Source organism: Sesamum indicum, linkage group LG2 (assembly GCF_026168435.1).
Source record: "Sesamum indicum cultivar Baizhima isolate 11 linkage group LG2, ASM2616843v1, whole genome shotgun sequence".
Lineage (NCBI taxonomy): Eukaryota > Viridiplantae > Streptophyta > Magnoliopsida > Lamiales > Pedaliaceae > Sesamum > Sesamum indicum.
Window position 1 is genome coordinate 16,569,771 of NC_142658.1, and position 60,948 is coordinate 16,630,718.

Sequence of the window (60,948 nt, forward strand, 5' to 3'; positions counted from 1 at the left end):
AAAAAAACAATAATGCAAAAAAAAAAAATAAAGTTTTATAAAAGTAAGGTGAGTCCTATGTTAATAATAAAAACAATAATTGAAATTAACTTTTAATAGTTGATAAACACATTGTGAAGGTTGAGATAAGTAGAATTAAAAGTGGGCTAATATTTATTAAAAAAAAATAGATAAAAGCTAATTTGGTAGTATTTCGAAAAAATCAGTACAAAAAGTATAATATTATAGACAAGATGTCAAATAATAGTCTTATAATTATCATAAAAAATATAATATTATCAACAAGATATCAAATAATAATTTTATAATTATCATAAAAATATATATTAAGTGCCAATAATTATTATCAGTGAACAAGGATTGTATATAAAACTGCCACCACAGATCATTAACGACTCATCTATACTAATAATAAGTGATTATTGCCATTAAGTCATCAATACACATGTGTCACTAATTCCGATGAAACTTTATGCACAATATTTTGTGACAAAGTATTGAATTAAGTAGCAATAATCAGTGACAGAATATTGTGCCTTAAATTCATCAGAAATAAGTAGTAACGCATGTATCGTAACAATTTTAGTGACAATAATCACTTAATTGTTAATAAGTTGCCATTTTAGTGACAATAATCACTTAATTGTTAATAAGTTGCCACTAATTATCGACAGCGACAACTTATAAGCTTTTCTTGTTACCAATGATTAATTGTAACAAGATCAAAATTATTGTCACTTAATATATATTTTTTGTATAAATTGTAACTTAATATCCCGTCATTTATATTATATTCTTTTGTAGCGTTTTTTTTCCTCCAAACACTACATAATTAGTTTTTATCTATTTTAATTTTTCGTAAATACTATCCACTTTTGAATTTGCGTAGCAACATTCACAATACTTGTGTATAATATATTTTAAAATGAATAAAGAATTCTTAAAAGAACTTTTATCAAATATCGAATTAAAATTTTAGTTCGATATTCAGTATGAATTAAAATTTTAATTTTAATTTAGATTCGATTCGATTTGATTCGGTTAGAGACAAATAAAATTATACACAGTCCAATGTTCAAAGCATTATCTAGGTAGAGAAAAATGTGATTGGTCCTCCAGATATTCCTGTCATCAACACAAGTCCCATTTCCTTAAGTACATGTTGACTTTGATGTGGCGCCACACGAAACTACAAAGTATAGTGCTATAAAGAGAACCAACGGACCTCATCTGTCAATCAATCCCAAAAATCTTCATTCCACCACAGCCATTGCCATGCTCGATCTCAATCTTCACCATACTGCAGTACTGCTGTCTCCAAGCTGATTTCGATATTCGGAGTGTCGGTCTTAGCACGATGGAGCTGTCGTTAGTCTCGGTGGCGCCGAAACCGCTCTCGGCGCCGTGGTTTTGGAGTCGTCTGGGTGGTTTAAGTGGTCAACTTGTTGTGCCGGTGAAGACGAGAACGAAGAAGAGCTACGGGTTGGTGAGGGCGGAGAGGAGTGGTGGAGGTGGAGAAGTGGTGGAGAGTGGGGAGAGAGATAGTGGTGGAGGAGGGTACAGGGCTTCAGCTATGGAGGTCACCACATTCAATCAGAGCTTCAATGATACTGCTGATTTTCCTGTATGGGAAAAGATTGGAGCTATTGTCAGACTCGGTTATGGAATTGGTTAGTCTCCATTTTTTGAACTTTATTGGTCTTTTTGACTTGGCCTCTTTTGGATTTGTGTATACTTTTAGATGGATCGCTTAAGAATTAGTTGAAGACTTTAAATTCTTCTTCTTCTTCTTCTTTTCTCTAGTTGCTGTATAATTATGAGCGGTGAACATGACAACTCTTTCCATCTAAGCAGATCAAATATTACCTGAGTATTGAGGCAGTTAACTACTTGAAGAGTTGATGATAAACGTGGGAGAACCTTTAGATGTGTTTTCAGTTTGTTGATCTCTTGTTATAGATATAGGATGGGGAGTTCAATAGGAGCATAAAATGAGTTGATTGGACCACAGTTCCTGAAGTAATGGGAATCCCCGAATTTGCAACTGGTAGTATTCTTGAAGTGTTGGGGTGCTCCTTGTTGAAGGGAAGTTAAAGGCAATGGTTGTTTGAAGAAAGAGCACATGAATCTGAAATATAAAAAGCACTAAGGTTTCTTATGTCTACTTCTTGAACGAGGACCAAAGTGCACCTTAGTTGTGTAGCCATATGCAGCTGTGATTTGTAGCAGAATATTCAGGAGCCCAAACTGGAAAAGTTGTTAAAAAACTCTGATTTTGGAGGGCCATGTTACTGCTGTTAAATCAATGGAGTTTAGATTGGTAGAGAAATGCTTTTCTCTTGTGCAAACTAGTTTGTTAACCTGTTTAATGTTCAACTAGTTTTGGTAACCTGTTTAATATTCAACTGGTTTGGTACCCTGTTTAACGTTCCTGTGCCTGTAAAAGTTTTGCTCGGTTGGGATCATACAGCTAGAGGAAAGTGGCTGTTTAAGGGGGGAAAAAATTTACCTCATTCACCTCTCAAACTCCTTTGTATTCTCATCATGTTTCCTTGTTCTATTAATCTTGTGTTGTGTCTTCTTATGTTTGTGAGAAGCCTATTGAAATGGGGCCCAAAGACTCATTGTTTGGGAGGCATTGGGGTTGGGGGGGGGGGGGGAGGGAGAGTCAGATTATGTTTACATGTTTGCAAAGTTGAAGGAAATATTCTTTACAATATTAAATTAGTAAGGTGTATCTTTGGATTAGTCGGGCCATTTCAATGATTGTAGTACATTGAGTACAGAAATCAACAAGCAATGGTGCCAAAAGGGCAAAAAATTGAGCTGCTGGAACATAATTCCTTGAAATCAAGGAACCCAAGAAGGAACTTGAAAAGATATGATGTGATTTAATCATTAGAGTTGTCCTCTCCAAAAAATTCTTGTCACAGAGTACGGATCCAAGCCTTTTCAGGCGCAAAAAAGGATGTTTACTTGACTCCTCACTCAATTCTACTGCCAAACGACTAAATGAATAAATCCTCCAACTTAATAGACCCCTGACTGTAAATGATGGATGCTAAACAAATTTATCCAAGATGTTGATTATGCACTTGCTGATGTGTACCATAGAGCTCTCAGAAACTTAGTTATTAGGCCATTTTGTGTCAGTTATCAAATGGGAACATTGCTTATTTGCTTTGCCTAAACTCACTTTCAGATATCAATATTTTTTAGGAGCTTAAATTTTTACCCAGATGCTGCGATTCATCTTGCATGTCCAAACTTCAATAGGGCAACACATGGCAGAAAAGTAGAAGGACCACATCCATGATCATCACCTTGTTTTGATCTCTTTCTCTATGACTTATTATCATGGTCAAGACATCAAGTTATTCTAAATTTGAAGAATTGGAAAAATATTTCATAGATTATATAGTTTAGTTTATATTGGTTTAGTTCTTCTAGTCATCTGTTCTACATCAGCTCCTTTACTTTGGCAGCTTCTTCAGTGTCTAGAAAAGCCATTTTCTACGCCCTACATTTTTTCTGGAGTACAAGACGCTGACAATCATCGACATTGTAGAGAATATATTTCCAATTTCTGATGCAACTTTTCACCTGCTTTTTGAACTTTAGGAATATATGGTGCAATGGCTCTAGCGGGAAGATTCATATGCTCCATTTCCGGAATTGATTGCAGTGGAGGATTTGATTTATCATTGGATGCCATCGTTGAAGGATTGGGATATGCAGCACCGCCAATTATGGCCCTTCTCTTTATACTAGATGTATGGCCAGCTTTATCTGAGAGCACTATAAAACTTAGTTATTCCCAACATTGTAAATGAGTAGGGCTAAAAAATCGCGATAAACTAATACGATTAATCACGGTCAAATAAACCAATTCAAAAACCTAAAGTTTGACCACAATTAATCAAAATTAGAATTATAATATAAATGACAGCTGGTAATTGATGAGGCAACCAAATGCATAATTTTTGGAACTCCTATACACAATTGAGTGATTATGGGAGTAAATTCTCATGATACAGGATGAAGTTGTGAAGCTATCTCCTCATGCACGTGCTATTAGGGATGTCGAGGATGAAGAGCTGCGGAGCTTTTTTTATGGAATGTCACCATGGCAGGTAAAACTTTTGACTCGAAAACTATTTACTTGCTTCTCTTGATTATGTTAAAGAGAGAAATAAATTCTTCTTTACGGTTTTCTTGCAGTTTATTCTCATGGTTGCAGCAAGCTCTGTCGGGGAGGAGCTATTTTACCATGCTGCTGTTCAGGTCTACTTCATTAGTCTATACAAATTCATGAATGACCAAATAGAAGTTATTCCAAGAGTAGTTTGTGTCGGTCATACAATACATAAGAGCATGGCTTGTTTTCATTCATAGTCATCATAATTTGGCTGTCATAACTTCTATCAAATGCTCATGGCTGAACTTGATAAATTATACTCTTTTAATCATTGGACGGGAGTCTGGTAGCATGGTGTGGCAGTAGTTTTGTTTTTTTTTTTTTTTGGTTTCTTTCCTTCTTCACTCCATTTCAGGTTTCCGCTCTCTCCAAGTGCCAAAACTGCTAAATTTAATTTATTTCTCTTTGATAATTTTCTTTTATCTCACCTCCACCATATTATCCTTTTCTCTTAATTTTGTCTTTCTACTACTTATTTCAGGATTATTATATTATCATTTACTGAAAAACCTTATCATCATTTATAAAAAATTTCCAAGAAATACATCTAATAAAAGCTTAGTAAAAAATTAAATTTTAAATACTTTGCACCCTCATCAATGAGTATTTGCCTCCATGAGTATTTATAGTTTTTGGTTCTTGGGTCCATGAGTAGCTTCTCCTTCAGCATCTAAACAGCCATATAAAATCTGGTCAAGTACTCAAGCTTGCCTGCACGCAACATTCTAAAAGCAGACATGCTTTCCCTGTGTATGAATGTATGAAAAGAATGTAGTCTTTTTTTTGTTTCTTTGCAGGGAGCATTGGCAGAAATATTTTTAAGGAGTGGCGATTTGGTTTCTGATGCTCGAGGAATGGCATCACTGGTAAACTAGCTAACTTGGGTTGCTCGATGCTATGAAAGTAAGAGTTGATTCGCATTTTCTGAACATTTTTCATGATACAGGCTGGTGTGCTGCCTCCATTTGTCCCATTTGCACAAGCTTTTGCTGCTGTTGTCACAGCTGCTCTTACTGGTTCACTTTATTACATGGCTGCCTCTCCTAAAGGTCTGTTTATAAGTTTCTCCAAAATGTTTCGCATGCTTGTCCTTATCAACGTATTTTCTGAACCTTTGACTTCTTCTTTTGCTCGCAGACCCTACTTATGTAGTTGCACCAGTACTAAGGTCGCGCTCGGGTCGTGAAGATCTAAAAAAGCTCTTCGCAGGTGAAATACCCTACCCTAAAAATGAAATGTGTTCGGTGGATGTGTGTAGAATAGCATTATTAGATTGAAGATGATATTTTGGTGTAAGAATAATAATTAGCTATTCTATTACTTTCTCTAGGTCTCGTTAGTTAATTATTGACTGGTATTTGTTTTGGGTTTGAGATTGATGGTTAAAGGTAAGAAAGAAAAGTAGTATATTATTGTCGAGAATAGGTGAAACGACACAATTTTTTCGTTTTAAATAATAAAGAAAGCAAAAAGTGAAACGTGAAAATTAAAATAAAGAGTAGGCTCAGCTTTTATTGTTTTTACTATCTGAAGTGATCATGGCCAATTGGTCACCTCATTGTACTTTTGTAGGTTATCCGGAATTTCTGTAAGTTCTGAAAGATTGAATTATTCTGATGATAGATTCCCTTTCTGACATATCAGTACCTTAGAACCATTTGTCTTGTAATTTATACCTCATCTTTAATAAAAAGATAAGCATGTTAAATGATCTCCAGGAATTTACTGTTCTTGAGAGTTTTACATACCTAACAATCTGTATGCCATCATTTGGGTTAATTTGAATGCTCTCAGTCTCTACTCGTATATAAGTATGTTCTTCCATTCCTCACAACCTTTACGATTTTATGCAGCCTGGTACGAAAGGAGGCAAATGAAAAAGATATACTCCCCTCTCCTAGAAGCACTTTTGGCACTTTATCTTGGATTCGAATGGATTCAGGTAATTTAAGTTGATTAAACACATTACCTTCTCACTACACCCAACTAGTAACAATAGATTGCATAACCTAGTTTGGTGCTTGTATGTGTGACAGACGAACAACATTCTTGCACCTATTATAACACATGGCATATACTCTGCTGTGATTCTGGGGCATGGTCTTTGGAAGATACATGACCATCAAAGGAGACTGAGGCAGCGAGTTCAGAAGCTTAAAGTAGAAGGGAAAGTTTCAAGGAGATCGTAAGATCAGCTGTTCGATCAGGGGTTAGTTATGGATTTGCATGAATCAGATGATGACTTATAGTGTGTTAAACAGATACACTAGCTAGTAGAGGTATACCAAGTGTACACAAATTGTATCTATTGTAACTACGAAAAATAAAGTATGCGGATAGTTTCTTGCTTATTTGTACATGAGAAATGAGAAAAACTACTTGAATTCACTCTGGGATTTCATTATTTAGCAATTTTTATTGGGTAGATGAAGTTTCCAAGAGTGGAGTTGAGAACCTAAATCCATAAACAGAGTCCTTGAAATGTTGAAATTTTTGGTTCTTGTCAATTAATCATGTGTCTGTCTAACGCTATATTGATGTGAGAATTTATGCATTATAAATATTTGGTTGTTAATGGTACATTGGATTTGTTGCATGGATGTACAGTCTGTTAGGCATCAATAATTGATGTTGAAACTAGGAAATTATAAATGCAAAAAGATAATCCGAAAATAGATACTTCATACTATGATTATTTAGTTGTAAACTAGGAATTACTTTTTCAATTAACAGCTAACATTATGAAATTTTAGATGAGATGTAGTGTAAAGGTCAAATATTTGTCTTCATACCTCCAAATTAATGATTGAGAATTTTTTCCTTGCATTCCATATAATTGGAATTACGATATGACCAACTAATAGCAATCAATTTTGCATCTATAGGAAGTCACAAAATAGAAAACATGCTGCAGATTCGTAGAACTATCAATGGAATGGAATGAAATTGTTATAATTAGGCAAAGAGAAACGAAATAATTTCAGATAGCAAAATAGACAGCCGAATTAAACATTACTGATAACTGCCACGTTGAATAATCATCAGAGAAAGATATCATAATGTAACCTTTTAAGCATTCAACATGTCCATGAACATCTCGATTCAATCTTCTAACTGTGAGATGATACTAACAAAGACCCCATAGCCTTGGCACATGTCAGAGAGAAGGCAATACTCATTCTTGGCATGGTATGTAGCCATTAGGCCTGCATGTTTTTTCCAGAGAGAGAGAGAGTTAAATACACATAAGAACAACTCTGGCATACATGTACTTCACATTGAAGGCCTATCCAGAAAAATATATGCTTATTCTCTGATAAATAAATATATAAGTGATTCTTCAGTTGTAACAGAAACAAAAATGCAGAAAATAAATGAGAAGATAATCAGAGAAAAGTGGTGTCAGAATCAATTATTCTCATTGGGCTATTCTATTCCTAAATGCGCCTAAGCTTCAACCACTTTGAGCTGGGTATCAATTTCCTTGCACAAGATTCCCATTTCTTTCTTAAGTTACTGGTACTAGCAAAAGGTCTCTATAATGCAGATGACATTCTCTTCAAATTCGTCATGACCAATTTAAAGCATAATTATCTCCACAGCTGGCACAAAACAGGAACTAAAGGAAGCAAACAAATTATTCACAATCTTTGAAGATTAAACGAGATGGAGGTCAAAGTACTGCAGCAAAATATTTAGTCTTCAATCTCTGACCGTCTTTCATGCAAGTCATCAAGCAGTCACATTTCCAATTCTAGTATCTGTTCACAATCCATTGTCATTGTTTACCACGCTATTTCTGGATTTGGAGTATTTCAAGCCAGAAAAAGAACCAAAAACATAATATTGGCTTCATGTCTATCTATTCAAAGTTTCATATTTCCTTCTTGAATTCTCTTATTCTTCTCTGTCCTCGCACTCCAGTAACACGGAGTAGTGAAATTAAATGAGCTTACAGCTACCTCACCATATTTTTTACTCAAAAGAAGCCCAAGTCAAAAATCTATGGTGAAATCATTTTTTTTACCCTCTTGACCTCTTTTCACTGTAAAACTATGGAACATCAAAATTAGATCCTGGTTTTGATTTGAATGAACATCACCCATCTCAATAAAGAACTTCTGGTATATGTTGGCTTCCTTTGCTGTATTATTCAGTTTTTCTGTAAACCAATGTGAACATATCTATTGTCATAATATTATAACTTTTATCCTCACCAAATCTTCTATGGTTTGGATGCTGACACAGGCAACGATAAAGGTCTTCCTACCTCCTCCATTCTTCAGTGATTTGAACTGGTGCATATCTGTTAGGTTCTAGTGCAGTAATTGAGCAGAAACAATTAAAGGGAATATCATTTTATGCACTCAAGCTATAATTGAAATTCAGCGCCCTCCATGTTTCATTGCATCACTTTTCCCTCTCTAATCCCTTTGGTTTACCAAATTTGCTCTTTAAGACAGATAAGAGCTAGAAACAACATTGACTAAAGTACCAAATACAATTACTTCTCCAAATAGTTGTGAGAATAACATGTTGATGAAAATATGTAATTAACAAAATATTGCTTTTTAGTAATAAATTATTATTATTATATCGTAAAATGTGAGAATTAAGGAATTGTAAAAGAAAAGAATGTTTCCTAAATATCAACGATTAATAGTTTGAACTTATTATGCATTCCAATGAATTTTCAATAAATTAGTTTCATGTAATTAATCAAATTCAATAACAATCTCAAATATTAACATAGGTTGGTGGGAATCAGGTAGGAGGATAGGGTCTTTTTTTTTTTTGTTTTTTTTTCATTTTCTTCTCTTTATTTTGGACTTGGGGGGAAAACTGATAAATTATGACAATCTTCACGAAATCTATGATCAAGTGAATTTTGGATAATCGACGGGACAAAGTTATGCAGTATGCGCTCAAAAGATGGAAAGGGCAATCTCATTCTTTTATGTAGTTCGGGGGGCAAAGTGCCCATAATTTAGAAAGAGAGGAATAGGATAGAAGGCACCATACCAGAATTCCCATGTTATCAATATCTAGGTTCCAAACGTCTCCAAAGATACATCAGACAGTGATGTTATTTGAAACTAGATACCAACTGGCATTAAAATTGGCTTGACATTTCTATGATAAAAGAGGTCAATGCAGCAGAATAGAGGCCAAATGTTGTTACTTTGACTAATTTCTGCAGAGTATGATTTCATCATCTTTCAGAAACAAAACAAACTTTAAATGCAATTAACGTCCTGTTCAGTGTGGTATGTGACATGCGTCGTGTACATGATGTAATGGCTAATTAAGAGTCTCTTTCAGTGAAATCATTCAATTGAATTAATTAAATGGTTATTTGTGGGTTTTCCAAATATGTTTGATCTGGGAAATATCTCATCACACTTTTTTTAAGTATTCCCATCCAGGTATATATCCTTCCTTTAATTCTATTTCAGCACAAGTAGATGGTTCAGCAGTCATTCGAGAACGCATATCACGTGTTAACACTGAGCTAATTGATGTGGAAAATTATGCTTGTACTTGGTTTCAGATTCCTATCATGAGTGAACGTTGGAACAATTCTTTCCCTCCATTTCTGAGAGCCACACAACATTTCATTTAGATTATTATTGTCTTATGAATCTAGTTGAGCCAGTTACTGATGTCTAGACCAATCTAATAACTATATCTTCTCTAATGGATCCTGATTTTAGAACTAGAAGCAGGCCAATTTCCTCTGCAGTCTTCAGGCAGGGCAGGAGAACCTTCTGACTTTGAAAGCGCAGAGCTAAACCTGCCACTGACTATTTCAAGAAGAAGATGAATCTCCTAGCTTTGCCGGAGTCACGGAGTGTGAAGGTTTCTTCCATCCACATTTCAGCGCTGGGGCCGGAGAATCCATATGAGAGCCTTAAAATCCGTCTTTGGCTTTGATTTGTTGTGCTCGGCTCCCACAAGCCCTATTAATCTCTTGCCGCCTAAAACTCTACCAAGAGAGAACTGCTTTACCTTTGAATTTGATCCTCGTGCCCAGAGGATTGCTATAAGTTCTCCACTCAAGGATCATGCAAAAAGAGAGAACTTTCCTTTTTTTCACTGACTCTATCAATCGGAAAACAAAGAAAGCTGGCTTACCCCAATTATACTATCCTTGGTAAACCACAGGAGCTACTGAAGGGATGTATTTCTCCCTTGGTGTGTCCTAAGTTTTTCAATCATCTTTGCTGTAAGAAATTGCTAATCATAAATCCTTCCTTTGATTACATTTCAGCACTAGTAGAATATTTAGATCATTCTCGAATGCCTTTTTACGAGCAGTCCATTAATTCATATTTCTAGAGTGCTCATCGCCTAGTCAGTACCAGGTGTGACAAGATAGTTATAGCTTTTGGCCAGGTCATCTTAGTGAGGTCATCTTGCAAAAAATGCATGCACGAACATGATTGATTATAATATGCAGTGAAGAATGTTGAAGCCAAATTTGCTACATAGGTAAGCAGCTGTAGAAAATCACAATAGAGCAAACTGAATGCATGGAGTAGGAAGTGCACCATACCGTAGCCAGAAGTTTGCACATCAAAACCCTCTTCCTACAGTATGTCAAAAGTATAATGGGAATATGTGATTATATTGAATTTATAGTAAGCCAAGCATAAACATGTAAACATGTAAGAGAAGATTTGCACCTGCAATTCCCGTATGAGCGGCAAGCTACCGGTAATAGAATAGGGTTTTACATGGCCAACCACCTCTTCTGTAGCTTTACATAACACATGGAAGCCACGTGAATCAAGATTGCAAGCCACTCCAGACATTGCTTCATCAAAACTAATAGTCAATCTGAGGAGTGAAAGAAAAAAGGAGTTACCAACTAATCAAATAGCTTATAAAAGAAGCAAAAGCTTAGCTTTTCTTTTCTATTACTTTCTTTTCTTTTCTTTTTTTCTAAATTCTATTACCTTGTATTTTGAACCATATAGTCCTAGCAAATGGAATCCTGTATGACCTTCCTATACATACAAAATCATGAAAAAAAAGGGTCGCGCCTTTTGAATTGGCGAAAAGAAAAATGCACCTTCCCCTGAGGTCCTCATCTGGTAGGACATACTTTGAAACAGGTCCTCGTATGTCCAACTTTTCTATGTTGGCATTCAAGTCTTCAACATATTCCTGGAGCTTCTTCATTACATCAGTTACACTGGATGATAGTATTTAGAGGCATTCAGTAGAACTCTTTGAAGAAGCTGTTACTTTTAGAAAACAACAGGATAAATATATTGGCACAATCAAGATGACAGTATGAATTACTCAAACTCCTTTAAGGTACCTATAAAATGGAGTCAACCTGCAACAGTAAATATGACACATTAGAAGTCAAGAATCAAGATAACAAGGAAACTTAGACAATAATTCTGAAACAAAACCAAACCTAACATCTCCACAAACTGTACATTCGGCTGGAATTTGATTGATGCCACCTCCTGGATCTGTCAATATTTGTGATAGTTTAGGAAAGAGACACAATACAGCAAACAATCACCAAATACCAATTTGCAGTCTCAAGTTAAGGAACTTACAACTCCACTGGGTTGGTTTCATAGTTGAGGGTGTTGCAAATCCATAAACTTTTTCATTTTGATGGGGTGGAAAGTCTCGGTAAAACCGTGACTGGATCTCTTTAAGAGCTTCCATAGCTAGCTCCAAGGGATTGATAGCCTATAGATATTTCATAATAAATATTAGCTAAATAACGCAAAGATGCATCAACAGAATTATCTATATTGTATTACATGCAGTGTATGACCCAATGAAATCTACGGAGTCCACCAATTTGCTGCTTTATCCAAGCAAAGATAAAACCATTTAACACCATTCTTTTTGCTAAAAAAATGTCCTCTGCTTGATCAAGTCATGACTATGCTTTCAACTAGTAATACCGTAACCATAGACTAAGCTCTCATGCTTTAGTTATGGCATTGCAATGAGCAGCTACATGCCAGACATAAATTGCTTTTGTTATCTATTTCAACCTTGAAATTGACCTATATTACCACAGATAATTTTTTGAAAAATATGCTCTGGCACTTCTTTCACAGCCCAATTTCTGGAACTCTTTGTAATGCATGGAGTGTGCCATATAACACAACACTGACAGCCATCCTTCTCACAATGCTTTCCATCTACGAGACTTAATTTGAAGAAACCCGCTAAGAAAATACAACTACAACTCATTATGTCTCTACCACCCTTTGGCATAAGTACATCACCAGGAAACTTGCATTGGAAAGTATCGCAAGGAAAAGAATTTGAAAGATTAACTATACAGTTAGAAAATCAGCCAAATTTTAATATTTCCATTCCTGTGAGCAAATAAACTAATTCCTAATTCAGAAAAACCAAAAAGGTCTGCTTTTATAGAAACCACTTTAGAGGATAGTGGTGAACTTTCTAGAATATATATTAGATTTTTGAGAATTTAAAATCAAAAGAAGAACAAATTCCAACAAACTGATACTTTGCAACTAAATATATTAAAAGTAACAGAAGGAATGGAATTAATACCAAAAAGTAGAACCACATTCACTAAGAAAAATTGTACCTAGATTCTTTTTCCCATCAATGATGACTTTACACTGTAGAAGTAAAAGGAAGTACCTTGTGGGCTAGACCACTATGAAAAAGCTTTCCAGAAACATGAAGCTTCCATGGTATCATACCACCGGTGCCAATGCAAGGCTGTTTATCTGCTGTATCAATCCAAAACCTGCAGGGAGAGCCAAAGGCCACTGATCATATCAGAAACTGTTCAAAATACTAGTAAATCCACTCAGCTTCCCAGTTAAATTGGTTACTAAAGGTGCAATATACATACAGAGGTCCTTGCTTTAATTTGTCAAGCAATTTGTCCTTCACTAATGCATCAACCCCTACTCCAGGGATAGATGAATTTTCTTCACTGGCAATAAAGACAGCAACAACAGTTGACTTCAGTTGAGGCTTTGTCTCCCCCAGCCTCCTCATTAGTTCAGCTACAAGAGCAACGTGTCCCAAACAATCAGTAGTTCCACGCCCTCTAAGTTTGTCTCCATCGATGCTCAAAGAAAAAGGGTCAAAATCCTGCAGATGCATTTGATAAAGAAAGCTTATAGCAAATCTCATAGGAAATTGCAATCCATTCATAAATTTGTACAGCTGAATACAGAAACTTCCTACTGTTTGTAGCTTAGTCCACTCTTATTATTCACATGGAATCTGCGAGGTTCTTAATAAGCCAAAAGTTAATACATTCCACATAAATTGTTTTAAAAAAATTTACCAGTAATGACATAATACAGCATAGATAGAACGCCAGCAGCATTAACAATTATATACCAACGCCAAGATTACAGTCTTGAGAATGTATCATTGTAGTTGCACCAATTTTCAGTTAACATTTTGGAGTAACAGCAGGCAACTATTCCAGCCCAGAATAACTAAATTCCCAACTTTCTTAGTCTAAGACTGAAATCGACATCACTAAAGGGAAAACTGAAAACGAGTCCAACTGCAACATAAGTTACCAACTGTTCAAAGTAGTACTATAATAAACAAAACAAAGTTACCAACAACACACATACAATCACGTTTTGCACCAAAATCTCAACGCAAATGAAGTTTTCACAGATTGGACAAATATCAATCGAGAACTTAATTCGCCAGTGAGCCAAGATCTGGATTACAAATTGGACGCTAATAAAAAATATACCCATTCAGAAGGGATGGCAGTGACCACATCCATGTGCATGCCAACGAATGACAAAATTTTGCCGGGCTGGGTTCCAGGGTACTCGACAATGAGATTTCCCCTGTTGGGCTTGTAGGCCACATGGTTGATGACAAGCGGTCCACCGCCAGTGGCGGTGCTTAAGGGGCGGAGGACGTCAAGGACGTGCCTGACGATCCGGTCCTCCTCCGGAATGAGGTCTGGCGGGTTGTTCTGCACGTACTTCGATTCACCGATCAGCTTCGACAAAAGGGTCACGAAAGCGTCCTTGTTTAGGTCTCCTAGAGCTTGTTTTACACCTGCGGCAGCCATTTTCGAACGAAAGATACTGCTTTTGCTCAAGTGTTCTGTAGTTGGGTTAAGGCGAATGTCAATTATTCGTTAGACGGAAGGTGCAATGCCCCTTTTCGACTGTATAAAGTATCAACATGTGTGCCTTAAATCTCCTTAATATACTTAACAAAATTACAGTCAATTGGGATAGACTTGATGGAGGAGAAATCAACTTGCAAAAAAGAAACGTTGACATTCATAAAAATGGTAATTTAAATAATTGATTAATATTAAATTGTATTTTTTGTCATTAAGTGATTAAGTACGATATGATTGACTTTAATGAATGAAACTTATAAACCAGTCCGGGTTCAGAAAGATAATCTATGAAACTTAGAAACTTGTCTCGATTTGAATAGATAATGTAGGGGTTACTAGCATAATGATTTCAACGAACAAAGATAAAAAAACTATCCAAATTCAAGAAAGACAATGCAGCACAATCCAAGCCTCGATTAATACGACAATGAATGACCAACCGCAATATAAGCTCTATTGGGAAGAAGCGAAAAAGAGGGAGGAAAAATAAAAGGTTTGTAGTATATTATGGTGTTATGGTACTAAATTTCACCCCAATTAATAAAATTTAAAATTAATCTCATTTTTGTACTATAATTTGACATCGTCTCTGAGAAAAGTCTGAATCATTAAATATATAGACTAGATCTAAGGAACAAAGCGCTGCAATAGCCAAACAAAATGATAAAGTCTTAGAAATAATTACGTTCGTTAAATTATTGATAAGTTTTATAACGCATTATAAAACTAATTAATAGCGATTTATGTTGATTACATATATGATTCGAAGTTGATGTATATACATGGTCATGTAAACTCACAATAGCATGAAATTGTGTACTCACATGGTTGAATAAGTTGCAATTATTAGATATTTATAATATTATGTGATATTTTATTTTTTATTGATCTATATAGTTGTCTTTAATTTCTTGCCATCTGATTAACTACACCAATTAGTTGTAAGTTTTTAACTTATCTATTTTATTTTTATAAAAACAACGGTAGGGCATCAACCTATTGCCTTTGGCCTTCCTACCTGCTCAAGCTTAGTTTTGATGTCTTGCACCAATATTCTATTTGTGACCTCCACTTGCCCGTTAGCATGGGGAGAGGCCACCAAGGTAAATCATTGTTGGATGCCCAATTCGGCACACCGTTCCTGAACTTTCTAGCACTGAAACTGAAGACCATTGTTAGAAATAATTTCACAAGATAAACCATACCTTCAAATTATATTTTTCCAAAGAAATTTGAGCACTTTGTTCATTGTGATCTTGGTAAGGGGCTCAACCTCCACCCACTTTATGAAGTAGTATACCACTATCAGTAGAAATTTGCATCGTCCTTATGCTATTGGGAAACGACCTACTATATGTCCTTTCTCCACTTGGCGAATGGACAAAGTGCTGAGAGTGCTTTGAAGGGTTACGCGAGCACATGGATGAGTGGGGTATGCTTCTAACATTGCTCACATTTCCTTATCCAATCCACCGCTTCTTGCTTGAGAGTAGGCGAAAATTTCAAGCTCATAGGATCATTCCTATAAGGGTAATCCAAACTATATGAGGTCCACAAGATCTTTGATGTACTTCATATAGCACGATAATGCTCTCTCTACAGACAGGCATTGGAGGTAGGAGGTAGGCTGAGAGAAATTGCGCTTATAGATTATTCCTCCTAACAAGGTAAATTGGGTTGCCCTGCTTTTCAGACGGGCTGCCTCATTTTCTTCAACAGGAAAAGTGCTTTCCCTTAGGTAGTGAAGAAAGGATTTCCTCCAATTTGTGCTAATCTGCGAGATATTCATATCAATATCATTATGAGTTTTAGTGAGTATTCTTACAATGATAGTATGGTTATTGTAGTTGGCTATCAAGTTGGCAAGACGAGTAAGGTAGTTTGCATTGGTGTTCTCCGTACGAGGAATTGGATGAAGCTGGAAGCTCTTGCGCCTGCACTTGAGTTTGCTGACTTCCTGGAAGTACTCCTTCATTCTGACATCAATTAATTTATTACCAGTTGGGAATTAGAGTAAGCAGTGAGGTCCCTTGCTCCCACATCAAGAACCATTTTGATACCTGCTATCAGCGCAACAAATTCGGCCTCGTTATTTGAGGCATTGAAGTCAAATCTCAAGAAAAACTCCAGCTCATTCCTTTCTCGGCTAGTTAGCACGACTCCTGCTCCACTGTCAGAATAACTGGATGAGCTATCCACATGTAGTAGCCATGTTCCTCTTCTTCTTCAGTTGGTGTTGCCACAGCCATGAATTCAATTGGTGCTTGAACTTTGATGGTTGTTTGAGGCTGTTAGGAAATGTCATACTCACTGAGTTCTACAGTCCATTTGATCATCCTACTTGAAGTCTCAACTTTCCCTAGCGTTTGTTGCAGATAATGTAGTGCGCACAATAATAGAATGTGATAGAAAATAAGGGCATAATTTTCTTGCAGTTATTACTGGATATTGCTGGATTCTAGCCCAATCCAGCAATATATCCAATATTTCTTTTGCTAGACGTAGGCCCTCATCCAATCCTTCAAGCTCGGTTAGCCCATGATAAACACTTAATAAATTATCAACTCTGGGGAGGTAAGATTAGTTATCTCGCAAAGCTCAATTGTTTCTCTTTTTTGATTTTACCATTTTGTCCATAATTTGAGACATAAAATTACATCTCTATTGTTGTCTGAAATTGAGAAAAATCAAACCGATTTAAAAAAAAAAATAAAGTGAAAGCCGAGAAAGAAGGGAGCAACCGTGAAGAAAAAAGACCAAACCTCTATTCCTCATTTCATCAGAAAAAAATGAATTCTTTTACCTTTTTCTTTTTTCCTCCTCTTCCCTCCATTTTCATTTTCTTTTTACCTCTTTCTTCATCTTTTTCCCGAGCTTCCTCTTTTCCTTTTTCCAATTTTTAATAGATTAATCGCTTCATCAATTATGTAGCTATCTTAATCGCAAAATAACAGCTTTACTGCATCGTTATGGCCTCCCAAAAAAAATATTCTTTTAAAGAACTTCTCCATCAAGAGGGCTCACAGCCACTCGAAAACCTCTAAAGTATCCAACTGATATAAGAAAAAAGAAAAAGAAGAGGAATTAACTCATTTCACCCAACCCTCAAAATTCTTGGCATATAATTTGAAATAAACGAAAGAAAGGAATACTCTTCAATTATAGATAGAAAAAAACGAGAGAGATCCCACCACGACCTATATTTTGTTGGGTTTAAAAAAATAAAGTATTTATTAAAAAAAAATTATTTTAAGATGTTTCGCCCCAAAAAAATAATGTTGATTTGTTGTAAACAAATATTTTTTGTAGAATTTTATGATGTTATTGGATAAGACAATAATTTCTGCAAATAAAAATAGGGTATTGGTTCATTTCCAATAGCTCTACAGTTCTACCACTCTTCGCTTTATGTGATTCTTCAACTAACTTCACATATATCTATACCTACATTTATTTCTTTTGTTAACTAACAATAACTAAAATAATCTATGAGGTAAAGGGCAGTTTTGGTACTTTGTACAGGTTATATGAAACTCGGCAAAATTATATTTTTGGTCATGCAACTTTAATTCTTTGGCATTTTTAGTTCTATAACTTACTCCATTTACACATTTAGTTCTTTTTTTTTTTTGACGAATTTAGTCCTCAACATATTTAGTCCTGTATTGATAATCTTGGTCTTCTTCACACAGTACTCGATCTCATTTTTGGTCCTATAACTGGAGGCCGTTAGAACAAAAGTTGTCAAGACATGACTAAATATGTCAGAAAGTAACTAAATATCATATGTTGAGGAACTAAATGTGTCAATGGGGGAAGTTACAGGACCAAAAACGCTAATAACCTAAAGTTATAGAACCAAAAGTATAATTTTTCGATAAAACTTCGATGATAGAGTACTACAAATTTATTTAGCGGTTTCACATTGAATTTCTCGCTCTCTTTCATTTTCATTTTGTTTCCTCTTTCTCTCTAAAAAGCACACACTTGACATATGCATATTTGTTACACATTTATATACACGGAAAAACATAAGATTTGATGTTGAAGCCATGGCATTAGAAAATTACACAGACAAAAATGCCGTTTTTCGCAAACTCAAAGCCCAGTCTGAAAATAAGGTGATGTTCATTTTTTGTTTGTGTTTAAATTTTGTATGATAGATTTGTTAATTATGTTGAGATTTTTTTGATTCAAAATTATTAGATCTAACTTAGATCAAAGGTGATTTTTTTTTTCTTTTGCTCTAATTTCAGATCTGTTTTGATTGTAACGCAAAGAATCCGACTTGGGCATCGGTGACATATGGGATTTTCTTGTGTATTGATTGCTCGGCAGTTCATCGAAACCTTGGTGTTCATGTTAGCTTTGTTAGGTAATTATCTTACATTTGATCTTTGCCTTGTGAACCATTATTTTGGAGCTTTACAAAGCTGATTATGAACTACAGGTCCACAAATTTGGATGCATGGACACCGGAGCAGTTGAAAATGATGTCATATGGCGGAAACAATCGTGCTCAAGTGTTCTTCAAGCAGCACGGATGGACCGACGGAGGCAAGATTGAGGCCAAATACACCTCAAGAGCTGCCGAGTTGTATAAGCAATTACTCTCAAAAGAAGTTGCAAGAAGCAACGTAGAAGAGACGGCACCACCTACTGCTTCTCAATCATTAGTACGATCCAATACCTTTCCTAACATTAACACCGAGCAAGACCCCAAAGTAGGTTCTTCAAACGACACCCCTAACGAAAGCGTGTCGTTGAAAATCGAAACTCTCGAGCTTCCAACTTCACCAAGAACCTCTAAGAATGTCTCCACGACAGTCGGAAAGAAGTCTCTGTGTACAAAGAAAACTAGCAAGTCGGGAAAGGGACTAGGCGCTCGAAGGCTTGTCACAAAGGTAAAATTAACTTGTATTATACGGGAAAAATACAAGCAACCCCCTGTAATATTGCAAATAAACAAATTACCCCCTATAAAAAAATAACAATTTATCCCCTATGTTTTCTAAATTGAAGCAATTTATCTGGGAGTAAATTGCTATTATTTTTTCATAAGAGGTAATTTGCTCATTTACAATATCATAGGAGGTAAATTACATTAAATCCTGTGCTACATTTTGTGTTGTTTCTTGTTGATGATGGGGCTATGTATTGAATAGTTAAAAGGGTTTCGTGCATTGCAGCATAATGAAAGTCTTTATGACCAAAAGCCTGAAGAAACACCTGTCGAAGTTTCATCAACAAACATTTCAAATAGCAGCACCCCTCTGGCTGCAGGTTCATTATCTATATCTCGATTCGAGTATGCAGATAATGCGCAGCCTACCGACGTGAATTCAAGAGGAGCTTATGCTATTAGCCATGTCTCGCCACCGAAAGCGTCCAACTTTTTTGCTGACTATGGAATGGATGGTGGCTTCCCCAAGAAGAATAGCTCAAACTTATCAAAAGTCCAGGTGAGAGAAGTTCCTCGGTGACTATCCAAATTTTAGACCAAAAGCTTATTGATAATCTTCTCTTAATGTTACCAAAAACATGTTGTTACTTTTGTTAATGGCTTTTGATATAATTAAGGTTGAATTATACTTAGACCCTCTCTGAAAATGAGAAATTACTTGCACTCTCTCTGAAAATTCATCCTTTACACCTGGACACCTTTTCGTTAGGGTTTGAATGAAAAATGCTAATTTTAACAAAAATACATTACACAAATTTTTAATTGTGCCTCTCGTTTAATGTTTTTGTGAAGTGCAGTGAGTTCTCTTCAGTCCATGAAGTGTGCAACAATGCTCTCTTTCCACAATAGCATTCAACATAGCCAGTGACAGTGGACATCTCAATACCTTGGCCAATTTCACCTTCTAATTCCAATCTCCACCCCTTTCACCCATCTTCTTTTGGCTAAAGAAATTAGGGTCCTTCAACAACTTTCGGCATAATTATAGAGGAGAGACGCTTGGGTGCAATTCCCCCCCCCCACCCAAAAAAAAAAAATATGCTGACTTGGCCTGCTAGTTGAAGTGGCAAGGTGACGCGTTTTATTTTTACAAGTCACCTTGCCACTTCACCTTTGTTCGAAAATTAGTTGCCACATAGGCTAATTTGGCCGGAAAAATAAAAAAAACTCGAATTCTTTGGAGTCACATGCTGGGGGTGGGGGATTTCGGTGAAATTAGGGCAATTTGGACATTAATTGTCATTTTTTACAAAATATTATCCTGAAATGCTATTTTGGAATGGACTTGGATCAAAAGTGTCATCATCTCCAAGTTAGTGGACCAAAATTATATTTTTCGCTAAATATAATATATATATGGACTGATGATTACATTATTATATTTTTTTCCTTATAAGTACAAAATTATTACATGAAAATGTTAAATAAGGGGTAAAATTAAAAATTTATGTAATTATTTTTGCCGACGTCAATATTTTTCGTCCAAACTCTAATGAAAGAGGATCAGGTGTAAATAGTGAATTTTCAGAAAGATGTAAGTGTAATTTTAAAACTTTTTTGGGGAAGGTGTAATTCAACATTTTTCAAGAAGGCCTAAGTGTAATTAGCCATGGGATTCATTTTGCCTTTTATGTTAATTTTATATCTTGTTCACGTGTTGGTTTATTTGCTAAGCATGTTTTTCTATGCTCACATTTTGCCTACTTCCTGTGTTTTCTGTATCTTTTTTACATGAGTGGATGTTATTTATGCATGAAATATTTCAAGTATAATTCATTCACATTCATGATCATCAGGAAATGGAGACTGACGAAGCTAGGAAGAAGTTCTGCAATGCAAAATCTATATCATCAGCCCAATTCTTTGGTGGTGGTGAAAATAATAATGCTAATGATTTGGAAGCATCCGTTTCCCTGCAAAAGTTCTCAGTATGTATCAATATCCTATCATTCATCTTATTTCCTATATTCCCTTCATTTCATTTGTTTTTGGTATTTTCATTTTTATTTTGCCAAGTAATTTTGAGTATTTCTTTTCTAAATTACTCAATATGATGCAACTTAGTCGATACTTAATTGTTCAAAACGTATATAATTTGTGTCGTTTATTCCCACGTGTTGTAGGATTCATTGGCAATCTCTAGTGCCGAACTCTTTGGTCATGACTCGAGTTCTAATGACCTTACTGCAAGTGATATTATTAATCGGTTGTCTTTCCAGGTAACAACCAACAAATAGTTTCCTCTGAAAGTATCGATCATATTAGCTATTCTTTCCGTTCTATGATCTTACGAGTTTTTTTTCTCGTTTTATTTCCCACTTGTGTTTTGGTGTTAGGCACAACAAGATATTTCGTCTCTCAAGAACATCGCTGGTGAAACTGGGAAGAAGATAGGTTCGTTGGCATCAACAATATTAACAGATCTTCAGGATAGAATGCTTTGATAAATGCCACTATATCCTAAGGAAGACAACTATGTTGCGTATTTCGCAACTACTAAATGTAGTTTGTGTAAGAAGAGTTTCTATAAAGCGTTTCAAAATGAAATAAGATATGGAAATCCTAGGTCTAAGTTATGCCTGTTGATGCGGTTTGCGATTCCATTGGTATCCCGTTGCACGAAGTAATATTGTCTGCTCTGGGCTTCGTGTGAGCTTCACGGTTTTATCCTGAAATGGCGCCTCACTAGGGAGAGGTTGTCTTGGGACTTATAAGCCATTCAAACTCCTCATTTACAACCATTGTGGGACGTTTGCCTGCATCATTACTTGTATTGTTTTTCTTGCTTGCTGCTGAAATTATTCATCAGTAGTTAGGCGTTTAGCGATAATTTTAATACAAAGTTTTTCCCGCTTCGTTATAGGTGTAAATTTGTTGTTGATAAAAGCAATAGGCTTTTGTTGTCTTGATATTTCAGATCATTTTATTTGATAACAATGAAGTTTTTATTTTTTTTCATAAATTTTAAGTAGTTACATGGTATACCAACAATAGGGTTTAGGTTTCAAAAGTGCACTGTTGGCTATTACATTAACTGGCTTGTGATGTTTAGAGAATAGCCCATATGTTGTTCTAATGTGTATCCAATTTCATCCTTAAAGTAGTGTTGTTGAAGGACATTTCATCCATAGGTTTATACATTTTTTTATTTATATTTACCTATACATACACTTTTATATTTTTTATTATACACTTTTTAGATATTTTTATGTTTAAATTAATATAATTCTAAATATATAATTTATTTTAATATACTTGAACTTAATAAATAATTTAAATTAATCAAATATATTAATAAAATAATAATATAAATAAAATAATTTAAAATATATTTAAATGTGATCGGGCAAAATGGACATTATACACTTAAAGTAACCCCCCAAAAGGCCAAAAGATGAAGCTCGCTTGCACAATAGATGAGTATCAGACACTCTCCGTTAGTTTCTAACACAGTTGGGGGGGGGGTTGTATTTTATAAAACACATGAAGTTTTTTGCCTATAAAATTGTAAAGAGGGATTTCTCGCTATTTCACCAAAATACAGGAGGGTATTATTCAATTTACCCTAGTTTATTTAATTCAATTAAACAAACATAAATTCAAATGCTAATTAATTGATCCAATCAATTAATCAAACCAAAATATATAAATCAATTCAATTAATTTAATTAAAGGTGTTAGGTCCAAAATATAATTATTTTCAATTAATTAATTCTTGGGTCATCTATCAAATGGACTTTTCAATAAATGATCCAATTATTTATGTTCTCATTGAATTAATTTAATCTTAAAAATTTGTTAATTTCTTTCCAAATTAATTTCAAATTAGTTCTATCAGTTTTATAGTGATTTGTGTGTGACTCTTTAATTTCACTCTAAGTTAGACTTAAACTTGTGTCCAATTAAATTAATTAAATTAAATTAAATTACTTTTGATTAACCATTAATCAGAAACGCCCGTCATCATGGATGGCCGTCTAGGAATGGTTTATGACACTAGAGACTAGGTGAATGTTGGTGGTGAACATTTTAGGTTCCAAGTTCCATATAGATATTGTCCTTCGTCGACTGTCTCTCGACCTTGGTCTAGGGCATGAAATTAGGTGTCTATTTTCATCCTTGACTAGCCAACTATACTTCACACTCGAGATGTGTTTGCTCTATCGACTGACCTTCGAAACTTCCCTACTCGATCAATCGCTTTGGTCAAATATTTAAAGAGTCTGAACTATTTTAAAGCACATAGGAGACATTCTGTAAAATACTGATAGGGGATATATTTCCTCTTGAAATCAACCGTCCTCACAATATACTCCGATTGCACTTGATAAGGTTTATAATGACCACATCTAAGACTTGGTCATCTCTCGCTAGGTCCAAAATACAAACTTCATATGCAAGCGACTGGTATGATTTTTCAAGCCAATGACTAATCCCATACTATAGAAATTGAAAATTCCAATCATACCGATCAAGCCTCGAAGCTTTCATATAACAATTCACTCGAGTTAGTTCAGTGAACTGACAACCTTGTCAACTAACCCACTATAATTGCATAGAGAACCTATGTTTATCACCAATAAAACATTGGACTCATTCAATTAATGCAATACTTTGTGCAAGTCTTTATAAGTCTCGATGTCCTCTACTTGGAACGTTTAAGACCAATCCTCATAAATTTGTCTCATAGCTGTTAGCTAATGCACAATCCAACTATATGAGTTATCTAATTGGTTTGTGGACGTATGTTGTGACGTTAAACCGCCATTTAACGTAATCAGTAAGCAATTCATTTTTGCAAAACCAATAATACAATTATATATATAATTAGATTAATGATAGTTGTTTCATTCCATGATTACAGAAAATAAGGGAAACAAGACCATCACTATCTTTATTATTGATCAGACATCTATGTAATAAGAGTAAGGTGGAAATTCAACAATCTGCTTTCTTTCTCTCTAATGCTGCATAGAAACAGACATTATATGTATATGTCAAGTACATAACTCTCTGCTGCTTCAGCAGTTGATATCTCTGTCATATTGTCCCCAAGATTTTGGCATGAGACGTTTCTTCAGCTGTTCCGAAATTGGTAACTTGGGGCGAGGTTCCATGGATGCTGGGGACTCCGCACCTGCTGTCTCATCTACTGCACTACTGCTAGATTTTCGTTTCTTGATCAGATCGACTTCTCCGTTGTCATTCACCACCAGCATGTTGCATGGGATCTTCTCGGCGTAGTACTCTATGTGCTTCCTATCATGGTGCCTGCTAACCCCTAAAAATGTTACAATCATAACTTCTACGCACCCAAAAGCTGCAGTTTACGTCCTATAAAAAACATGTCAAGTACGTATGTTTGCCTTTAATTTGTCCTCCAAGAAATTGGAATAAATTATTTTTAAAGGCAAAATTACATTTTTTGTCATCTAATTTTAGGTCGTTAGCATTTCTGATCATATAATTTACTCAATTTATACAGTTAGCGCTTCTTTTGACGAATTAGTCCTGATCATCTCACGTTTGTGCAAATTTAGTCCTGATAATTTTGGTCCCCTTCACACTGTAATAGATCTCATTTTTTGTCCTGTAACTATGAGTTGTTAAGACAAAAATTGTCAATATAAGACTAAGTTTGCCAAAAAAAGGAACAATTAAATATGAGATGTTCAGGACTAAATTCGTATTAAAAGAAAAAGACCAAATGTGTAATTGGAATACGCCGCAAGACCAAAAGTACTAATAACCTAAAGTTACAAAGAAAAACGTAATTTTAGTTTTTTGTGAATTATTATCAAACTTAAAATCAAAATGGACCTACCCAACAACAATTAATACATTTTTCCCAACTTGTATGCCCAGTCTAACAGTCTTGATACCATGGAACTGTATTAATTATGTATATGAATTAAATAGGGATAGAGTGAGAAGAACACATATATATATATGTATATATATAATCGAACGGCTCACAATCTGAATTTGTTGTATCATGTGTTGTGATGTACCTATCAAATACTACTAGGGTAGCATGAAGGCTGCTGATTTGTTCCACAACAAGCAGTCGCAATGGATGCCCCATTTCAGTTTTGATCTCTGGGACGACCTGAAAAGTTGATATGCTCATGATGCAGAGGTTGAGAGAGAGTTGTGAATATATAATGTACCCTACGTACCCCATATTGTTGGCAAAGCTCAACAAGGCGTTGAACTTTTTGATATTTAGGGTCATTCTTGAACTCATTCTTCTCTAGGAAGGTGGACAGATCCTCCAGATTCATACTCCAAATGTCTGACCAAGTCTTTGCAGATACTGTGCACACAAAAGTTAGTTTGTTCATTTGGTGATATATGTATATATATGTCAGTCCAAACCCTCTTGGTACATGAGTTACGATCCGCGCGTGTTAAATATACAACGAGAAAGTACAATTTTAGTGTTGCAAGTATGAAGGGTGGCAATTTTTTTACTGTAGGTAAAATTATATTTTTGGTCCGGTAATTTTAGGTCATTAGTACTTTTGGTCCTGCAACTTACTTCATTTGCACATTTAGTCCCTTTTTTTGACGGATTTAGTCCTGATAACATATCACATTTGGTCCTTATTTGACAAATTTAGTCATGTACTGACAATTTTGGTCCTAGTGACTCATAGTTACGGGATAAAAAATAAGATCTATTACGGTCTGAACGGGATCAAAATTGTCAACGCATGATTAAATTTGTCAAAAAACGACCAAATGCGATATTTAATTCAGGACTAAATTCGTAAAAAGAAAAAAAAGATTAAATGTGTGAATGGAGTAAGTTACAAGATTAAAAGTGCTAACAACTTAAAAGTTACATGACTACAAATGTAATTTTACCTATACTATCTAAATCTAGTTTGACAATTTTGTCCTCTAATTTTAAAAATTTCACGAATTGAGGACAGGAATAGCTTGAATTAGCTAATATGGCAGGAAAGATGTACGTAATCCCACATGCACTTTTCTTGCCAAATTTAGCTACTTCCATCGATTTTTATCCTCAATATGCAGAATTTTTAAACTAATTACAACCTAAAATTGCAAAAAATGGGTTCGTAGAGGACTAAAATTGTAGTCCTATACTTACAGGACTAGAACTGAAATTTTTCGTAAATATGAAGAAAACTTACAAGGAATGTTGAGCCATGGCATGACGCCGAGTAAAGTAATACTGGAAGAGACTCCGAAAGAGAAATTCTTGAGAACCCATTCGAGTAGTTCAACCGAGAACTCCTTTAGGGCATCCATGACTACGAGTACACGCTTAGGATCATCCATCGACCCGGGGGACTCTTCTAACACAACACCTTCTGCGAGTGTGGTTTTGTTGATTGGGAAGCAACGTGGCATCATTGCAACCTTAACATGAATTGTAACAACTAATGAGTAGTGTGTGCAGGGATGGAAAGAGAGGGGGAAGGGATTTGATTCTTGGATTGAACTACTTATGTAGGATGAATTAAGAGAGGAAATGACAAGCTGATGAAAGGAATGTTCTTGGCATCTCTATGAAGCTAGCAACAGTCATAGAAACCTCCTACATAGTAACATAGGAACATAGAACTATGTCTTGAGAAAAGTTAGGACAATGCCAAGAAAACAGCATGGTTTTCTGAGAACAAAAGATGCTCTATGTGTAATATATATATATATATATATATATATATATATATTAGAGGTTTCATTTTGATTATTTGGTAGTATTGTAGTTTTAAATCTAAATTGATTAAACTAAACTAATAATGTTTGATATAATTTAAAATTAAAGAATAATGATCAGTCCTAAATGTATATAACATATTACATATTCGTTCACTTTTCCATGGATTTAGCTATTTTTAATAGAATTGAAATCAGATAATCTTTTTACCGGTTTAAATACAATTTATACTCTGGCCGTGCAGTACATATATGTATATCTATATATATTAAATACGGATTAAAATGCAATTTATCCATCTTGGTATTTAAAATGAGTAATAAAAGACCTTGTAAAAAAAGAATTAACAAAACTCTCTATTTATATATAAGGCTAATTTGCTTTATTTTCTAAAACACAGGGGGTAATTTGTTATTTTTTTTAAAGGAATTTTTTGCTCCTTTCTCAATAAATTGCATTTCTTTTTCCTATTAAATACCTTCTAAACATTTAACACCTTGAGAAGAAAATGTCTTTTTAGTCTAATTAAACAGACATGGTATCACTTTGAACCATTCTATATGCAATAGTTAGCAATAATTTAAATAATCGCATTAAACAACTTTTTAATACAAAAATGGTCCTAATTTAAAAAAAATAATAATAATGGCAAAATTAACAGCCTCTGGCCAATGGCCACCTCAGAGGAAAAAATGACATGTAAATTGCACATAATTTCATAATTACATGTATACATGTATTATATTATATTTTTCTATTTATATATAATATAGAAAATAAAATATAATATAATAAATTTGAGGTTTTTGTATACCATTATATATTTAAAATATATATATATATATATATAGGTGGTGCGTTGCCACCGTATTTGGGCGCCCCGCCCAAAATATGGGGCTGAGGGAGTTGTTGCCCACGGAAAAGGGGCAACTTTCCTACTGGCTACTGCCCTATAAGGAATATATGGTCGGTGTTCGAAAAAGTTGAAAATCTCTTTTTGTTTTTAAAATAAACAAAAATTTCATCACTATGTTTGTTTTCATTTTCAAGTTATTTTCGAAACGAATCAAAACATACTTAATGTTTGTCATCATTCAAAAATACCTTATCTAGGTGTTTTAAACTGTTTTAGCATAAATACATACATATATATACACATACATATAGATAAATATATTAAAAAAGACATGATTTTGACTATGATTTGACTATAAATAGTAATTTCTGTCTCAAAAAACACAACATTAAACATACAATACTTATTTTAAATTATCTCCAAAAACAAATCCAAACATACATACTATCTCTCACACACACTTATTTATCTTTATTTTTCTATCTCTATCTCCATAAAATACAACAAAACACTCAGAAAACGAATCCAAATATTATGCATGTGTTTTGTAAAAATTAGTGCAAACTCTTCTTTGGTTAGAAACTAATGAAAAGTGTAGGAAATGCGGGAGTGGTGTAATTTGGGGAGTATTTGCGTATCCTTGGAAGATTTTTTTGATTAAAATGTCTTTTTATGATATTAGTCTTGGACATTTTTGAGTTGTTTATAGCTTGTTTTGAGTGTTTTTTTATATATTTTTTCATCTCTCTAATAAATTAAATAATTTTTTTTAAATATTTGTATTTGTAAATATACAAAAGTACATAATTTTTTAAAATTATATAATTTAAATTTAAAAATTAAAATAATATCACAACACAATTTAATATACTAAGTTCATTTTTCAAATTTAAATATCTTAACAAATATGAATTTCAATTAATTATACAAATTATATATTATTAACTAATTTAAATTATTATTTGATTAAAAATATTAAATAAATTATGTTTAAATTTAAATTCATGTTATAATTATTGAAAGTGAAAATTTGATACTTTCCTTTAATTTAAAATTTTAATCATTTTTAAATCCAAAATTTAAAAATTAAAAGAAATTAAAAAAAATCATTGTCGTCCCCCCCAAATTGTACTGTTCTGGGCGATGATGACCCTTCTGTGGGGGGCGACTGTGAAGAGCGACAAGAGGTGCGGAGGGGGGTCGGTGGGTGAGATGGGGGAAGGGAGGACGGCGAGGAGAAGGGGGTTGGAGGTGGTGGGAAGTTAATTTTGTCTAATTTATTTTTTAAAATAATAATTTTATTTTTATAATATATATTTAAAATTAATTAAATCAAAACTCTTGAATTTTTTATTAATTAAAGTTTTAACGATTAAGATTAATTGGTTAGATCTGACAGCTCCCATATAATTAATAAAAATTCAATGATAATCAAAATAAAGAATAATATATAATATATAAGCGCATAGCGGTCATTTTATTAAAAAATTAATACTGTTAGTTACATCGAACGGATAGAGGTGATTGAGTTACGTTGAATGAAACAAAGGGGATTTTTAGCTTATCTTTAAAATAAAGGAGAATTTCATCTAAATTTTGAAAACATAGAGAGTTTTTATGCTATTTGACCTATAACTTTTGCCGTAGTTATCACCCCAAGTACGAAAGGGGGTGACTGGCTCGTGAAAAAAGAGAAAATAGAAGAGGGAAGAAATGAAGAGGAGATGGAAAAAACATAAAAATCATAAGAAGTTTTTTTTTCTTTAAAAAAAAGTCAAAAATAATTAAAAAAAGTATTAAAAAATTATTTCAAAATTATAATTTAGAATTCAATTTTAATTATTTATACAAAAATAAAATTTTTATATCTTTTATTTTTTAAAACAATTAAGCTCTATTTATTATAATTTGTGGTAAATATTTATTAAAATATTTTCAAATAAAATAATAACTCAAATTAATTAATATTATATTATCACTACAAAAAATAAAAGATCCTTGCCACAATCTTTGCCACGGAATTTTTCGAGGCAAATTTGCAACGAATTTTGCTACAATTTTTCTATGAATTTAAAAAAATTGGATTTTTGTGGCAAATTGCATGTAAAACAAGGATAAACTTTTGCCACATTAAATTCATTGTAAAAATTTGTCAACTTTGGGATACTCATTTTCGTGGCAAGTCGGGCAAAACATTGCCGGGATCACTTTTTTGCTACTTCGCAAAGAATTTCGCAACAGTTCAAGTTTGTGGCAAAATTCGAAAGATATTTTCAAATTTAATCCGTTCCAAATGATTTGTAATGAAAAAACAATGGACAAAACTTTTTGCAACGGATTTTGCCACGATTTGAAATTATATAATTTTTCAAATAATATAACAACGATTTTTGCCACGACTTTCTTGACAATTTTCGTTGTAAAATGAAGAGATGAGTTTGGCAAAACATTTTGTCTTGAAATGAATCCGTGGCAAAGTTGCCTACAAATTTGCCACTGTCCAAAAACTCGTTGCAATCCGTACACAATGGTCGGAGGCATTAAATATTGAGACGTTACATTTGCTATGAATTTTGCAACGAATGTAAGGTTTGTGGCAAAAATCTTGGAAAAATTGTACGAAATCACTACACTCTTATGGTTTCCTTTTTCATCCTTGCTAACATAATTTAACTGTCACATTTTTTCACTTGAGGTTTGGATTTTTTCCGAGAATGTTGTGGGTTTTTTTTTTCCTTTTTTTTTTTTGTGCATGTGTGAATTTCCAAGTTCCTTCAAAATGTTTTTTCGGCCTTTTTCGTGTGCATTTTTCTTTTATTTTTATGACATTTTACTGGAACAGGTGTTTCATGAATTTGCTGTTTACTGCATTTCTTATGATCATTTAGCGAATTTGTGTTTTTGTTTTTGTGATATAATTTGGTTGTTGACTTATCCTTGGCTTTTTTATGGGTTCTTACAGTGTTCCAACAAGGCAAGAACCATTATGTAGTGGTTTTTTCTTTCAAGAGGGGTGAATGAAAAATTCCCTAAAATTTTGAATTGAAACTCCGATACCAACTTCTGAGCTATTATTGAACAAAGCACCATCAAAATTTATTTTCACAGTGCCGTAGGGAGGGCATGAACATCGAGACGGCCAAGACGTTGTAGCATGAGGAACAACAACAGTTGAATCCTAGAGATAGCTAGGATTGATGGTAATTGCGTCCGAAAAGAATTAATCAATCTGGTTCAAGCAAGGTATTTTAATGCAGCTTGTTGTTTCGATTCCACCAAAGCGACCAACAAATAATCATAAATAGAGCAAGATCTTCCGTAGGTAACTTAGGATTCACATCCATAAACTACTCTAAAGCATTTCCATGATCAGTAGCAATGTGAGACCATCTAATTCCAAGAAAGCACTAGCACATACGGGCGTAAGGACAGGATAATAAAACATGCAATACATCGTCCTCACACGACAAGCAAAGCAACCATAACGAATATGAGAGCCAAGCATGCAGTCGGGATAGCATTGCAGCATGCTTTACAAAACAAAAACTTGTATCTTGGGGCAACTTTGGCTTTCCAAATCTCCTTCCACATCTGCTGGGTGCCATCCCGTGAAAGCACTAGATCGGCCCTCATCTTCTCTGGTTAATGCATGCCAAGTGATACACACTCTTCACGTCAAAAATACCAGTACAAGAATGTCTGCTGCTAAGCTTTCGCCAAGGGGTATTTTAAGAATAGCTTGACTATCCATCTCCAAAAAAGTGTCCGAAATCAGTGTACGATTTCATTCCCTGTTGTATCATCAATAAGATCCACTATAGTTGAAATCTCAATTGAATGTGGTTTAGGAGTAATAAGTGTGAAAAAGTATTCTCTTGTGGAATTCATCTACCCCCTAAATCCAAATGCTAGTGCCTGAACCCACTCTCCATCAAATGGCTGCCCAGAAGAGGACCATGCCCTCAAGTAGACTGCGATAGGTATAAGATGGTCAGTAGCCCACTTGCACCTCCATAATCGTAAGGGAAAAGTACTATTTTAGTACGCTAAGTATGCCTAATTTTAATTTTAATCTGGTAACTATGTCCATTTTTGTTTAAATCCAGTAATTTATGAAATTGCTTACTTTTAGTCATCTGACAGATTTTCGGACAATTTTACCCCTATGCAACTTTTGAAAGGCAGTTTTAGTCCATATGCACTTATAGGGATAAAATTGTCCGAAAATCTGCCATAGGACTAAAAGTAAGCAATTTCATAAGTTACTGGATCTAAACAAAAATAGATATAATTATCGAACTAAAATTAAAATTAGACATACTTAGCGCACTAAAAGAATAATTTTCCCTAATCGTAATATCGTGCCTTAAGTACCTGTCCCAATAAGCTGTGTGGACGGATGACAAGTCGCCAAAGTTGTTTAGAAAGCATGACAATATTGAAGCATTTGAGATTCTGAAACTGACGCCCCCACTTTCCTCTGCATAGTTTTGGACAAGACAACCATATATATCTTTTTTGACTCCTTGTTCCACCAAAAGTTTGCAGCCATCATTTCCATTTCATGCAACAATGAATCCGGCAAGCGGAAGCAAGACATAGTATATGCTGGGATAGCTTGAATAACAACCTTGATAAGCACTTCTCTACCAGCCTGAGATAAGCTCTTCTCATGCCGTCCTTGAATCCGTCTCCAAACTCTATCGCTAATGGAAGAGAAAACTTCTTTCTTTGACTGCCCAGTTGCTGCTGGCAAATGGTGATACACGTCATGTCTGTCCTCATTTCGTATGTTCAGCCGTCTTAGAAAATTTCTGCTTGATATCCATGGAGGTGTTAGGGCTAAAATAAGTGTTGTATATTTGATATTGTGCTTTGGGAGACAAAAGTCACTATTCATTGTCAAATCATGTTTCTTCTGTACATATTTATATATATGTATATATATAAGTGTTGTATGTTTAATATTGTATTTTAGGAGACAAAAATCAATGTTTATTGTCAAATTATGTTTTCTTTTATATTATATACTTATATATATGTATGTAGAGTGGCAACCTCAAGAACCCTAATCAACTATTACAATAATGTGGAGTACGAAACTCCTTAAAATATACAAACCAATATTACAAATATAAAGAATAATAATGAATAATGAAAGAACAAATCTTAAGATTTACAGATTTATAGAAGTTGGCTCAGGAATAGCCAGATCCAACAACCTGAACACAGAAAAGGGCCGTTCACACAGAACAATTTCACCCACGGTTGCTCCACCTTCAACCCAACACCACAAAGTTCTGATCTCTCAGATCTTACAAGAAAACTATGTCACAGAAACCCACAAAAGTGTATTAGTTCACACAGAACTCGTTCGAGAAAAAAGAGAGAAGGGTTTGTTAAATAAGTGTATTAAACCGAAAGGAGGAATCACCCTTTTAAAGGTGTAGAGGGGGAGTGTATAAGAAAGGTGACAATGGCTTTTCAAAAGCCATTGAAATTGGCTAAGGAAAACCTCCATTAATCTCGGTGAGGAGAAGGGCAAGAAAATCAGAGAAGAGAAGATTGCAGTCAACGCTCAAGAGAAATGAGGAAATAGGGTTTAGGTGAGAGTATATAATAGAGAGAATCTGGATCGGATCATGGGTCAGTTTAGTGGGCCAGTCGGGCGGATTGAAGCAGTGGGCTGAATATGGTAACATATATATTATATACAAAGTCCAAAACAAAAAAATTCAAACAAATAAAATATAAAAAATAGTAAGTAAATATTGAGAATGTTTCGATCCATCTCAAACATGATCTTAAAACAAAACCAAACACAAGAAGTATTCGATAATGAATAAATTTAGTGTTGGGGCTGAGCATTATTTACTTATTTACAGGCGTAATTGGAGTGACTATCACTCTCATGCAATAGACGTTGAAAAAGAGGACCCATAGAACTATCTTTTCTAGGAGTAGTATATTTTAAGCAACTTTATATACCTACGATTTTCTAAGTATGCCTTCTCACTCTCAAACTATCTAATTTCCTCTTTTCTATATTTATTTTAGTTTATCTATTTCTCAACTCAACTTTTTCCTAATGGTATTCACTTATCACAATTTCATTAAATACATGGAACATAACTTAAACTACAACTTATTAACATAATTCTATATTTTTAAATAGAATAAATTATAATTACTTCTCTTGATATTTGACATAATTATAAATATTAATTTATTATTTAAAAAATTTTAAGTACTTTCCTCAAATAAAAAATAATTATGTAGTCCTAAACAGTAAAGTGGGCGTTACTATTTTACCCTTGTTGAATTTTTTATTAAAAATAAAAAAAAAATATAAATATATTTGAGGGTGGTAAAATAAATAATCTATAGGGAATTTTAGTTCATAAAAATATTTTAGACAGAAGCAATTCTCAGAGGTCTTATGTGTAATTTTTCAAACCACAAGGAGTTTACTTTAATTATACCAAACCTCATAAAAGGGGGTTGTAATTATCTCTAAAATATAATAAATAATTTTCAACCGCGATGTTTGATTTCGTCCAACAAATAAGTCTCTTCATTAGTTAAAATTCATTGAATTTGCTAATATTTACAACAAAATTGAATGAAAATTGATATTTATTCTCAATTGATTTGTTATTGATTTATTGCAGGTCAAACAATTTTTTTTTTCTGATCAACCTACTCTTGTATTTATAATTTCTTATGGATACTAGATGTAATTTCTCAAATTATAAAAAAATTATGTGTAATTCTACTAAACTCACGGGAACGGAGTGTAATTATCAATATATATTTATTTATTTATATATATAAATGTGTGAAATCATGAAACGCGTCGTTCTGTCTACCAGAATTTACTAATTCCAGTCGCCAATATGGTCAACCAAACCCTGCTTCCGCCTGTTTTGCTCCTCACCTACATATATATATATATACACATACATACATATATTAGCGCCATACACAAAAGATAACAAAACTATTCCATCCCCCATTCACGGAATCTGTAGAAAATAGCGGAATTTGGAGAGGATCAATGGCGTGCTACGTAGAAGAAGAAGAAGTCTGGAAATGCCCAACCCACCCCACCAAGAGGCGGCGCAACGGCATCTGCCCCATCTGCCTCCGCGACCGCCTCGTTACCCTCTGCCCCGATTGCGCTCACGTCCGCCCCTGTGGCTGCGTTGCCTCCACCGAGTCTTCGTCGTCGTCCTCCTCCTCTTCGTTCGGCCGCGTCTCCAACCTCCTCGACGGCGAGCCCTCTTTCCGACGCTCGAGATCCCTTGCTATCCCCTTCCTCCGCACGAGAAACAGTACAGAACCAACGCCGAACAACGGCCGCACCAAGACGCCGTCGTTGCTATCGGTATTAAAGAGGGGTAAGACGAAGCCAAGCGAGCAGGCGAAGGAGATGAACAAGGAGACCCCCGTTAATGCCGGTAGCAACGACGAGAATTTCGACAGCCATAACAGAATTGAGGATTTCGCGAGAATGGTTACGAGATCAAGGTCCGTCAGCACGGGCACGGCCGCGATGGCGTCTGGTCTCCGGCGTGTTGACGTCAATTCGTCGCCGGCGAAGTCGAAATTTTGGCATTTCCCGAGCCCGATGAAGGCGTTCCGAAGCTCCAAGACTCCCAAGATTCCCGTACAAGATCGATCGCCTTTGCCCAGAGGTTGAATCTTCTCGTTACTTTTTAACTTTTTCCCCAATTTTTAACAGCAGAAAGGGTTTCTCTCTAGCTTTCCCCCAAACACTGTATTGATCACACGCCGTACTCCATTAACAAAATAAAAGTGAACTAATCATTTTTTACTCTGTTTTTTTCTTCTATTAATATGTATATATATTTTTTTTCATCCTTTTCTTTTCATAATTTATTAGTTTGTGAATTGTGTGTGTATAAAAGATGTGATATATTGTAGACTTTTGTTTGTTTGATAAGTCAGATGAAAAAAGCTATTTTTATTAATTTACTTTATGTTTGACTGCTTCATGCTTCAATTCCTCATATTTATGAGTGATGATGTCAAGATTTGACTCTTCTAAATTTGGCTATCAACTTCTCAAGTTTATTAATTGAGTGTAATTGTCTCAACATTTGAGGGGTTAATACGACACGGGTAAAAAAAAATATAATAATTTATTTTTTTGTATTTTTTAAAATAAAACGATTTATCTTTCTGTTTGATGAAATAAATTGTTTGATTTTAAAAAACTTAGGAGGATAAATTGCTGTATTTTAAAAAATACAGAAAAAGTTCATTGCTAATTTTTTTTTTTTTTATAAGGAGTAACTTATTCACAATGTCGTGAAAGGGTTCCTTGCATTATTCTTTTTTTTTTTTTTTTTGTTCTAGTAAAGAATTATACTAATTGATAGTGTGATGATGAACGAGCATTGAACTCAGTTCAAATAATTGAAACTATAAAGTTTCATTCAAAGTGAAGTACAATCAGATCCTGTAGTCTAAAGGTTTACGTCATTTTCATCTATTTCTTAGTGTCATGGATCATTGCTAAATAATCACATATAATGATGGGTGCTTTCGAATTAAATATTAATCGAAAACGAACCCTTGACTAGTAAACATAATTGTTGAAATTCTAGACATACTTATTATACATAAGCATAATTGTGTAGTGCAGATACTAGGGATCATCACACCTCCCAACTATGATTTTTTGGCACTAAACAATCCTTTCCTCTTAGTTAAAAAAAGAATAATTGCAGTGCCGTACTACTTATCTCCTACCAATCATAATATATATCATAAATTTTTACATGTTTTTTCAGAAATATGTTTAAATGATTTCATATGTTTTAATGACACATTTCCAGAAAGAATAAAATTTATTTTGATACCCGAATTTTATTATTCAAAAATAATAAATATGAATTATATACCAAAGTGATATTAATGATAAAACTCAAGTACGAATTAAGTCATATACAGTTACTCGTATACCATTGTAATATTAAAAACGAAACTCGAGCATAAATTGAGACATTTATAATTACTCAAATACTTAAATAACATTAATAATAAAATTCGGGTATCAACATAAATTCTACTTTTTCTAAAAATATTACAATTATTCTACTATAAAATAATGAACCTAATTCTGTGTTCCTATAATATTTCTCTAGGACTTATATAACTCAACTATAACAATCAATATATATCCAAATTTTAATAATATACTAATAACAACTTAACTGAATACCTTATTATATCACATTTTTCCGTATAAAAAATTATCACAAAATATTATAATTTTTATTCTATGATAAAAAAATAATATATATATATATATATATATACATATTCATTTCTCACCCAAACTCCAATATAAGAACAAGTACATCTAAAAATAATGAAAATTAAATTATGAATGAAGATAGAAACAAATAACGCCTAAATTTAATTATTTTTTTTATGATCAAAATTAGGGATATTTTCTATCTTCAAATAAATGTATAAATAACAGGGGAGGATCAAATCAAGGTGGTGGAGGACTTTCTCCTTAACCATATAAACTAACAAGTGAAATTTTTTTTAATTGACAATCATAAATTATTATTAATTATAATAAATCAATTTTATCAAAAATTATATCTAATAAAGACAACTATAACAATCATGCCCTGATCAGTAATATCAGATAAATTAAATCTAAACAACACCTATTATTTAATAGACAACTCCTACTATGCAATAGAACAACATCCCACGCATATGATGGGTTCGAACTCTCATGGGAACTTAATTTCGTTGGGCTAACAAGTAATATATATATATATATATATATATATATTATTAGAAATGTATTGTCACACTCAAAGCAGCCAAAGACTCTGAATTTTATATTTGATTTGGCAGTTGGCTTATGCTTTAAAGGGCAGTAATTAATCAGATAAAATATAGTATATATGAACTTGTTTATTATGAGTGTATAATATACTCATCATGACAGTTATTTTTATAATGGTATTAGTTTGCAGTAGCACATGGCTTCAATTATAAAACATTTTGCGCCGTTTGATTAATTAAAATAATCATCATAAAAATACTTTGACCCATTTGAGAGCATTAATAAGCACAAAACTCTACAATTGAATTTCTCAAACTTTTCTTCATGGAAAGGAAAAAAAATGAAAAAAGAAACAGCCTACTAAGAGAGTGGCTTAGAGATTGATTATAAATTTCAATTATCAATAATTAATATATCAAGTATCAATATTAAATATTTATAATTAATTAATGATTATTGTTGTAATATACTAATAATTACAATTAAAATAGAGTAACATTCATATATTAGTGGAATTCGAACACATGATAGTAACCGTGTTAGACTAGGAATTCCCTTTCGTTTTAGAATTTAAACATGTTTATTTTCATGTTTCTGTTGTGTTCTTGCTAAGTCCCGAGTTGATTCTTTCAGAGCGTGGGATCTCAGTTTCGTTAGCAAATTACTAAGTAATATAGCTGTACATGAATAGTCCATAAAAATATTTTAGAAAATTTCAAAAAATTATATAAAATTATAATTCATAACCCACAAGGATATTTTAATCTGTTCACCACAAAAATCGAATAGAAACCTAGCAGAGGCCAACATGATGGGCTCGTTGTTAGATAAAAAATATATACAATTATGCCAAAACCCGTGGTTACAATATACCCCAAAAATAATTGAACTTTAATTGCCATAGAAATCTGAATTAGAAAAGGGCCTACTGATGGAGATGATATGATATGATGCAAATTAATAAGACAAGTAGTTGCAGAAGATGAAGTGGTTAGTGGGTGGTAATGTGGACGCAGAGATGAAGATGATAATTGCAATGTAGATGGGGTCACAACTCATCACAATCCTGCACATAACTATATTTGGATGTGTGTTGTTGATGTCAATGGAGGCTCCAGAAAAGGGCCTATCACCTTTTGCACATGCATCTGCTCCTCTCCTCCCTTCTCTTCATGCTATATATTCCAATACTATATGACACAGGTAGGTAATAGATCTTGTCTAAAATAGTTCCCTCTTCTTTATTATTGCAAATTCTCATATTTCTTTTGTTTACCCATCAAGAGAAAAAAGAAAAAAGGGTTATGGCTTTCTTTTGAATTGTGTATATGATTATACATAATCTCTTTATTAACAGAATTCGGGATTTTTGTTACTTAACGACGTGTTGAACTGAATCGAATTTCAGTATATATGTTAAATAGTGTATTGAAATTCTATTCGGTAATTACTGAAAAAAAATTGGCTCGATTCGATAATTTGTCGAATAACCCGAATTGTTTTATTAAAAATAATCACAATTTTGTTGTATTTACATATATATATATTTATATTTATATTTTATTATGGGCTAAAGTGTATTTTATCCCATGTGTTTTGTTGAAAAAGCTAAAATCCACCTGTGTTTTGTAAAATTTAGCAAAAAAAAATCCATTTCGTTAGTAATTAACGGAAGATGCATTACACGCGCTCCTTGTGCGTATGGGGATGTCTTTTAATTGTTTTTCACCATATTTTTTAATGCTTTTTTTACTAAAATACCCTCATGGTATTTTTATGTTTTATATGTATACTTATTTATTTATTTTGAGTGATGTTTTTGCATTTTCATCTATTAAAAATAATATTTCTTTAAATATATTTACTTAAAATATGAAAAAAATAAATAAATTTTTGAAATTTTATAATTTAAATTCAAATATTAAATTAAATTAAATTTATATTTAAATAATTTTTATAATTGTTAAAACTGAAATTTAAAAATTATAATTCTTAAATCTAAAATTATTTTTGATTAATTAAAATTTATATTTAAATATATTTTTATTGTAAAATTATTTTTTATTAACTAAAAAGTATATTTATTATTATAATTATTTCTACTTAACTAAAATACATTTAATTAATATAATTAAAAAAATTGGGACAACGGCCAAGCGGAGGCGATGGTGGTGGGGGGAGGCAACGAGGTGGGGGTGGCGGTGATGGGGGGAGCCAGCTGGGTGGGTGGGTTGGGGGGGATTAATTTAGTTTTCGTTTTTAAGTAATTTTTTTATAATATATTTTTTAATTAATAAAATATTAACCCTTGATGTTTTTTATAAATTCAAGATCCAATAGTTAAGATCAATTGATTAGATCTGAGGCTTTGATATAATCACTACAAGTCCAACAGTTATTAAGATAAGAAATAATATATATTAAGTAAGGGTATAACGGTTATTTTATGTAAAAGTTAATGCTGTTAGTTAGATTTAACGAAAAGGAGGATTGAGCTACATTTAACAAAACAGAGAGAGGTGTTTTTTGCCTAATTTTAAAATAGAAGGAGGTTTTTAGCTGGTATCTTAAAATACAAGGAGATGTTATGCATTTTAGCATTTTTTTTTTATGCAGGGATATTTCCTGCATCCCTTATTGAGACCTTCATTATTTAAGATGAGACCTACAAAGATCAAGGCTAGCAACATTACTGAAGGTATATGTAACAGAAAATAGAACCTTGGAAGACCTATGGAGTGAAAGTATATGAAGATCATGAGAGCACTCTGAAGATAAAGGACATAGTGTTGTAAAAGCATTGCTAGAGCCACTTGCACTATCCTGTTCGCACAGTGTTGGTCCCCTGAAGCACCTCCTGTCTTTATCAACTACCATGGTACCATGGCCACCCGTCATATCAAAACACGATCCAATGGATCATATTACATCATATAAATCCACTCTTACATATAACTATAGCTCTTCACTTTCATAATCAGGTTCGAACACTCTATCTAACTGCATATATTTCAGGATTCTTATTGACTTGACCGTCGGAGAGCCATCACCAAAATCCCCTCTGGCCTGGATCTGATGTGTGTTTATCTCGCAAATCCTTAGTGACAACCCCCCATCTTGCAAAAGGTTGACCCTGAGACCCTCAAAGCCCTTTAGCTTACCTGTAGATACCTTCGTATTTTCAGAATACAACATTTGGTCGTCTGTGGCAAAATATAGTTCTTCTTGAGCACAAAGAAGATCGAATTTCGATTTGATTCAATTCAACCTGTAAATCGAATGCATACCCTAAATAGCACAGTATATCACTTTAATCAATACATAATATAACTAATAACAATTAAATCATTTGGAAAAACTAAGGAACTTTTGGTGGGACCTATGACCTCACCAATTGTACTCCCTCTTGCTATTCTTAATTCATTGTATAAGAGGTACATATTTTATGTTCAAATGTGTGCACAATTAATTTTAAATTCTAAAAATTAATTATATTATTTTAAAAATTAAATGTTAATTGAATAAATAAAAATAAAGTTGTGAGAAATTATTGAAAAGGAGAGGAAGAAGCAAAAGAGACCCATAGGTTGAGAAGAAAGAGAAATGTGAAGTTAAGAAGAGCCAGGAAATAAAGATTAATAAAAATAAAATAAAATAAAGAATGACAAACCAAAAACGTTAAAGACACCAAACACGTTCTTTTCAATTATTATTATGCCGTGTCAGCGCACAAGAGAATTATATTTCTAGAAGAATAAATAAATAAAATTATAAATAGTTTATTTTTTAAATATAAAATAAGTAAAATATAAATAATCTTTAATTTAAACTTAAAGTAATTAATAAATATTAAAATACATCCATATATTGAATATAAAAACAAATTTCTTTTCTCTTACAAACTGACTTTTTTATCAAACTTTAAATAGAAAATAAAAAATATTTTATTTCAGTGGAAAAATAAAATTCAAATAACCCAACGTGTGAAAAGAGTTCTTTCCTCTCTATTCTTTTTCAGACTAAATGGAAAAGTAGGGATAACACTCTATCCATTAGAAAGAATTGTCTCTGTGTGTATGTTTAAAATGTCTGTAATTGATTTATCGTCGTAAAAAATAAAAATATAATTTCATGTGAATCAATAAATAGATCATAGCGTCATTAGAAAAAATATGATTTCTTCTAAAGTTAATTATTATAATTAAAAGAAGAAATTATGGTAAATACAAATCAACTACGGCTTCACAACGACTATTAGAAGTTGTTTCTGCAAGTGTGTCCAAACATTAGCTATGGTGGTCAAAACTATGAGAAATATTTTGGCTATGGCTAAAAACCATGATCAATATTGATTAATCATGGTAAAAATTTAAATTTTTACTTTGATTTTATTTAACCATAGTTAATAGTATCGATTAAGCACGAATTTTAAGCCGGGGCATTTATAGCGTAACAAAAACTTAATACGTTTGTAGTGCGTACATTTAGCACCACCAAACCTTAGTAGAAATTAGAATCAGTATTTGACTTTAATTGCTACATCAAGACGTTCAGCTGTAATCATTTGAGATGAAAGCGATAAACTATTATTATTTAAAATAAATTGATTTGAATTATTCATACCCTAATTAACAAAACCAGATAAATTATACCAAAATAACACCTACTATACAATAGAACAACGTCGCATATATCGCATATATCAATGGGATTCATAGAGTATTAGCTTTGCCCATTTTCATTGGCTAAAAAAGATGTTCCCTTAAAACCCAAGTTGAACATTTAAACATGGCTATGCCTCAATTTTTTTATATTATGTCTACAACTTTCTCCACCTTGACTTTTGACTTAACCCTTAATTTTCTTTTACCAACTTTACAAATATTGGAGTATTTGGCATTATAAGGTATTTTTTTTATAATTAAATAAGATGATATTTCTTGATATATTTTTATTTAAATACATAAATATTTTTATAAATAGTACGCATTAGTTTAACTCCAAATAAAAATTTAATAGATAATTATTTTTAAAAAAAATAAAAAGAGATGAATTATTACCTAAACTTTTGAATAAAAATAATATATACGTACATTCATGCTAATCGAATATTAACATAGTTACCTACTCCTAATAGAATAAAAAAAAGTAGATTTTCAATAAAGCTAAAAGACCTAAGGAATTAGAACTATTATCCTACAGAGTTTCTTTTAGTAAGGAGAGTTTTCAATCAGCCATGACTCTCCGAATTAGCCACAAATTTTTAAAGATAATACATCAAATTTCATAAATAAGTTGATAATACATCAATTTTTTTCTATTTATAACTAATACTTGCAATGACTCTCGATTTTTATATTTTAGTCATTTATTTACTTTTTCTAAAACTCAAACACTTTTAAAGAACATAAATTTTTGCAAATACCCCCATGGTAAATAATTTCTGCTATAGATTTTTACTTTAGTTTCACCAAAATGAATTTTTTTTAATTAATAAAATTATGTAATTATTTATTTTTTGCTCTTGACTTAATTAATTGATATGTATGTTTATTTTTTTAATGGGTTCCTTTTTACTATTCATCTTACATGTTCAATAAATGAATGTGAACTCAATAGAAATTTATTAAATTAATTTTGACTTTATCAAACATATTATTTTATAAAATAAAGAATGTATTAATTGATTTAATATGTAAAATGGTGGGATCAATATTATATAATTCCACTCAAGTTAAAGGAACCTCACCACACCTATCACATCTAAGTAGTAGAAATTCACCAAATTGGAGCAAAAGGATGTTTGGTTGACTCTATAATTTAAAAGATTTTATTTAAAAAAATATAGTGTTTCAATAAAATAATATAATAAAACTCACAATATATAAGCCATGATAGTCTTGTAATTAATTTTAAAGAGTTAATTTATTAAAATTTTAAAAATAAATCACAAATTTCTTATTATTTTTAAAAGAACTTATAAGCCCGTGATTATAACATCTTATTTTAGAAAAAAATTGTAAACTTTTAAATTATCTTATAAAATATCTAAATTATATATAGCTTATCAACTCATCCAATTACTTTATATTTGGATTTTTAATTTCAAGTTATTTTATATTTATTTAGTATAAACACATTATGTATATAAAATTTTTCTTTGAATAAAATAAATAATATTTTATATATGAAATAAAATAATTCCAACTCATGCACCTTCCCTACAACTTAAATTTCCCTGTTGCAGGAGAAATGAATATATAGTGGTTGACTTGACGGCAGATTTCTAGAAAAGCAAAGCCCACAATCTATGACTTGGAAACGGCTGTTCAACGATTGCCCCTCACTCGAGATTTTACATTTCCTTCAACACATTAAAATATAGGGTTAATTATCAATAGTCCTCTTCAAAAATATAAAATTATATTTATTTATTTTTTAAAAAATTATACTTACATTTTATACGAAAGTTTTTCGTTTACACCTAACCTCTTTCTATTAGAATTTATTCGAAAAATATTAATTTTATCCATCATTTAATATTGTCATGTATATTTTTTGGACTTTAAGGGGAAATGTAAACACACACACATATATATATAATATATATGGAGCAATATTAACATATATATATATATATATATGGAGCAATATTAATATTATTACATTTTTTTTCTTATAAATATAAAATTATATCAACACACCAATGTTAAATGAGGGATAAAATTGAAATTTTTATGTAATTTGTTTTGCTAGCGTCAGCATGTTTCATCCATGCCTTAATGAAAGAAGGTCGGGTACAACCAGTAAACATTTTTAAGGGATGTATGTATAAATTTAAATTTTTTTGGGATAAAATATAATTTTTCATTTTTAGAGGGGTCTAAACATAATTAACCTTAAAAAACATGGACTTCTCATTGTTGGCACCTTTAGTCTGGATATTTCGAACTTTCTCCACACTGATTTCTAGATATTTTAATTCTAATTAAGAGGATTCACAAAAATCATAAAGTTGGGACAAAGAAAGTATAATTGAAGTAATTTGAGGATTGCATTCCTATATTAATAATATTTATATTTACTGATGCTACAAAGAAATGACTATTTTCTACATTACAAATGACTGTGGTTTGAAAATTAATATTTTTATCACGATCAAATAAAATTATAAACTTAAGTTTTAATTATAATAATTAATATCTATCAAAGGAAAGAATCGCGTCAACACCGCGTGTAGTTGCGCATGTTTGTTTTGCTTCATTTAGAAAAACACAACGCAGGTTTTTGGCATTAACAGGCGGATTTGGCACATTTTACATTTAGGGGAGGTCGCTCAGAATTTTCGTGAATTATTTCATAAATTACAAATTGTTACGCCCTAAAAATAATGGTACATCAGTATTATCTAACACAATCAACGCGAAAACTTAAATTTCGATCATAATTAATCAATATTTGGCACAGTTTTGACTATGGCCAAGTCAATTGTCATGATTTTTAGTTCGGAAAAAATGCAAGCAATCCCCGTGATGTTGCAAATGAGCCAATTACTCCCGTATAAAAATATAGTAATTTATCTTCTTGTACTTTTTAAAATGAAATAATTTATCTTTTTAGACAAAAAGGTAAATTGTTTTAAAAAATACAGGGGATAAATTATTATTTTTTTATTATAGAGAAATAATTTACTCATTTATAATATCACAATATATAAATTGCATTCAGCTCTTTTCAGTGACAGCTGATAGTTTGACTTCATTTTACAGAAATAACATCAACAATATTCATATTCACTAGTCAAATTTGCAATACGACGCAAGTAAAGAATACTACAAAGATGAGCAAATTTCCTTGTGTAAGTGCGACTTTCGTTTCCTGAACATTCTCAAAGTTCAAAAAACTTGTCAACGACGCCGTATTGAAAGGCTAAATCCAAGTCAAAATTATGTGGTCTTCATTGTTTTATATCAATAGACTTTAAGAACTAAGAGGGTGGACTATATGATCTTAATCAGACATACACGAGATCTGAAACTTCCCTCTAAGCTGCAGTAATATATGACTTCTTGAGGGTTCAAAAGAAATTTAGAAAAAAGAAAAGGGGTGTTTGGCTAAATTTATTTAAAAGATATTATAAGCTTATATGTATAGTAAAACTATGGAGTTTATAAAATATTAGGGGAAAATCGAAATTTTGTGCTCCATATAATAGGTTCAATTTTAATTTAGTCCCGAATAGTACACATTAAACATTTCTCACATTGTGTCCATGCATTATAAAAAATTCTCAATGTTGGTCCCAAGTGACTTTTCCGTCCAAATTTGAATGGAGAAGTCACGTGAATTAATCGTTGCAGTAAAAAAAAGCTGATTTTTTGAGGGAAAATTGCACGTGAGCATCACATGCGTATTATGGTTGACTTGAAGAAAAGAGACTTAATTTCCCTTGCCCTAATCTGCCAAAATTACTCCGAAATCAAGAACAGTAAATTCTTCCCACCCGAAACTAAGCCTGAAACCAGAGAAAGTGAAGAGATAATCGTGGTGTACTGTACTCTAATCGACTATCGGATTCGATTACACTCAATCTAAACGATTAAAAAAGAAAATTAACCAAGACATCAATAATACATAAAACAACATTTTCACTCTCCATTGCAATATTATAATAACTTCTTGAATTTTTTTCATTTTTTCTTCCATGCTCGTCACTTTTCTTCAAAATTCAAGTATAACAACATTATATTTTCTTTACATTGGTGGATCTTTCGAAACAAAAAAAAAAAAAACACCCACCTGCAATGTCACCACAATTGTAAAATCTTCTATCTAGATTATTGTTGGTCCACGAAGTCCTCAAATACGCCCTTCCCCAACAAACAATAACATGTGGGTTCTTCGCTCACCCAATTTCTTGTACATACTCTTGGTTGACATTAGCTTATTTCAGCTTTTAAAGTTAATCTTTTTAGTGCAAAAATATTAGTTTGACACTCAAAAATATTAATTTGAGCCCTAACTTCTGTTTTCTCCTCATAAAGTCGTGTTTTAACGGAAAAGTCATGTGGGATTAATATTGATAATTTTTTTAGTACATGGAATACAATGTGAGAAAAGTGTAATATGGGGGACTAAACTGAAAATGAGCTTATTATATGGGATCAAAAATATAATTTTTTCAAATATTAATAATTTGTACTAAATTGAAAATGAGCTTATTATATGGGACCAAAAATATAATTTTTTTCAAATATTAATAATTTGTACTAAATTGAAAATGAGTTTATTATATAGGACCAAAAATACAAATTTTTTCAAATATTAATAATTTGTACTAAATTGAAAATGAGCTTATTATATGGGACAAAAAAATACAATTTTTTCAAATATTAATAATGACACATTTATAACTAATTTGAAGTAATTTGTTAAAAATATCTTAGAAATAAGTTTGCAATTCCTTACTTTTCTTTTTCAAGAGCTTGTAAGCGCCTATAATATTATTTTTAGAGCTTACAAGGTATTCTTTTTTAAAAAAAAAATTATCAAACACTTTGTAACATCAATCTTATAACCTCAATAATCTTTTTATAAGATATTTTAAAGAACTTAATTAAAACTCACCCGAATATTCTCTAAATTGAAAAGGACTTTCACTACCAAAAAAAAAAAAAAAAAAAAAAACAGAATTTGAGGCGGGCTTAAGAACGATTTTTTTTTTTTTTTTTTGCCTTTTCTACGATTTTGAATTGACGGAATCAATTTGAACCAGATTTTGAAACGATTTTGGAACGGTTCACCTTCCGTTGTAATAGACGGCGTTACAAATAATTTGGAATGATTGGTGAAGGACCGTTCCAAATTGGAACGGATATTGTAACACACTGCAAATGACCGTTCCTATTGTTGAAATCGAATATAAAAATATATTTATTTAATTGGAACACGTTGGACTAATTTTTGAACGGTTATGTATCGTAATTGTTGTTTTATTTAGAGCGATAATAGTAATACTAATGCTTGATTTTTGGAACAGTATGCAGTTGACCTAGTGATGTATTTTGGAACAGTATTTGGGATTGTATTGTGATTCAAATTTGAAATACTTTTAGGCCCGTTTCTTTTTTTGTTTGAAACAGTAAATCACAGTGATGCTATCCGAAATTACATGTGTGCCCTTAAGAAAGCTACCATGATCTGAACAATGGAAAATCGGATTAGATCAGATGTAGACTACTTTGATCAATTACCAAACTCCTAACTCATTTGTAAAAAGAGCTGGAATTGGAGAAATTGGACAAAATTGTTTACTTCTTGACCACACTGAAAGCTAAGGTTGTACCACATTTATTTGTAAATAATATAATACATTAAACTGTTCTTGATAAGGGGGTTCAATCTACGTTGTAATGATTGAACTTGGGCAATTATTGAAGAATACATTGTTGATTGTATGTGAATAATTATTTATGTTGAGAATATATATAGAGGGGTTGGAGAGTGCTTCAGTTATTGTAAGATTTTCAATTAATTATTTCATATTTTAAGATTATTAAATGAATAACCTTTAATAAAACATATCATCCTTAAGCCTCGTTTGCTTTGTATGATGGGATTAGACGTGCTGAAATTTAATAAAACCTATCATCCTTTAATAAGACATTTTAGTGTGGAAACGAAAACTTGTGGTTGAGGCATGTGTTGGAGAAACCCTTCTCTCTATCAGATGTCAATGGTAAAACATTGATTGTGTCGATGAGTGTTGAAGATATGAATATTATTAGAGGTGATCTCATGTGATGAAAAGTGGGATTTAGAGAAAGAAGCTAATGAACTATAGATGGATAAAAGTGACTTATAATATGCCAACGAGATCTAATTTAGTTGATGAAGTTGAGGCTCTATGATTTTAAAAGTCATGGGTCCGAACCCAATATATATCTGGAATGTTGTTTTACTGCATAATATGTGTTGTTTAAATTTTAATTTATCTACACTATTCCACGCATAAAGCGGGATTCGGATACATGCCCTCTCTAAGGTCATGGCATCTCAATTGAGCTAAACCTCGTTGGCCTGTAATTATCTTTATTGGGTATTAATATTTAAAAAAAGAAAGTGGCCTAAAGTACAAGAAGACCAATTTCTAAGTAATTTTTTCTCGTCTTTATTCCTTTTTTCTATTGATTGTGGTGTGCAATCTCCATTTTGTCCATTTTTTTTTTTGCTTCTTCTTGTGGCTTGTAATCATCATATAGGGTTAAATTGGTAATTTGACGTCTTGGGTCTAACATATGACTTGATTTGTTGGGCAGAAGTTTCTCCCACTCTTATGATTCTTGTTTTTATTATAAAAATAAGATTCAATTTGTTAAATTGTAAATATATATACTTTCGCCGTAAATTATTTATTAAATAAAACGTAATGTGATTCTATTCACTCTGAATGTTTATTATGAATAAAGAAAATATTAATGATCATAGTATGGCATTAAAATTATTTTTTTATATATATTTATGAATGATAAAAGTTCTTTTTTTTTCTTTTTTTGTAACTATAACATTGTTATAGTTTTTGCATTAACAATATTTGCACAAAAATTTTCGCTAAAAATAATTACCGAAAAAAAATATGTATAGAATTGTGATAATAAATAATTAGTGGCATATATATGTACTATATTTTTTGTTTAATGTAAATTACATTTAACCAAAAAAAATAATTAGTGGCATATATATGTACTATGTAGTAACAAGAAATTTAATTGTTATTATATTTGTGTTTGCACTACTCTCTCATTAGATATAACACGAGCTAGTTTTCTATAACGACAACTATGTACATAATTTTTATCATAAATAATTATTATGATAAGATTAATATTCTCACCTTTATTTTCTTAATTATTTTTCAAATTTTTATATCCGTTCGAGAAACACACATTGAAGATGGATCATTTTATTTCTTCATATTTTCTTAAAATAATAAATTATTTTCTCACCAAATAGACAGTACGACCCTTTTTAGAGAACACAAAAATATATATATATATTTTTTGTTTTTTTTCATAAAAAATTATTTAAACATCTCAAATAATACATGTGGACAATTTATCCCTTGAGATATTCCAAGAAAACAAATATAGTGGACACAAATCTCAAAGGAAAGAGAGACAATACATGTGAGCTCCCAATCGTGGGAATGCGTCCGAACCCTACACGTGAACTTGTCGTCTTCTCGTTCGGTCCCATGTAAGATTTATGGTGCATCTGTCCGCTGCAATTTGCCAAATCTTGCTGCATGCATCGAATCCATAACCCTCTCCCGACGCTTTTCCCACGCTCCAATGCGCGCAATGCAAACAATCATATCGCGACGCATCCGTCTGCGCACCGCGCACCTAGTACGCCGTCCCAAAGGGTTAACGCTTGCGAGTTAAGGGATCCGAATTTTGGGTTAATCGCATTGTGCGGGTTACGAAAAATAATATTAATACGTACAACATTCATTTGGTTGATAAAGTATATTAAGTTATTGGGGTTAACGTAATTGGTGAAGTTGAGAATCCAATTATGGAAATGAACTCTGTCATATTTGTGGGATGTTGTATTTACTATATAGTAGGTGTTGTCTGTTGTGATAATATGTGTTGGTTAAATTTTAGTTATTTGATGTTATATATTGTTTGGATGAAAAAGTATATTAAGATATTAATTATTAAATGATTTTCTTATGTAGTGATCGAAGCTTTAAATGATATGATTGTTGAATATAGTATTAAAATTAATGTAATTTATTACACTTATACTCTTTTGAAAAAATATAATTATACACTACAACAATTTTTCGTCTAAGTATCACATAAAATAAACCCTATATGTATGAATAAACATAATCTAGGCCCTGCTGAGTATATATATGCAATCTCCTCATAACAACAAGCACAATTAACTTCACATCCACACAAGATTATATATATATATCAAACACCACAAACTAAAATATTATAATAGGTTTACATGCCGCCCTCACCCTCATTTTTAATTCATATTTGTACATCCCTAAAATATATATATTCTTTTTTGTTTAATTGATGAGTGAGAAGAAACTGCATACTGGCCCGAGTTGACTAAAATACAAGGTCTGGACCTAGCCCTCGGTGGAGAGACATTACAAGATCTACACCTGAAAAATATGAGTAGAGGAATGAGACTGCAACCTAATATTTAAATAACCAGCAACATATATAAAACAAAATTAATTTGATTCCGACATATTTAACTTTTTTTTTTTTATATCGCATTCATCCCATAACAGGACAATCAATTCCACTATTTTCTTCCTAGTTTGCTTACAAAAATGTGATATAGTATTTTTCTCCATTAACTCAACTTCACCGTTCATCACATACGTGTAAGTGCGTCCCCTGGATATGCCACACAGGCTAGTTAATATCATCACATCATAGCTCTTTTATTTGACATCATAGCTCTTTTCATTTTGCATCAAAGCTTTTTCATTCACATCATAACTCTTTTCATTTCGTATCATAGGCCTTTTCACCTCATTTTGTCACACACGCTATTCAAGATCATCAAAGGTATTTACATAATAATTATATTTTATTTCCATCACTCTCTTATTTTCACATATCACCGTTATTGTATAATGCATGGAAAACTAAAAAAAATACCTGACACAGTATCGAACACGGACATGACTTAGACACCCCTCAGACATGTGTCGGACAGGGCATCTACGTTTATGAAATTATAAAATAAGAAAAGAAAAAAAGGACACAGTGTCATACATGCTATGGACACGCTTGTTGATATGCCCTTACAAAAAACATAACTTTGGGCTTAATAAAAAATAAAAAATAAATAATAAATAATTAGTTCCTCACAAACTAAAAATTTTGGGATTAAATTACTAAAAATTTGAAATATAATCATGATGATTTAACTTGTAGGAATTGTTTTCATTCCATACTTCTTGAAATAAACTGATTATGTATATTTTTGGAAAAAAATATTTTTTTAGTCCGTTAAGTATGCCCAATTTTAGTTTTAGTCCTATAAGTATGCCCCTTTTTTATTAACTCCAGTAACTTGCAAAATTGATTATATTTAGTCCTCCGATGGACTGAATTTATAATTTACGTCGGAAAAGTGATATGGCTGGACACCTAGATGCGTTTTTGTTTATTTATAATCCTATATGGCTAAAACCATGATGTGGAAGACAAGTTAGTCATCTTTTGGAGGGAAGAAAAGTGACTTTTCCCTCCAAAACACTTTTCCTAACCAACAAAATATATTTTCTTCTCTCCATGCTTGCACAAATCCATTTCTCTCATTTATCTCTCGGCTCCAATGTCTTCTTTCATAGAAAGACCATTTTTTTGTTACTGCGGAAAGAAAGCAATGGTTCAGACTTCTTGGACTAATCAAAATCCAAGAAGGAGGTTCTATTCCTATCAAGATTACAAGGTAATAAGCTCACTTTTTTCCCTAATCAATTTTTTTTTTATTTTTTTCGAATTTTTTGAATGAATTTAGTTTTGTAGAGAGAAGGGTCTGCCCAGTCAGCATACAAGCCACATATGCAAGCGACGTACTCTCCCATGTGGCATGACACGTGGTTAATTGGCCGAAAATTGGACCAACTAATTTACACATTGACAAATTTCAGGTAAATTTAAAATTTTGGCCAAAAACAAAGTAGAAAACCCTCAAACGGACTAAATCTAATCAATTTTGCAAGTTACTGGAATTAATAAAAAATGAGCATACTTATAGGATAAAACTAAAATTGGACATACTTAACGGACTAAAAAAATATTTTTCCCGTATATTTTTTAAACTACATTTGATTAATAATTTAAATGTAAGACATACTTATTTTATGTTTTGTCTCGATATTTTTCATATGACATACTTTAATTTTTATGGAATATATATTTTAAAAAGATATATTATATATAATCTTGTCAGTATTGTATCGTATCTTTAGTTTTCTAAATCTTTTGTATTGCTGTGTTCGTATCGTATCGTGTCAATCCATACATCACAATAGTTTTGTAACCAACTAATCATATGAAACCCCATATTATCACACCCTCATTTACAAGCACATGATAATAGCATCATACGACTCACGGAACATAGAAGTAAATTTTCTCATTTTGTTTCCAATTATTAGGGGTAAAGCATAAAATCACACATACCATACGCAGTAATTCATTCATGCACTTCAAACATGAAGTCATATCGAGATAGAAGGGTAATTACTATATTTGGTTCTTTAAGTTTTCATTTAGAATTGTTTTAGTCCCTCAAGTTCATTTCTTAACTTTAGTATTCCTAAATTTTAAATTTTATCTTAGTTTAGTCCCTCTGACTATTTTCTGACAAAAATATGGCTGGAGCTTAACTTGTTCGAGGTTAAAATGATCAATTTAAATTTGATTTTATCATTGTAGTCCTTTAAATTTATAAAATTATCAAATTAGTCTTTTTTAAAACAAAAAAAAACTTTTTCATTAAAATTAAATCTAATAAAATTAAATTTTAACAATGTTTAAAGAAACAAAATTGGTAGCATGTATTTTTAATTAGATTATAATTTGGTGGATTTCATATATATATAAAATTCATCTTAAGAGGTTCCAAAAATATATTTTATAGAATTTTTTTTATAAAAGTATATTTTTGGAACCTCTTAAAATGAATTATATATATATGAAATCCAACAAAAAAAATCTAGATAAAATATACCAACTTTTTGTTCAAAAATCTAAATATTTAATAAATATTTTTTAAGGTTTAATTTTTTAGTCTTATCTTTAACTTTTGAAATAAAAAATTACGAACTTAGATTCTTTTTATTATATTTTCATATTAGACAAGTCTTACACAATTTATATTAGAAAGTTTTCTTTATGCATCTATAAATATATAAATTGCTTACATAAGAGTAATATCCAAAGAAAAAAGAAAATATATAGATAATGCTAATTATTTACTTAATTACCTCGATCTTACAATTATTTAATTAGAAGATCCGGAGTTGTTCAGACCTCTATTTTATCCATAAATTCTATAATAAGTTATAATACATATAATCAATATACAGTGAATATTGTAATTTCTAGATAAAATATTAAATAGAATTTGTAAACTTTCCACCAACCTCTCAATATTTCATTTTTATGGAAACTTATATCTTCTTTCCGTTTATCTAAATAACTAGACAACCTAAACTTATCAATTATATATATAGCAACATATATATAAATCTATGCTTAACTTATATGAATTTATTTTAGGGAAAAGTATTATTTTAGTCCGTTAAGTATGCATAATTTTAATTTTAGTCCGATAACTATATTCATTTTTGTTTAGGTCCAGTAACTTACGGAATTGCTTACTTTTAATCTTCTGGCAGATTTTCGGACAATTTTACTCGTATACAACGTATACAACTTTTGAAAGGCAGTTTTAGTCCATATGCACTCATAGGGGTAAAATTATCTGAAAATCTGTCAAATGACTAAAAGTAAGCAATTTCGTAAATTATTAGATCTAAACAAAAATGGACATAGTTATCGGATTTAAATTAAAATTAGGCATACTTAGCGGACTAAAATAATACTTTCCCTTTATTTTATTAAACCTCTCATATCTTATAGTTGTCATTCTTGATAACATTTTTGAATTAAATTATCTCACAAATTTTATGTCCCCTATAATAAATATAAAATTTTTCAAATATAACTTCCTAATATATCTCAAATATAATTTTATAATACTTTTATTAATTTTTCATCAATTACTCACTATTACAGCAATTAATTAAACATCTACATATATAATTTGATAATCCAGTTAATTAAGTCAAATAATAAATTATAACAATAACTACATTAAATAAATTTAGAAATTTAATGAACTAGGTGTAACATCCCTAATTCAAATATCTAACTAATCAATAATCAAATTCATTAGATTTTCTGATTAAATAATAAATCGAATAATAAAAATTAGATTCAACAACTTTACTAATTAAATAATATCAATTTATTAATTACTAAATAATTTAAAGTATTAATTGCTTACCCGTTTTAGACAGCAGAAGTGAAACAGGTTATGAAAACTTCAACTTCAAATGCTTGTGGTGTGTGTGTGGGGTAATATTTATATTATTTTTTTTTGTTCATAAAAATTATAATTTGCCCCTTCACTTCTTAATTCATATAATTTTAACCCCAAATATTTTGTAAAATTTCAATTTAGTCTCTTCAAATTTTAGTATATCCAGATTTCAACCTATAATTTTTCAGTAATTAATTTATTTTTTTTTTATACTTACCCATTAATCCCACAATTATGTATTAAAATCTTCAGAGATTACACCCGAGGATTGCTGATCCCCCAACTATTGGGAGATGACCTTCCACCGAATTCGTAAGAATTCTTAATTGAATACATGGGGGGTTCATTCTTCTCCAACCGGCTGATAGTTGCCTACGAATAGAGAGCTCCTCTAATGGGAGAAGACAAATTCTGCTTTGATATTACAACTTTCACCTTCATGCAACAACTTTAACTGAAATTAATTACTTTATTTCGTATTTATAGTTTAATTTCAATGTCAATGTCTCCTTTATACACAAAAACAAGCAATAATTCTCTCTTTTTTACTATTTTTTTCTAGCATCACACCCATAGTTTCTTCAATTAAATTCTAAATCTTCTTTCAAAAACACATAAAGGGCTTTTTTAATATTAGTCTTAATTATAAATATTTTTTATTATTTAAAAAATTATAAATATTGTTCTAAAATTATCTAACAAATACTCCCTGCCCCCCTCATATTGAGCTGTTATAAAGGGGTATTTGTTAATTTTTTATAATTTTAGACAGTATTTATAATTTTTTAAATATTAAAAAGATATTTATAATTATAAAAAATTTCAGGAGAGCCCGTTCTTGAAGAAAAGGAAGTGAACTGGATTTAGGGCTTGAGAGATTGATCTTATTTTAGGCCCAATTTACTTGGATGGACTGGGCCAGATACTGGACCTGGTCCTTCATTTACATGCAAATTGCCTGGGCCTATTATAATCAGCTCGGACAGGGATTATGACAAGCCCCCTCTATGTTATTCCATCAGGACCACTTCGATTAGATTGATCGAAAATTACAAAGTTGTCATCAGTTATGTATAATAAATAAAAAAAATTAATTCAAACCTCGTTTAAATTTAAATTAATTATATGATAAATGTAATTCAAAAGAACAAAGAAGGACAAGATGAAGGGAGTGCGAGAAAGAGAAAATTCATGTGTGTGTGTGTGTGTGAGAGAGAGAGAGAGAAAGGCTAATTTGAGAGTGAGTTATCTTATGATAGGATTGTTTGTTAGTGTTTTTGACCTAATCAAAACTACTAGATATATCGAAACACTCCATACACAAACCCTTGTCGAAATTTTCAGCATTCCAAGAGCAAAATTTCGTCCATGTCATCCTCCAAAATCAGCCAACCGTTTATTTGACCTAGACAAAATTAAACCGGGTCAGTGGTTTGGTCAAAAGTGGATTAGGCTCTCATAGATTAAGCCCATGTCCGATGAATCTAAATTAAGTCTAATTTAATTTTAAGTCCATCACTTTAAGTCCTTTAACCCAATTAAAAGACCCAAATTCACTCTCTCATTTAATTTATAAACCCAATCCATACATAACTCAAGCCCATCTAAATTAATCCAATTACTTTGAAATGCCTAAAACCCAAAATTAACTAATTCAATTAATCAATCTTTGAAAAAATCCAACCTAGGGATTTATAAATAAATGATCCAATCATTTATTCTATCTCCAAGAAATTATTTAATTATTCTCTACCTTTCGAAATTAATTTCATCATAATCTGGTGATTGGAGTACGATTCTTTAGGTTCACACTCAATTAGATTTGGGCGTGTGTTACCAATATAATTAATTAAATTAAGTTTAAGTAATTATTTTTCATTATCCAATAACAAAAAATAGCAGGTTACCATGAGCGGTCGTATAGCAACAGTCCATGATACTAGAGACTAGGTGAATTATGCGTGAACATTTAGGCTCTGAGTTTCATACGGGTACGTTCCTACTGTCAACAGTCTCTCGATCTTAGTCTAAAACATGAAATTGGGCGTCGGTTCCCATCCTTGACTAGGCATTTATGCTTCATACTCGAGATGCGTTTACTCTACTAATGATTTTAGAAAATCCCTTCAACTTGTTTATCCCAAATTTTATTAAGCTTCTGTACACGAGTACCTTCTACACCCTAAGATAGGACACAAATAAAGTTGTGTTGTATATTGTTGAAGAAGCTAAGTATCTACAAACTATCTACAGTGGTAGTATAATGGGGGAAGTCCATAAAACCCATGGTTCGAAATACACAGTGGCAAAGGCAGTTAAACTAAGGTATGAATTTATGTAAGCTTTATTTTTCCAAAAGTATGTTGGGTCTGATTAAGAGTATGTAGATGGACTACGAGACTTTGATCATTAAAAGCGCAAAATGTTCATTAATTGGCATAAAGACCAAAAGTGTTAACATTAAAAAGATACAGAACTAAAATTGCTAGATCCTTTAAACTTACAAGATAAAAAATACAATTAAACCAATACATATATATATATGTAGATGCTTTAAAACCAACATATATAGCAAGCTTTTATTTATTATTTATACATAAACCACAAGTACCTGATTGTTGCTACAAAAAAGTGTACAAACGACATTCTAAAAAAGTAAACTAAAAAGGAAACAAACGTACACTGCTAGCCAGCAAGCCCAACTGATTATAAACATACAAATATGAGTACGTGGTACTAACATTACACACACACATACGTATAAATTAGTTAAGTTGAAATGAAGTGTCGTAAGCAACTCCGGCCTTCCACTCACTGGGAATGGCACTTGCAATCTGCACCCATTTCCCTTCACCATAAGCGCCACCGGACACTTGGAACCTCATGCTTAGAGCACCCACTGGAGGGTTTGCCATGTCCCACACCGCACCATACGCCCTGCGCATTCCCCTCCACTCCTTGCAATCCTCCTATATATATACACACATGCATATATATCAACAATATCTAAACGTTTAAATAATTAATTATTTTAATTATATTATTAACATTTCTTCCCATGAAAATAGCTTCTCCTGGTTCCTTTTCAAAATAAAAGTTTAGATAAGGGTTGGAAAGAAGTTGAGAAAATACACTATATATAATAAAAAAATAATATCAAATGATATTTTTTTAAAAAGATTTCATGAAATATATTTATATATACATATATTAAAAAATAATAATTTTTATCTTGTTATAATATAATTATTAATAACAGATTTTGCATAAAGTTTGTCGATGGACAAATAGAGACACGTTCATAGTGTCAATTCTGTTGGTTGTTATTCATTGTCATTACGTATATGGAAAATTTCTTACCCGAATCAAATTTGGTCGAACCAAATCAATCACAGAACATGTATGTGTAAACCAATCACACGGCAAGTGTATTGCACTTGTCATATGATTTGTTCAGGTTCGGCCGTATTGAGTCCAGACTAGAATTTCCCAATACATCACGGACTATATTGTGCGTGTGTATAGAACTAATAGACAAAAGGTGCGTAAATAAATGTAGGTAGGCGTATATGTACCTGCCACAGTTCAACAGCAGTGATGTCGTAGATTCCAGCTTGGTAAATAGGTACAATGGCCAAGTAATTAGGGAACTTGCTGTGTTCATGAACTTTGAACATGAGGTTGTTGGAATAGCCACACGGAATGCGTCGATACTCGACGTCGACTACACCGTATGCAAAGAGATCGGCAGCCATGTTGGGGCGAGCCAGATTGGCGTAGGCGCGCAGGTTCAGAATGAAGTCTGTGTTGTCTCCCTCCCCATAGTCCGTCACCACAACCTTTGTTCCCTCATCGCTGCAGTGTGATGGGATTTTGCACCTTACCTAACAACATCCATTCATGAGTGGTGCATGCACATTTGGAAAGAGAATTCAGAACTGTACTGGATTGTATATGATCATGGTTGTCCTTTTCATGCATTTTTTAATGTAATTAATTAGTGTTAAATTTCACGTCTTATACATCTAAAAGTTCAAACTGTTAAATAATTATTTAATATTAAAACTTTAATACGCTTTCTGACCAGCAAATCGTGAAATTTAACTTTCTATTAACGAACGATGAGAAGATTCGAACTTAATACTTCTTGTTTAGTCCGACTCTTATACCGTGTTAAAATGACCACATGCACGTCAAGTAACACCCTCCCCCGTTCGACTTTTGCACATAAAAACCTTTCTTTTCATATATGGATAATAATAAGATTTAAATCTGGTTCGATTTTATACTATGTTCAATGATCAGATTATCTAAAAGTTTAAATTATTAAGAAAAATTATTTGATGTTAATATATTATAATTAAGTGAATTGGAGTTACCTGGTAGCAGGCTCCACAGCCAGTTCCATTCCTGTAAAGCCTCGAGACTCCGCTCACCTCACCGTTGTTCACTGTCCTCCCATATTCTCCAAACCCACATGCTCCAGCTGCAATAATTATTCATCAGTTACCATAACTTATTATATTATTATTTTATTTTAAATCACGATTCGTTATATTATTATTAATATATTTAAAAAATTTATATTAATATAACTTTTTTTTGTAATAAAAAAATTAATAACCCACTGACACTCTATCCACTTATAAACACAACATGCATTATTTAAAAACAAAAAAAACCCACAGCATGCATTATTATTTAACATAACTAATTAATTAATATTACTTTATATAATTGTATACGCTTGTAGTCTGTATGTATATTATGCTTAAATTTCTAGAAATTTTAGTTCGAACCAAGTCCCATTAAACTCAGCCTGATCATGTGACGAGTGAAAGATTATACTTATTGTATGATTGGTTTATAATCTAACAAAATGATGATCGATTATAGCAAGTGTACGTAGTAACACATATAATATAATCGACCAAATTTTATCAAACCTCACTCGAGTAAGAATACATTTCAGGAAAGTTAATTAGAAGGATAGAGAAGAAGGAAGTAGAAGGCACATACTAGGGTTTCCATAGCAGTCGGGGCTTCCATAATAGGTTGCTCTAGAGCAGACATAACTCTCCTGGCCATAACTCAATGAGGCTGCAAGTAGAACAACAATGAGTTGTGAGAAAATAAGGTTGTAATGGTTTTTAACAGTTGAACCCATATCTTGACATAAACAGTAGTGATGAATTAAGGGTAGCTTGTTCTGATCAGACACAAATCAGCAAGAATATTATACAGAGAGAAAGGTGTGTGTAAAATCCCTGCCAAGAATCTGATATTTATAGCTCAGATTTGGGACCAGCTGGCGGCACTCAGGAACTTTTGTCAGTGGTTTTTTCGAATTTTTTACAAGTGGTGGGATTCAGGAGAAGTGTGGGCCGGAGATATTATTAGAGACATCGATTTTGACTCCTTAAATTTTCTTTGGGATGACAGTTAGTGCATATGCTAATCATGGTTATGTAATAAAAAACAAATTGAGTTCTTGCAAGAACTGTCGTTGGGCTGCTGCTTTTTGAGGTTATTGGTTTTAGGCCTACCTTCTGCACTACTACACACGGATTCTTAGCTGTTTCTGCGTCACGGAAGCGCGCATGTCGATCATTATCTCTAATATGGAGTTATGGTACTGTGGGACGCTTTAATACAGAATATTAATGCTCTCTTTTACACTTATTTTGATAGCTATTCAGTACGTAAATATGGGAAAAAATTGCAATTTCGATCCCATAATTATAGAGGAGTCAATTTTAGTCGTGTTGGAGTTCAATTTATCTATTAGGCATTGCAACATAAACTGGGGAGGAAGGAGGTAGGAGGATCACTGCGCTGTTCCATAGAGATGACATTTGAGAATTATAAATTTATGGGATAATTACCTTATAGCCCCTACAAAATAAGCAAATTATCGTTCTACTTCGCATAATTAAAGAAGAACTAATGTTTGTGGAAGAGCTAATAGAGATCCGAATAGAAATGCTAAAAAATTAAGAAATAAAGAAATAACGATGATGAGAGTAAAATCGAGTTATCACTGTACAAATAAAACCAATTGAGAGGTTCAGAAAATACGAAAGAGAAGTAGCTATATTTGTTCCT

General features: G+C 32.2%; 6 protein-coding genes and 1 long non-coding RNA gene across 9 annotated transcripts; 4 read left to right on the plus strand and 3 right to left on the minus strand.

Moving 5' to 3' along the window:
- The first annotated feature begins 1,183 nt into the window (after window positions 1–1,183).
- Window positions 1,184–6,586, plus strand: LOC105155953 (uncharacterized). The gene is made up of 9 exons (XM_011071942.3): window positions 1,184–1,670; window positions 3,622–3,773; window positions 4,038–4,133; window positions 4,222–4,284; window positions 4,996–5,064; window positions 5,145–5,247; window positions 5,336–5,407; window positions 6,052–6,140; window positions 6,235–6,586. The coding sequence occupies exons 1-9, from the start codon at window positions 1,358–1,360 to the stop codon at window positions 6,385–6,387; spliced, it is 1,110 nt and encodes a 369-aa protein (XP_011070244.2). The 5' UTR covers window positions 1,184–1,357; the 3' UTR covers window positions 6,388–6,586.
- On the minus strand, window positions 3,375–14,389 carry LOC105155951 (Peptidase M20/M25/M40 family protein). 3 transcript variants are annotated; one of them, XM_011071941.3, is made up of 11 exons: window positions 13,944–14,389; window positions 13,071–13,315; window positions 12,854–12,962; window positions 11,776–11,914; window positions 11,628–11,685; window positions 11,526–11,543; window positions 11,274–11,396; window positions 10,885–11,038; window positions 10,755–10,788; window positions 7,265–7,404; window positions 3,375–3,789 (listed from the first exon to the last, which is right to left on the minus strand). In XM_011071941.3, the coding sequence occupies exons 1-10, from the start codon at window positions 14,271–14,273 to the stop codon at window positions 7,301–7,303; spliced, it is 1,314 nt and encodes a 437-aa protein (XP_011070243.1). In that variant the 5' UTR covers window positions 14,274–14,389; the 3' UTR covers window positions 3,375–3,789; window positions 7,265–7,300. The 3 variants fall into 3 exon arrangements, with proteins under 3 accessions (XP_011070243.1, XP_088733583.1, XP_011070242.1); XM_088877457.1 differs by having other exon boundaries at window positions 3,375–3,798; XM_011071940.3 differs by lacking the exon at window positions 3,375–3,789 and having other exon boundaries at window positions 7,130–7,404.
- Window positions 14,390–15,832: 1,443 nt separating this feature from the next.
- Window positions 15,833–16,608, plus strand: LOC148789227 (uncharacterized). The gene is made up of 2 exons (XR_016064115.1): window positions 15,833–16,000; window positions 16,181–16,608. It is a non-coding gene; the product is annotated as an uncharacterized LOC148789227 (long non-coding RNA).
- Window positions 16,609–18,326: 1,718 nt separating this feature from the next.
- Window positions 18,327–22,233, plus strand: LOC105155954 (putative ADP-ribosylation factor GTPase-activating protein AGD8). Its single transcript, XM_011071943.3, has 7 exons — window positions 18,327–18,454; window positions 18,590–18,708; window positions 18,784–19,237; window positions 19,523–19,795; window positions 21,093–21,224; window positions 21,420–21,515; window positions 21,633–22,233. The coding sequence occupies exons 1-7, from the start codon at window positions 18,386–18,388 to the stop codon at window positions 21,738–21,740; spliced, it is 1,251 nt and encodes a 416-aa protein (XP_011070245.2). The 5' UTR covers window positions 18,327–18,385; the 3' UTR covers window positions 21,741–22,233.
- Window positions 22,234–24,317: 2,084 nt separating this feature from the next.
- Window positions 24,318–26,679, minus strand: LOC110011605 (uncharacterized). The gene is made up of 4 exons (XM_020692085.2): window positions 26,460–26,679; window positions 25,476–25,612; window positions 25,308–25,405; window positions 24,318–24,567 (listed from the first exon to the last, which is right to left on the minus strand). Exons 1-4 carry the CDS (start codon window positions 26,677–26,679, stop codon window positions 24,318–24,320), a joined length of 705 nt encoding a protein of 234 aa, XP_020547744.2.
- Window positions 26,680–34,801: 8,122 nt separating this feature from the next.
- LOC105155955 (uncharacterized) lies at window positions 34,802–35,685 on the plus strand. The gene has a single exon (XM_011071944.3). The coding sequence runs from the start codon at window positions 34,903–34,905 to the stop codon at window positions 35,545–35,547; it is 645 nt and encodes a 214-aa protein (XP_011070246.2). The 5' UTR covers window positions 34,802–34,902; the 3' UTR covers window positions 35,548–35,685.
- A 21,725-nt stretch (window positions 35,686–57,410) lies between these two features.
- Window positions 57,411–60,104, minus strand: EXLB1 (expansin-like B1). The gene is made up of 4 exons (XM_011071946.3): window positions 59,863–60,104; window positions 59,223–59,329; window positions 58,419–58,727; window positions 57,411–57,812 (listed from the first exon to the last, which is right to left on the minus strand). Exons 1-4 carry the CDS (start codon window positions 60,008–60,010, stop codon window positions 57,609–57,611), a joined length of 768 nt encoding a protein of 255 aa, XP_011070248.1. The 5' UTR covers window positions 60,011–60,104; the 3' UTR covers window positions 57,411–57,608.
- Between the last annotated feature and the right edge of the window lie 844 nt (window positions 60,105–60,948).

Coding starts and splice junctions, on each gene's coding strand:
- LOC105155953 (XM_011071942.3), top strand. CDS start 1,358: ATGGAGCTGTCGTTAGTCTCGGTGGCGCCGAAACCGCTCTCGGCGCCG. Junction 1,671..3,621: donor CAGACTCGGTTATGGAATTG/GTTAGTCTCCAT, acceptor TTTGAACTTTAG/GAATATATGGTGCAATGGCT. Junction 5,248..5,335: donor CATGGCTGCCTCTCCTAAAG/GTCTGTTTATAA, acceptor TTTTGCTCGCAG/ACCCTACTTATGTAGTTGCA.
- LOC110011605 (XM_020692085.2), bottom strand. CDS start 26,679: ATGCCACGTTGCTTCCCAATCAACAAAACCACACTCGCAGAAGGTGTT. Junction 25,613..26,459: donor GCCATGGCTCAACATTCCTT/GTAAGTTTTCTT, acceptor TTGTGTGCACAG/TATCTGCAAAGACTTGGTCA. Junction 25,406..25,475: donor AGCTTTGCCAACAATATGGG/GTACGTAGGGTA, acceptor TCAACTTTTCAG/GTCGTCCCAGAGATCAAAAC.
- LOC105155954 (XM_011071943.3), top strand. CDS start 18,386: ATGGCATTAGAAAATTACACAGACAAAAATGCCGTTTTTCGCAAACTC. Junction 18,709..18,783: donor GTTCATGTTAGCTTTGTTAG/GTAATTATCTTA, acceptor TATGAACTACAG/GTCCACAAATTTGGATGCAT. Junction 21,225..21,419: donor TTTCCCTGCAAAAGTTCTCA/GTATGTATCAAT, acceptor CACGTGTTGTAG/GATTCATTGGCAATCTCTAG.
- LOC105155955 (XM_011071944.3), top strand. CDS start 34,903: ATGGCGTGCTACGTAGAAGAAGAAGAAGTCTGGAAATGCCCAACCCAC.
- LOC105155951 (XM_011071941.3), bottom strand. CDS start 14,273: ATGGCTGCCGCAGGTGTAAAACAAGCTCTAGGAGACCTAAACAAGGAC. Junction 13,316..13,943: donor CTGCCATCCCTTCTGAATGG/GTATATTTTTTA, acceptor ATGCATCTGCAG/GATTTTGACCCTTTTTCTTT. Junction 11,686..11,775: donor GAAACCAACCCAGTGGAGTT/GTAAGTTCCTTA, acceptor AAATATTGACAG/ATCCAGGAGGTGGCATCAAT.
- EXLB1 (XM_011071946.3), bottom strand. CDS start 60,010: ATGGGTTCAACTGTTAAAAACCATTACAACCTTATTTTCTCACAACTC. Junction 59,330..59,862: donor CGACTGCTATGGAAACCCTA/GTATGTGCCTTC, acceptor TAATTATTGCAG/CTGGAGCATGTGGGTTTGGA. Junction 57,813..58,418: donor CTGCTGTTGAACTGTGGCAG/GTACATATACGC, acceptor GTATATATATAG/GAGGATTGCAAGGAGTGGAG.